The 72,089-nt window shown below is 47.8% G+C and overlaps 1 protein-coding gene across 1 annotated transcript; it reads left to right on the top strand.

The window, feature by feature from the left end:
* Positions 1-14,245: 14,245 nt before the first annotated feature.
* Positions 14,246-57,279, top strand: LOC144146744 (uncharacterized). The gene is made up of 7 exons (XM_077678668.1): positions 14,246-14,336; positions 27,659-27,897; positions 30,789-30,969; positions 38,634-38,771; positions 43,982-44,091; positions 55,897-56,049; positions 56,957-57,279. Exons 1-7 carry the CDS (start codon positions 14,246-14,248, stop codon positions 57,038-57,040), a joined length of 996 nt encoding a protein of 331 aa, XP_077534794.1. The 3' UTR covers positions 57,041-57,279.
* Positions 57,280-72,089: the final 14,810 nt, after the last annotated feature.

Raw genomic sequence — 72,089 nt, forward strand, 5'->3', positions numbered from 1 at the left:
ACGTGTTCGTGAAACGCCAGGCCTTTTTCGCATGCGTGATTGCTATTACCTACTCAACTTCCAAAGCTTTTGTTAAATGTAATAATTTTGTCCGACTTTCTGCGCTTTCTTGTTGTTCTTCCTCACAGAGAAGTAAGTACACCCTGCTTTCTTGACAGCTGCAATTCTGCGGCGACAGCGAGAATAATTTATACAGCGCCTTCGGGGACTCTGAAATGAGTTTTTTCAAAACTCTTATCTGTGGCTGCATTGTAAGGTAAAACTGGGGTAATGGAACCATCATTTATTTGTAAATCCTGGAGGAAGCGGAAGTACTACTGGCGCCAATTGCGACCGCCACGCGAGCTACCGGAATTGCGTCAAGTTGCTTTGGAGTGTGGTTTCATTCAGTCGCGGCCACTTAAGTTTTCATATTCACACACTTTAATGGTCAATATCGGCGCTTTGTTATACCTGCACGTCTGCACCCCCCCCCCCCCCTCCCACCGCACAAACACTCACACCAAAAAAAAAAGAGCATGCAAAAAAGTGGCGTGTAAATTTTCACGAACTGTTCAAGGGCGCGCTATAAACAGGTTTTCTCGAGTCTTTTTTTAGGAACATATTAAAAATTGAAAAAAGACGATTCCGCACAGATCTAAAATAAAATCGGCATACTTCTTATTAGGTCCCTCATCAAACGCGAAAAGGGACCGTAGTTTCTGGCGACTACACAAATTGAACCAAATTACGGCCGCTGTAAAAAGAAATAGTAAATAAAATATACATATAAGCTGACTTGGGTTTGAATATGATTTAAACCTTAGTCACCAAGAGCTTCAGCCAAGTGTGATAACGACAGCGCTAACCCTGTAACGTGCTACGATGCAACAAGAAGTGTCCAGATGCGTCCCGCATGACCGCAAACACGACGTAGCAGTGATAATTGCTGGGTTTCGCCATCAGACCACTTAAGAAAATTGCGTCCTTGACAAATGGAACGGAAAAGAATGTAACACGGAAAAGAATGTAATTGCTACATGCTGAACCACAAAAGTGAGAGCAGAGCTTCCGCGCTCTCAAAATCTGAGCACGATTTCACGTCAAGGCATTGATTTTAGAACGCCTATCCCTCACTGCAGATGGGTAGAATCACAACGGATTTCTCCGGAGGACTTCTGTTAGTTCCTCTTTTTAAATGTTATTCATGTTGTAAATACAAAAACGAAAAAGAAAGCTGTTTTCCCAGTACTTTTATGTTTCTTGTTCAACCGCTCACATCTCTACTCGGGAAAGAGGCCGCGTAGGAGGTGGAGAGAAGTACAAACTAGGACTGTAACCGTTCTCCCTCCGTATACGACCATGCTTCACTGAGCAACACTCAATGTGGAAAGGCCAGCTTAGAAAGACCAAGTTTACGCCGACCCCCTAAAGTCGGTTTCATCTCTAAACACTCTTGCATTCCTGGGAAAACATCTTCCGAAGCAATATGAGACATCATAATATGAATGCCCTAAGACAATGCAGTTACTTTTGACAAAAGTTTCTACACGCTCCGCACAAGCTCCAATTCTTCGTTTCACGCGGACGCGAGAACAGGGTGGATCAGACATATACAGACTAGCTGTAAAACAGTGCCTCACTGGCGCTAGCCTGGACAGAGGCAGAACAAACTCCACTGCGCCTGCGCGGCGCTTGCCGAGATCGAGCAACAGTCTTTCTTCTTTCCCCTATTATTATTACTAGTGTTTACGTGGATGCAGCAGAAGCGCAGTGAAATTAGATTCTGCCCCGTCGATGTCCTGTAAACGACAGGCTTCGCTCGGACGATGGCGCTGCGATGTTACGACGCCAGCGGGCTTGTACGCGCTCGTTGCCGTTGCGTTGCTCGGTGCGAAGCGATGCGTTTCTGTCCCGGACATGCAACAGCGGCTGTTATCGGTGTGAACCTACCATCTCTCTCTTTCATTCCCGAACGCTTGTTCTGGCTGCGCCGAATTAGAACTCCAGGCGGGCTAGGGTCCGTCGTGGTTTGTGGGTGGCTGTAAAGTATAGCTAGACGACGAGCAGACCGGTCGATGGGGGGTGCGAAGATGATGAATATGATGGCGATCCAGACGGCTCGTTGATTAAAGGCATCGCGTGGACGACCATGTACTCCAATATTTACAACCTATTACCAGTACTTATAGAAACCCAGCATGGATATTACAGCTCGGGAGAGCCCGCATCAAGCGGGGCTAGTTCCCTCTCCCCCTAAGCACCAAGCACATCAATTGCAAAAGCAAAACCGCCTCCCAAACGGGCGTAACAACAGAGAGAGAGAAAGAAGGGTCCCTCAAGTAATTCCCACTAGGCCACTCATCGGCCACAAAAACATATCCAAGAGTACGTGTTTCAAAAATACTCACGTGATCCAGCTCTCTATCTCTCCCTTTCTCTCATACGGAAATTCACACGTCTTACCGAACACACGATAGCAAACAAGAGAGCAAAAGTGACAAACTCTCAGCGTTCTGCACCAAGCATTCAGAGCAGTCCCTGTGATGTGCCGTCCGTGAAATGGACGCCTGTAATTTTAATCAGCCACAACTTGCGCTTAGCACGCATATTCGGAATATCCAGGCAACTGAGGGGGCTGATATTTTTTGTCGATGATCTAGCGCCCGTATGGGCGGCGTACACTTGGTAAATCAAATAAAAAATACCGACGTTCGCAGTTTAAATGAATAATTCCAACGGTACTGGACGTTAACGGCTGGCATAACCGTAATAACCGTCGGCAGATTTTAACATACACTGCGGATGCATCAAACATAGCGCTGCATCAACACTGCCTCTGTCATTTGTTTACTTATTGAGGACTTAGGGTAATGTATTTATATGTTGTAAATTTTGTCTATCTCAAACAATTTCCCCTTTCAGCTCTTCGGCGGTGGAACCGTCAAAGGCGGTGAGTGGAAACTCTTATCTCACAGCTCGAAAACTCATCATTTTAGGTCATTCTAGGTAGGCCGTTGTCTCTGAAGCATCTGAGAATTGAAGCACTATACTGAGAAGGCCTCCACACTGTATAAATGTGAACAATTCCAATTACTTCACTTGATGCGGTCTATTCCGCTGGGGCAGCGTTTTTACGTGCTGTGTGTGTCAATAAATCAATGTAGGCTTAAGCACAAGGGACGACGCAATATCAAATTATCACCAGACGACTCGGTGCTCTTTTTTCTGGGATTCTGGTGACGCTTTACGAATAGCAAATTCTTTCATTCGTTTTTCTTTGTTGGAGGCCCTTAGGTTTTTATATGCAGAGCATTTCTTTAACTCACAATGTCACGCGTCCGTTGGCGATCGGCGTCCGCAGCCAGCCAGCACGTGCACCCTTCCCCCGCTCCTCCTCGCTCTCAACAACAGGTGCGGGCGCGCATGCGCGTGCTCCGGCGCTGAAAGAGGTGTTGCCGCAGCAGGTGCTACATCCTCTACCTCTACTGCGCGCGCTACGAATATAAAGCGGGTATCGGCGCGGCTCACTCCATTCCACTCCTGCGCTCTGTTCTGCTTAAAGAAAAGAAAGAAAAGAATAATAATAAAGATCCAACCGATTGCCCCGCACAGAGGGTGGCGTGCAAACGATGGCAATAAATAACACGTTACGTACTTACGTCTCTCGTCTCTCTCTCTCTCTCGTCTCGCAACCCAACTACCCAACCCCTACGACAACAACAACTACAACTACCACCGCCAACTACCACCACCTACGCCACGTGACCACCCCCAATGCTCTGCATTTACTCGTGTCCCTCGCGCGGGGGCATGCGACGGGGGCACTTTTTCTTGTAAAAACCTCAGGGCCTCCAGAAAAATTTCGCTCCGTTGTGAAGTAATATTAGAAAGGACGTTTCACTGCTCCAATCATGCAGTGAACCCAATTATAAAAATAAGGGTGCGCCTTTTCATTGGTTCAAGCAAAAAAGAATGCTGCCAATATTTGTGAGAAAGCGGAATCGTACGGAACTAAGGTGGCTACGGAAAGTGGCGGAAGGATGTTTGACCCTCTTCAAAAATTTATCTGACCTCCAAGGTAAACCCAACGAGTATCTACATCCGTATCCTCTAGGAATTAACGCTCCTGAAAATATCACCCCAAAGAACAACAGGCTTGATGAATAAATGTTTTTTTACTGTAGAAGCTTGTACTCAAGACCAGCACCAACCAAAGGGTGCTAGCTGTTTACCCTCCGGGTAACCACTTTCCCCTTGAAGTCACCAGTGCCGTTCTTGCGTAACATCTATCATAATTACTGCTTGGTTACGGGCGCTGCGGTGAACAAACAGCACGTGGTGAGAACGAAATCAAGGCTCCGGAAGGGGGGGGGGGGAGGGGGATGCGCCACTATACTCGGTTACAACTCAAGACTTAAGAACGGCACCACCTCATGTAGTGTATCACTCCGCCAAAGCGCTGGACCCGTGACGTCAGTGCGCGCGCGTTTTGAAAGGGGTTTGCTATGAATGCGTGATATCGTCTGCCTTGTCTCAGGCAGTTTGCTTGTCGTCACTGGAGTCGTTTATAAGCATATTAAGTCCAAAAAATCACGGGAACGGCTGACGCCATGTTCAAAATATTCCCAGTAACACCCTACTTGCGCCGCACGGAGAAACATCCGGCTACGGTGATAAGGCACAGCGGCAACTTCCGGTGCCGTTCTTAAAGGAGCCATGAAGAGAAAATACAACTTCGTTTAATTTGAAGGAACTAGGATTCAGTGTCTCACTCAGTTCCATTCCAGCCGCAAAAGATGTTTTTTTAACGAAAAAAAAAGCAAGAAGTATTTAAAAACTTTCAAATTTTCCGCCACAGTGACGTGTTATGAGCAAGAATGACGTCATACGGGCCAACAATAAAACATAATTTTCAGTGCGTCAACTGCACGTTAGCATTCAAGTGATGCGGTCAAATGGAACTAGAGGCCCCATTACAGACGCCCAGTCATGTGTCGTCGCGACAGGCCAGTTAGGCGGCCGCCAATCGCACAAACAAGGTTCCGTGACGTCATAGAAAAGTTGCGGGAAATTGGCTAGGGGGTCGCGACTGCTTCACACGTTTTCTTTAATATCTCCGTTATTTGTTCGAAGATTGCGACGATATTGGTATCATTGTTATCGGGACTAAGCAGTCTTTCTAATAAACCCAGCTTGTATTTTGTCTTCATGGCTCCTTTAAGTTGTCACCGAGTATAGTGTTGTAGGTCAGCCTATCGGACTGGGTCGAGCGCCGCACCTGAACACGGAAAGAATATTCATCGCCACACGTCAACAGGTTTTATACTCTCAGAAACCGTTCTTTTTCTCGCAGCTGTAGCACAAATCTGTGGCGTTACCTAAAAGCAGTAGTGAACAATGATTGTATTAAACCTTTACTAAAAAGCTGTTTTGTTTCTGTTGCACCTAGCTGGTGCAAAGTTCTACCAGTGTAATTAAACAGAAAATATCATGTACGTTCTGACGGAATTTTAGGTATATTTTGTTGTTCTGCTTTTACCCCCAATTTTATCAATTATTTGCTGACCTTCAGTAGCGAGAGCAATTAGACTCTAACGCTCGTTCCTGGTTGCAATATTAAGAACTTTAACCACACACTGACCCCTTGCATAAAATCCTGCCTTTTTGGCCTTCTATTTTGTATATAGCGGTGTTACACAAAAGGACGAGAACGCCGTGCATTTCTACGTTGTTACTGGTCACAATGCGAAGAAGCCCTAGAGTGTTTTTATAGACTACAGGGATGACTAGTCTATGCGTTCACTGCTAGAAATTAACTCGGCCAAATGTAAGCGAGAGTAAATTTCATAGCCCTTGCCGCAAATACGGCTTAAAGTGGCGTAAGATGTGCGTGGGGATTAGGGTGCCCCTTCCGTATCAGGGTTGTGGGTAAAAAATTGCAAAAGGGTGAACTGAAGGGCTTGTTGGTACATCATATCGTTTGAAAACAGCGCGGATGACGGGATTGAGCAAGTAATAGACGACAGAAGCGCTGACAGTCGCACAGTCGTTCGTCAGCGCCTATGTCGTCTATTACTTGCTCAGACCCGTGTTCCGCGCTGTTTTCAAACGATGTGGTTAAAATACTAGTCTTTTGTTGTCAATAGTTATTGCATACCTCAATTGAATATGTATCAAGAGTCCGAAACCTCAAAGCATCCATCTCCCCGAAGAACCAAGGGGAATACATGCTGCTCACGATGCGGGCCTTGGCCAAAGAGGCACACCTCTTGGGAAGAACGTAAAAGTGGAAATGTCGACCATCGTCCCTTCCTTTCACCATCCTTTCCCCCTTCGCCCATAGCGCCATCCTTATGAAAAAAATTTATTCATTCATGAAAGTTTTTTTTTCTAATTGTTTCAATGGCTCTAATTATTACATGCTTTGCACTGCGCCCAATAAAAGCTCGCCCATTTGCTTGTTTCTACCACCACGTCTAAAACCAAGCCTTTCTAGTTTACACCCCTGGCAACTTTAACATCCAAAGACTCCGCTGAAACATGGCCACTGTCAGCAGTTTTCGTTCGTTTAGTAGTGCGGTAATCTCTCGCAATATGCCTAAAAAATGTCCGAAGGAATGGAGGGGGGCTATTGTTCTTAGCGGTTATAATGCTATAAAATGCTGCAAACTCTGAAGCTTCCCGGTTACAAATTCTCTAAAGCCTAACAAAAAAATTGGTTTGCTGCCACAGCATGTAAAGTCTCATCTTTCTTTAGAATATTTTTAGCACACTATCCGTGGCCTCAGAGGGCACGCACTGCCTTTTATATTGTTTTAATATTTCTTATTAACGTCCGGCATTTTGAACCGACAGGAATTCTGACTTTTCTGTGTTTTTATTTTTACTGTCCCAGTAATTTCTGCATCCTTTACCTGCTTTTTAATATGATGGATTTTCCCCCCGGTACTAAACATGCCACAACATACGAAACTGCGCAGCCTGGCTGAAGGACAACAGTTGTGTATGTGACATCGTGTAAAATCCGAAATGACGTTTTGACCACGCAAAAAAAAAAAAAACGTTTTGAACGCGCAGTTGAAGCTGAATTCCGTGTAAAACAATTTATTCGGGAACTCAGGTTTCCCAGGCTGGTTGACGACATGCCGCGCTTTACATGGTCTGGTACGGGTGAACCACCGTGCGCCTTTTACTGTAACTCTGACATTTTTTTATTTTTATTTCTTCGCGCAGGGGCGAGCGGCCACGGAGGTGAACCGCGCGGACTATGCCGACGTACGTTGTTTGCAGCCGTTGCCTGCAACCAGTGCGCTTCATAGAGTGGCGTTTTTAACAGCGGAGCTCTTGTAGGTCCAGCCTTTTCGTCCTTCTGCTGGAAGGCATGCGTCACGAAGGAGTAGGAACAGGCTTCCAGACCGGCCGGCTGCCTCGCAAAAAGCGGTTCCCAGAACTACTGATAGAGGATGTAGTGGTCTCGCAGGCAGACTTCCTCCCGCTAGTGGAGGTACTGGAGGGAGGGGGGGCCAAGCCTAGCGCCGCTGAATTTTGGATGCCTATTCCTTTGCGCGAACCGCGCAGCGACAGCGCGGAGCTGCCGTTCTGGGGTGAGCGCCCGTTGAAGGTTGAGCCACATGAAAGAAGCACGGCTTCGCTGTTTCTGTAGATTCTACACTGGTTGAAACTAGGCTTAGTTTTTTGTTTTGTTCTCTTGTTTATGTTTTTTTCTGCGAAACAGCGTAGGCGCAGCCTACTTTCATGGCTTGGCAGTTTGCAAGTACCGTGGAATTTTTATTCTTCGTGTTTTGGAAACAAACGCAGTGATGCAGATGGATTCCTTAGTCAATCTCTTGGCGTCGAATTTCATGTGCTTAAACACTGCAGCTAAGGAAGATAATCAGTCACTGACAAAAATACACAATCTGTCGCACTCCACCCCAGAGGGTTTGATACCAGACCGATCTTGGTCTATAAATTATCGTCAATGGTTGCTAGGCTTCCCGTAGTGCGACATAGCCTATTAAAAACACATAGAAAATGTATATGCTAGCTGTAAGCACATTTTGTATCAGTATTGATGTTTTAGCTAGAGCCCGCTCTGGGGAGCGCTAGTTCATAGGTCGCTAAACCCTAACTTCATACAGCCTAGATCATGGTAGAAGGAACCGTCAGGGATTTCTTCAAGATGCCCCCTGTAATTTTGAGCACAGAATGCAACAGTTCCTTCGTGTGTTTCGCCAGTAAATTTCACACCACTGAATGCGTAGAGGCTTCTTTGAAACGTCAGCTTTATGGGTCTAACAGCAGTACAGCTGCGCAGCACGTACTGAGTCGCGCACAAAGAGGCTAGGCATATTAGAGTCGCAAGCGTTAGGACAAAACCAGTCAATACAGGTGGAGTAGTAAGGTGTGTGGTGGAGCAAAAAAAATGAGCGGGAAGCTGGGAGAAGAGACAAGACGCGTGTTAATATCTATGAGACCCAACAGATGGTTTCTCAGTCCATAAGCTGAAGAGACAGAGAGAAAGAAAGCTAGTATTGACCGCCTGGTGACATCTACAACCCAAGTCCAGGTTGGCTTGGAGTTAGACTTCACTCTTCATTGTGGGCCATAGCTTCCAAACACATTATCTTCATATCTAAACAGCCCGACACCAGGCCGGTTAGCAACTGGGTCCGTGCCAGGAGCCACCCATTCCGCTACAACGTTTACTCGATTAAAGGCAGGTCCTTTTCATCGAGCGTCTGTGCCACTAACTTGCGGACTGGTTGGAGAAGGGAACGAGATCCGACCGTATTTATGGGTGGTGGAGGGTATAGTTGTGGAATTTTGCCCCCTGGAGCTTGCAATGTCAGGCGGGGCCTTTTGTAGACGTTATGGCTGAGGTAGATTCTTATCAAAGCCACGCGAAATAAATTATCCTTGCGGTGACAACTGTATATTTGGAAGCACTCAGATGCCGCAGCAATGAGCTATCTGTCCCTAAAGTATACAAACTGTGCATGATTAAGGTACGGTATAAATCTCGAGTGTTGCTGAGCGAATTGTAAATGATATCCCATGTGCCTTTCGTGTTATGAAAACGAGAATTAGCCATATTGCGCTTAGAGACTGGAAGGTAACCTCATATATTGGGATGCGGAAGTGTGATAGAAAGCTTTCTGGCTAAAATACAAGGAATGAGTCCAGTGCAGTGACGCTGCGCATGTGATCCAGCGGACCAGCAGCACGTGGGCTATTCCAGAAACGAAATGGCTACTTGGGGTCGGGGTGACATAAAGCTGCGTGCACAAAACGCAGCTTCAGACATTTTATCGGAACTAGCTGATTTTTGCGACGAAGAACTTGAGGGCTTAGATGTTTAAGGGTTGCCTGACTCTAGCAGCGGACATCGACGAACTGCGGGGGATAATGATGCCGGTGCCCAAAAAGACGAGAACAGTTTTGGTTATATGATTGTCATTATGGTTATGATGGCTATGATGATTATTTAGAGTGCGATAGAGCCAGTTTGAGCTTTAGCACCAGGGCTGGTGGTGTTGGCCTCATAAAGAAGGCAAGGCTTGGTAATCTTGGTGGTTGAACCGGTTGCTTTTAGGGGGTGGTTATGCGTTTTACTGATGTTGAATTCCATGATGAAATTGTAATATCACGTTGTCCATACCATGGGCGGACGAAGCAATCGAAAACGCAATTTCACCCCATGTATCCATTCTCATGCGACGACGTTGAGGTATATGGATGAAGTGTACAATTATAGTGTTGCCGTGAAATGATGCATGCGCCATATTTCTTTCAAATGATATCGGAGGTGGGGTGCGTGTGGTAGCCGTACATCATTATTCTAAAATTCTTAAGGTACAAAGATAAAACGGTGCAGAGAATCGAAATGCCAGGGTGGTGGTATGCTCCTCGGCGGCAGTTGCCCTAGGTGTAGGGATATATCTAGGGGACGGAAACGGTGGCCTGAGTTCGCAGCCGCAGCAAGCCGTAGTGGCTTCACTGGAATCGTGAGATGGCTGGCGTGAGCAAAGTTGGCTGTCTCAACTACCCTTCTCGTGGATTTTCAAGGTGTTTCTTTTTCCGCATTTCATGCACGTGTTCTCCTATACAGAGGTGAGGAACACTGGAAGTCCCTATTGCCGGTGCTTCCATAATCTCCGAAAACTTTCCGCGTGCTGTTTGTGTTTTTTTTTTTTTTTTTGGGGGGGGGGGGTACGTGTATTGCACTTCCCCCACCCATCAGGTCAGCGTGACTCCTTCTTTCTTCAGGTAGAACGCTTTATCACGCTAGGGAAGTGCGGTAAACACAGCGTCATATTGTAGATCTCTATTCAGCTAAGGAGGAGGAGGAACGTTATATTCTTGGCTTGTGTAGGCCAGCCCGGAGGTCAGGAACTACACGGAAGGTATTTTGGGTTCGGGACATAACAAGTTTGTTTGCAGACTTAAGCATGTGCTCACAGCTGGTCGCCTTAACAGCGGCGGAAATGAAGGAGCTCCCGACAATTCAGTGCCAGTCTTTACTTTGTGAATAGTGAATATGAGTGAATGTTTCCCCAGAATGCGCAAGCGAGGGCTTCAAACTAATCGTCAACGTCAAGTTGTTTGTTTGCTGCGTATACAGTGAAATACCTTTAATTCGATCCGGCTGAATGCAATTTCTACATTTTCCACTAAATGCCCTCCCAATGAAGCTGTCCGGTTTGACGGACAAGCCGTTTTATTTTGTGATTCGCGTGACCGAAGTAATAACGAGATATAACTGTGCCCTGATACTGCCCGAATACATGTAGTTGGAGGACGTGCAATGAAAACGTGCACTGGCCATCAATTTGGAGGTGATTGCCCGAGTGGCGATGAAGCAAGCAGCACCTCTATGTTACGGGTTGTATCATAGCTGTACCATGCAAGAGACCTCGAGGGGTAGACGGCGGTGGTATCATCATCTCCAAAGTTCTGAAAACGGCCGCTATGCTTCTTGAAAGGCCCGCTCATCGATGCTCCCGCGATCACCTTCAAATTGATTGGGAATATTTCGGCAGTGTTGGCTACAACCCATCGTCGATACTCTCGTGACCGACGACAAGCAAGCGACACGTTCGCAGGTCGTTAAAGATCTCCAGGTAGCCAAAGTTAATCCGGAGCTATCCACTACGGCGCGCTTCATCGCCTGCGTTGCGCAGGCGCGTTAAACCCTATAATCAACCAAATCAACGTTCGCAGGTCTTCACCACCCTGGATATGGACGGCGCCTCCGACGCGGTTGAGGGCGCCGTCAAGGACCGCGGTGGCACCGACCGAGAAGTCGCCGACGAGGACGCCGTCTTCGCCGCTCCGGTTGAGGACGCCGCAGTCCTCACCGAAACTATTGGGAACAACGAGACGGCCGCGTGAAATTCCATCGGCCATCACATTTTCATCCGCTTTTGTGTTTTTTTCCTTCTCAGTTTCTGCACAGCGCACTAACGCCCTCACCATTCTCGCCTAATGGGCTCGCAATAAATTACAATTTACATTCCTTCGTCACTGCGGCCGTCCAAATTAGTTTTCATTAGGAAAGCCATGTGGCGTTACGTGCGTTACAAGTGCCTTCAACAAGTGTGTTCAGCTTTAAAAATGTTCATCGAATTTGAGTATCAATGAAAGGCCCCTGCAACATTTATTTAAGCTGTGACCTGTCTTTACCAAATGCCCGGGCCAAATGTATATTTTACAAGCACGCTCAAAAAATATCCTCTCCTTTTCTCTCTCTCTAGCGAAGCTTTCTATGTTCCACTGTTCCCGTCAATCGTTACATGAAAACGCACTACACAAACGCCCACTAACACGAGCACATCAAAAGAAGAAAAAAAAACGCGCCCCGTGGTCGGAATCGACCTGGGGCCCTCGCAATGTGAAGCCGATGCCTGCCACATTGCGTCATTCCTACACGGTCAAAGCAGTTGGGATTTCGCACTTTGACGCAGGTTGCTTAGGAGAAAGCTTCCCGTTTTAACCATCTTTCTCTCATTCATTCATTCATTCATTCATTCATTCTTAGGAAGGGGCTTTGATTTTTTTAACCAAAGCTACTATCGCGAACAAATAACTTTAGTTGCAAACCTAGTGGTTTCGTAAGCCATAAAACGTACGAGGTACGCGCAGATAAATCAGCCTCTTCAGGCGGATTTGGGTACAGGCAAACTGCGTAGGGATTTAACCGATCGCGATTTTTTTCATCTAACCTAACCGCTCTCTCAATAAGCGCGTTCAGTCCTCAGGTTAGGATACCACGAAATATGAGAGTCAACTTAAACTGCTTACCTACACCAACCGTATACGCATTATTTCAGTGCGCAAGCTCTTCTAGCGTCACCCACAACAAAGAATTACGCATCACTCGGCAGGGGCATAGCCAGGAATTTTTTTCGGGGAGAGCCCGCGGTCGGCCAAAAGGTATTTCACCCGCGGAGGGGAAAATATGCAGCCAAGGCTTCTTCCGCGTTGTTTTTCTAACGAAGCTTGAAATAATTGACTTCAACGTGTGATTTGTGTATGCTGAACCCTAACAGTAAAGCCCAGCTTCAGGAGCTTAGATGATGATGATGATGACACATTCCCGTTCGCCGGTCTATGGGTAGGCCACGGGTAATTCGTTCGTCCGAAGAGCAGGAAGTTATGCGGGCACGTGCTCGTGAGCGTGATCATGAGTGCGCTCGTTAGTGGGGCGCTGTCGTCAGGCGGAAGTGGAGGCTAACACTGGGTGTTTACTATCAAGATTCGCGTGTTTTAGATTTTCCTTTAGGAAAGGGACTAATACGCTTTCTTAACAGCTATGAAGAACAGTCAAGCACGATTGGAAGGATACCGCGCCAGCATCGAGCGGCCAAGCGTGCCACCGGCCTACGGTTTCGTTCGGGAACCATGAAAATCAAGATTTGGCACTCTTCTCTCCCTTGTTGGCTGTTTCATGCTGCAAAAATGGCCCGCACGACTGACTTGCAAACCCTTTGGGTTTCAAGCTTTACATTCGTTGTTATCAAGCACAGATTTCGTTGTCTTTTATCTACGCCGATGATAACGAAACTGGCATGGAAGATTTGCTAAAGCTGGTGTTCTGTCTGCTTCATTTGAAAGAGCATATAGCTTTCCCGCGATAACCTTCGAATAACACTGGACTGTTCGTGCGGCACACTCGTATATTATGGCAGTGAAGCTAGCAAACGTGCGTCTTCGTCCTTAAGGAATCGCCTTGTTGTTATTTTTTGTGCTAGTAACGTGAATTTTAAACTTACGCTTAGCGGAACACCTTATTACAGTGCTATTGAATGTTGAGCTTGTTGCACGTTTCTTAAATTTCATTCTCTTTCTAGCCGTGAAATCGAACAGACATGGCTTCAGTAAAAATCCGGTTAAGCAAATACAGAATGCTGATTCTAACCAAGAGGGATGTCAAGGAAACAATGGAATAGTGCCAAAAAAATAAAGCTCCGCAATAAAGAGAATTGTACAGTTTTGTTGATGTGGAGGCAATACAAAATGGACAAAGCAATGCTTCTCAAACAGCAGAAATTATATTGGAACTGTAATAGTCAATGAAATGCGATGTCGGTAGAAAAATAAACATGTCAAGCATTGACAGTTGACTGAACAAAATACAGTGACATGCTCTGTCATGTTATTACACTTTGTACCAGTGTAAAGACACGGAATGACATGCTAAAGTACAGACCACATGTATGCCTGTATGAGGCTTTTCCTTCTGTTCCGCCATTTCCCGGCCGGGCTATACCGCTAGCGAAACAACGGGGCTGCCTCGATCGGCTCGCGACAGATTCCCTGTGCAGCTCGGTGTATCCGGCGCGAAATGCAGGCAGCCTGTACATGTTGACATGTACAGCATCTGGAGCGGGCACAGGGGTCAGACATTGACGTAGCCCTTGTTTTCAGCTTTCTATGAACAAGAATGTCTTTAAAACTGTAGGTTCTGCGCCTGCAGGTGACTTCAGGCGGTTCTTCAGGTTACTTGAACCGCACCCCAGCCTGGCACGAAACATTTTGGAGGGGGCACGGGCCTGGGTGCCCCCTCTCACCCCCGCCCCCTTCCCCTGTCTACGCCCCTGTCACTCGGGTGTGCCTTCCGTAGGCCTAATGTTTGGGTTTGGGGTGTCGGTACCTGCTGCTCAACTCGAATCAACTCAAGACCTAGACTGAGAGGCTGATGCATACCCCGACTTGTATGCATCAGCTCCTGCGCCAGAGTTGCATGGAACAAATCAGAGAAATGCCCAAGACAACAGCCATTGCTGGCGACATCCACCGGAAGTTCCACGTGGCCCTCATACCCAAAAACATGGACCCCAACCTCGATCAAGGCAGGCGCCAAGCACGAGCGGATTTCATACGCCGCACGTTCTCCTCCAAGAACCACACTGTGTGCATTATGCAGCCACACAAGATCCAAGGGAAGGACGCAGGGTGGCTGTAGTCCTCAGCCCTCCATATGATCACCTGTGACTGTGAGACGCCGAGAAGCTAGCTGTCGCTCTGGGGGTGGCGGAAAGCTTCCCAACGGGCCGGTGATTTGCAATAATTTCCTAATCGCAAGAGACCTGTCCGCACTTTGTAAAGGGACGAATAAGCCACTGCGCACTCCGTGTACTCCTCCGTGGTAAAGGGGGCGTACCCCAGCACCCTGAGCATCACCTAAGATCCAACACAAGATCCTGTGGACCCCGGTGCGCGGAAACACTGAGGCGAACAGGCTGGCTCGATGCTATACTACCAACCGAGCACCCGATGATTCCAACCTCGAAGAAGTCACGCCACTCCCTCAGGAACACTCGGCCACCCGGCGTTCTACACAGGCATCAGGAAAAGGTACCCTCCGCCGTTAGAATCCCTCACGAGAGATTCTAGTGATGGAGGACACCGACTGGAGGTGCAGAGAGACGCGTTCCCAAGTCTAAACGTGCTGAGTAAAATTTACCCGACGCATGCCCATTGAGCCATCAAGAAAAACCCACCCTCTACCACACCACATGGGAATGCCAAAGCCCAATGGCTGTCCCGAAAATTGGAAACCCTAATGCGGAGCAATGGGAGACACTGCAGCCCAAAGACTGCTGTAAAGACCAGATCGGTCTTGTTCAGCGGGAACGCAAAGAAACGGAGGCCGTAGGAGCGCTGGACCAAGCGTACCACTCCTGCGGACCCAGTCTGGAATTGTAGCACGTAGCACAAGACTCCGGTGGAGTGCCGCTCAACCACTACAAAATTATAAATCAACGTTTTCCGTCCCTCCCTCCCCGCTTCTTGGCGTTCGCTTCGACCATGTGGAAATGAAGCAGTCGGACAGACGCCCGCTTCATAACGCGGGGGACACAGGTTCGATTCCGGCCTAGGGAGGCGTTTTTCTTGCACTTCACCCACTATCATTCGTCTATATTGTAAGAGAAAGTTGTTTTTTCTGCAAGGCGTATTGGCGTGCAACGGCCTCAGTGAGGACGCTAGAGCTTCGATTTAAGATTTGCGCGTAGCCTGAAGCCTACCACAGGGCGGCTACATACCCACAGAGTACCACGAGCATCACTCACTGGCAGAGATGTGTTGGACGCGCTTTATTGGCAGGAGTCCACGCTGGCCATGATGCGCAGACTTTAAGAGACCACGCAAGATCTATTTTGGCTTGCTAATGACGTACATCAGACACATTAGGTTTGCTGACGCACATAAATCAAATCCACATCAGATCGCTTTGTAATTTTAAGTGCAGAGTACTTTAGGGCTCGCCTTGTCGCTCGGCTTTTCGTAGCAGCTCACTCGCTGCACCCAGGTAGAGGCCACGTACATGGCGTTCTGTCGTAGCGGCTGTCGTCGCGGTGTAACACAGAGGCTTCGAAAGCCAAGCGATTATATAGTCATAAGCGTTCGGAACTCGTGAACCGCTGGCGTTGGTAATACATCTCCCCGTTGTTTAGCGCAAAGAAAACATTAGGTGCATTTGAGGCAAAATATACGTAATTCACCAGCACCGCCCGCGTTCGTTTAGTTAGGAACGCTTGTTGGGTTGGTTTTTACAATATTCAGCGAAAAAAAGTGGCAGTGCAACACCGGCACGAGCGGGAGGAAAAGCAAGCACTAAAAGAACAGAAGTCCCGCTCGCGCACTTAAAGGCAGGGTGCGCGCGAGCACTGCGAAGGCGGGAAATTTAAATTGCGTTGAAGGGTTGCAGTGAGCGGATAATGACGCTACAGCCCTTTATGGCGAATCACTGCTCTGCACTTCCGACAGCTTTCACATTGAGTGGAACGGTCTTAAATTTTTATATTCTTAGCAGTGTTCCCCAAAATCCGAACGTCCTATCCGTGTTTTTGTGAAGGCAGAAGCGATATTGCCACGATGGGCTTGGTCAACAATACAAACAGATATATGAGCTGTATACAGCCATTACCATCACTATTACTTAGGACGAATGTACATATAGCACTTGGGGGCATGGGCGTTGGCAGGATTTGAGATGCGACGCATCTCATTCACTCGCCTTGTCCCTGCATCCATCCGGCGTTGCTGTCGGCGTTGTCGGCGTCCAACCTTCACCCATTCTCCTCGCCGCGCCAGCTGCGCTCTCCACCGCTCACCCCCTCTCCTTTCCGATAGCGAACACTCTCTCGCGAGGGGAATTGGATTGGATTCGATTGGATTGGCTTGGCTTGGCTTGGCTTGGATTGGGTTGCATTGGATTGGATTGGACTGAATTGGGTTGGAACTCTGCGATGCTTCGCATCACCTCAGGGTTCCCCTCGGGAAGATGGTGTAATTTTTTGTCTTGAGGAGGGCAAACCCGTGGCACCGCGGCAGGAATGTGTATAAATGGGGAAGGGGGTTAGTAAAGTATATGAGAAATTTCACAGCATCCAATGGATATCGTTCAGAAAACGCGGAAAACTCGGGATTAGCTGCGCCAACCAAATAATTATAACTGTTGAATAGTTTTAACAAGCAAGATTACAAAAAAATTATATTTTCTTTATGTGGAACTAATACAGTTGAATAAATGTTTATTCCTCCACCTCCTCCTTATTTATGCGAAACCATTGTTAAAGTCTTTTATCCGCAACAGCAACTTGAGTCTACAAGCAGGCGCATTATAAACTGTAAACTCTCTTCGGCCCTCCTTTTGAATTTATTCAGGGTTCAGCGAAAGCCTACCGGATTCAGACAGACGGTTCTGGTACATTGTTGAACATGCATTTTCACCCACCAAATCATGCTGAAGGAACGCCGCTCTATCGGGACAACTCGTCGTCGTTGGGAATATGATGGTCGCTTGGAGAGAGTGACGCATATGATATTCGGTAGAGCCCCGGAGCAACTCCCAGTAACTCCATCGGGTATCCATTCGAGTCCGTGTTCATCCATGTCCATGTTCAGCTTCACAGTCTAAGTTATCGAAATGACAAGTTTCATAACTAGTTAGCAGAGCTTAGGTAAGCCAGGCAGTTAAAAACTAGCGAACTTGGGTGGAGCAATAAATGTAAAGCAGCTGGGGTGTCTCCGATTTCCCCCGTTCAGATTACAGAGAGGAAGATGGTACTATTTTTGCGGAGTATCGGAGTGTTCGGCCTGTGAACATGCAGTCTTTGTCAAAAGTTTGTAGGCCACGGCGACCACGGCCGGAGCAGGCGCGCGGCCAAGAAGGGGCGCTGCGGCTACCGGTATCGGCGGTTAGAGCGGATAAATAGAGCTAGGGGAACTTTCGCTCTTGCCTTCGTAGTGTGGCTGCCGGCCTAGAGCGATAAGAGCAGCGTCCCGCTGGTTTCTCAGAGCAAGAAATTCACTTCAGCGCAGGGCCTTCGAGCCGCACTTGTCACGCCAGACCATACTAAGAAGGCAAGAGGGAAGGTTCTCCGTACTCTCATCACCCGCGGTACCAGCCGACAGCGGCAACCGCACCGCCCCTGATGGGTGGCGCGCCTGCTCCGGCAACGGTTGCCGTGTCTATAAAATTTTGAAAAAAAAACTTACTGGTACGTGCAACTTTGTGATGCGCACTGACTTTTGTACCTAGTGTATGTATGGAATAAATGAAGCAATTGTTATAGACCTAGGAAAGAAAAGTCCACCAGTAGGCGTAGTTTGCCTTACATAAGAATGTATACCGGAATGCTTGCTGGGGGGGGGGGAAGAAGGCACGCAGGAAAGGGAAAAGACAGTAAGAAATCAAACATACACGTTTATACAGGGCTACACACTAAAAATAAACAGACAAAACAAGCAAACAAAAAATGGTTGCGGCTTAGCTCAGCCCACCTTGGATATGCAAAGCAAAAGCCTGGCTTATTCTGGCTAAGCCTTAGTTTCGCTTAGTTTACCTTTGATGTAGCTGTTTCGCCGACCACGGCTATAGCCGTTCAGTCCCGTGCATCGCTCACAGAAGTAGGCCCGGCCTCGCTTCAATTCTTCGCGAACGCGGCGTTCCTCTTTCCCGGCGAACCGGGTGCAAGATGAGTCATATAGCCCGAGACGACCCAGCGCCGCATGTGTGGGAGGCTGCTGGTTTGGTCGGCTGCCCGTCTACTGAGCGGCCACTCCCGTAGCGGCCGCAGCCGCAACGTGACCAGAACGACTTAAAACGGGGTCTTGTGCGCAGCGCTGACACCGGGCCCGGCGAATTAAGCGATGCACTTCGAGGGGTGTGTCACCGGGGGTGTTTCTCTGGTCAAAAGGTAAACTTGCGCATCCTTCCCAAAACTGCTGGACGAAAAAAAAACTCCCACCTCCGCTCGCGGGGACCCCTGTGTAGATGCGACGCATAGGGGGTTCACGTTGCAGCGTTGTACAGCGGAGGAACGGCGCTGGAACGATGGAGCGGAGCGGCGCAGGCACCGCGTTTTATAGCGCGCATAACGGTGAGGGGACGAGCCGGCGTCAGTGCGTCTGCCGCGGCTATGACGCAACACAATCCAACACAACCCACTTTAATCCAATCCAATCCAATCCAAGCCAAGCCAAGCCAAGCGAAGTCAATCCATTCGAATCCAATCCAATGCCCCTCGCGAGAGAGTGTTCGCTATCAGAGAGGAGAGGGTGTGAGCGGCGGAGAGCGCAGCTCAGGCGGCGAGGAGAATGGGGGAGGGGCGGACGCCGCCAACAACGCCGACGCCGGGTGCAGGGACAAGGCGAGTGAATGAGATGCAGTCGCATCTAATAGTAAAGCTTTGCTTTAAAAACACTTGGTCACAGTCCAGTTTGCTCTCAGGAGAGAAAGCGGAGTGCCGGGACGAGACCCGAAGCGTCCAGGTAGGAACCCAGGGTGTCACGGACTGCTGCTGCGTATTTGGTCTCTGAGTAAAGGTTTTTGTATAGTACTTGCACTCAGCGTGAGCTCGAAAATGGAGTCCGTCAGGAGACGCATGCGCTTCTGCTTGAGATGTCAATGTGTCTGCTTAAAACGGCTATTTAAAAAAAAACCACTCAACAATATAAGCAATAATGGTGCATCGGCGTTCTTTTTTTGACATATCTCTTGACGATGTTAACCAGTAAATCGTTTTAACAAGAACACTAAATATTTGTTTTAATAAGCATGCATATTGCAGGTCAAAGGGCGGCTTAGTAATCAGTGTTAAAACCAATGCCACGCACAAGTCGGTTTGTTGTCAAAAAATAGGACGAAAAAACAACCCAATTCGGTAGTGAACCCTGGAGCTTCGAATGTTTTGTCTTGAAAAGCCTGTGCAGTTAAATGTTTTTTCACAGCGAAACTGGAGCCAGACTATTGAGTACGATGAAGCTTACCGGGAAAAAATGATTTGGGGGCTAAGAAAATCCTTCGACGATGGAAGTTGTTCAGCTGCGTTGGTGGTGGTGTAAATTTCTTCGGATTAGGGATTGTTCACCACATTATAAAGGTATCTTTTCTTTGTCCAACAGTGCACAACATTAGAATCGGTGTTGGGGTTTCTTGTAGAGGAGCTTCTGGTGTCCATTTTAGCTTTTCAGTGACACCACGCTACTATAAAACAGTTCCGCAATGCTCACTCACGAGAGCTCACGCTGGCGCGTATGGCGGCAGCGAGGTGCACCGTGCCCTAGCCGGACTTTTTCCCGTTCGGTTTACCCTACGATTCACACATTGTGGTCATGACTGGCGTAGGTGAGCAAGTCGCTAGGGTAAGTATAGGTAATTGAGTTTGCGAAGCCACTCCAGCTGAAAGGCTAAACGCTGAAGCTTCAAAATCCATCTGTCGCGGCCACCTAGCAGCACAGCAGAAAGAAGAGAGTGAAGGGGCAGGAATTCTTCGGCTTTAGAACGGAATCCGCCATTATGAGTTCTGGCAACTCAGTGAACTTGGGAGTCCAGTGGCGTACCGGAAGGGGGGGGGGGAGAAGGAGGTGTTCAAACCCTCTGGAAATTTTTAAATGTTATTCGTTTCCTTCTCTTTCTTTTGACTAAACTTGTACACAAAATTTACTGTTGACTTCCTAAAACTACAAATATATATATATATATATATATATATATATAGTAGAATCTCCATTAACGGAATTGCCGCTTAAACGGAACAGTTGCCGGGAATTTGGTTGGTTTTCTATTCAGATAACGTAAACAAACTCTCGGTAATCGTAACTAGAATTTCCGCATCACCGTTGAAACGGAACCAGAAATGGAACTTCTTGTGAAATCCACTGGCATGAGAATCAGCTTTTTACGGTTCCGGGTGTTTCGTTCTTGTTTTTTTTTTCTTCCTCCATGCTTTTTTAGCCTTGTTGACCTCGTAAGCTTCGTCTCGTAAGTGGTTAGCCGTATTAGCGCAACGAATGCAACATCGCGGTTCTTGTTCCAGTCGTTCGGTCTCGATTCTAGACGCCGAGGCTACAGGGCTCACCTCCTGTCGCCTCGTTCGTGCCATCGTTGTGCTATTCGTCCTTCATTACCCCGTTGCTGTCTTGTATATTCGGTGGCTCGTAAGCACTCGCAAAGTTGAGGCCTCTAGCCTCCGTGAAGATGCAGTTGCAAGGACTCAAACAAAAATAATTGACGCATTTTGTAGTGCACAGCGACTCATTGTTGCCAAATCAACTTTGTGAATGCTGTGCCTATGCTTCTTGTAGTTTTCTTGCTTTCTGAAAACTATCAGCTACAGTCACTTTCTAGTGGTTAGAGTTCCATGAAATGCCCTTAGAAGTGTGTACGCACATAAATTTGCACCTTAGAACATCTCTCTCAATAAACGGAACTCCTGTTAAACGGAACTAGTTTTTCCGGTACCTTGAATTTCCGTTTATCGAGAGTCTACTGTATATATATATATATATATATATATATAGATAAATATATATATATATATATATATATATATATATAGATATATATATATATATATATATATATATATATATATATATATATATATATATATATATATATATATATATATATATATATATATATATATATATGTATATATATTGTAGCGAAGAGTATGAGTGGACGCCCCCCCCCAGAGCAAGTCGACCTAACGCAGCGCCATCCGCCTATGCGGGTGTGTGGTGCATCGGTTGTGCGAATTGTGGCTGCCCGCGATCCCGCCTCTGTACGCGGCAGCGCTCGGAGGGCCGCGCAGCTTGCGCGGGATTGCGCAACAAGGCGGCAAGAATAGAGGGGTTCGCTTGCGCGTCGCGAGATGGCGACCGGCGCGCGTGGGGCCCGCGCCGGTCGTCATCCGGGGAACAGCATACTGGGAGAACTAAAATTGGTTTCAGACGAGACAGACGCTTAGAGGGCAATTTATTTGTTCTAACCCAATGCATAGAGGTGTCAACGGCTCAGGAGCGACCACCATAGGTCGGCGTACTCACTCGTGAGTACACTCATTTGTACTCATTTGTACTCAAACTCACGAGTGAGTACGATGGTGAGTGATCACACACCCAGAAAAAAACAGTGAGTACGATGACGAGTGAGTACAGGGGTAAGTCCACTACTCGTGAGTACAGTACTCATGAGTACACTACTCATGAGTATGAGTACTCATGAGTAAGTATTCATGAGTATGAGTACTCATGAGTTTGAGTACTCATGAGTACACAGTATCCATGAGTACACAGTACTCATGAGTACACAGCACTCATGAGTACAATACTCATGAATACTGTTTTTGCGAGTGCTTGCACTCTGTAGTATATGCACTCCTGAGTACAGTAGTGCAAACAGTAGTGCAAACAAGAAAACGGACGACAAAAGCTGCCACCCGAAGACACGCAGAAAAACGCAGTTTACGGCCACGGCTGCACCGACAAGCCCCGAGCTCCCCTGAGCCCGACCCGGCCTGAGAACAAGACGAGACGCCAGACGCAACGCTAGTGCTTACATTCCGTTTCGCTTTCTCACATGTACTTGCCTTCGCGCAGTAAGTCGCCCAACGACAGTGCACCGCGTCAGATGTTTTCTTCCTCTGTCCTGATTTATATGTAACCTGTGTTTTTCTAATCAATTAAACAATTTATTTTTTCTACTTAGTTTTTCATTCGAGCTACGACCTAGCTAACAGTGCAGATAAATTGATTATTCGTGAGTAATACAAATTGAGTACTCATGAGTACAGATTGAGTACTCATGAGTGCAGAATGAGTAGTACTCCTGAGTGCAGAATGAGTAGTACTCATGAGTGCAGAATGAGTAGTACTCATGAGTACAGAGTGAGTACTCATGAGTACAGATTCAGTACTCATGAGTACAGATTGAGTACGAATACTCGTGAGGACAAATGAGTTTGAGTACAAGTGAGTACGATTACAAATTAGTATTTGGTGAGTGAGTACGAGTGATTTTGTGAACAGACGAAGTTTTTGAGTCTGAGTTTGATTGAGTACAGCGTGAATGAAAAAAATTGTGATTGAGTTTGAGTGAGTTCTTTCGGTTTTGCCGACCTATGGCGACCACTATGGATAGCAATTCTCGATATAAAGGGAGCCTACGACAACGTATATTGAGAACTTCTATGGAGCATACTTGAGCGGGAGGGATTAAGACAGGGCTTTGTACAGCTGTTACAGGGAATTTACAATGATAGCGAGGTGCAAATTACCTGGGAGGACCAAAAGTGCATTGAACCGGTGGTCATAAATAAAGGTTTAAGGCAGGGTTCTCCTCTATCGCCACTGCTATTCATGGTGTATATGGCTAGTCTAGAAAGAAAGCTTTAAGGCAGTAAAATAGGACTCAATCTATGTTATAGGCGCAAAGGACAGGAAGTGGAACAACATATCCCGGGACTGATATATGCAGATGACGTAGTACTACTAGCAGATAGCAAACAGTGTCTGCAACAGCTCCCAGATATCTGAGGGGGAACAAGCCACTGAACTGGGGTTAAAGTTTAGCACAGCAAAGTCGGGAGTTCCAGTTTTTAATGACAACGCCCGTAACGAATCGGTATTCGTTCAAAAAGCAGCAATACCGTGGGTAACGGAATACAAATATCTGGGCATATGGTTAAACGAAGGTCAGGCGTATCTAAAAACTCATGAGGACCATTTAAGAATGAAAGGCAGAAGAAACGCCTCTATCATGAAGCACAGAGCACTGTGGGGATATAACAAATATGAAGTAGTGAGAAGAATCTGGAAGGGAGTAATAGTACCAGCACTCACCCTTTCAAACGCAGTAGTGTGTGTCAATTGAGAGATTCAATCAGGGATAGAAGTAAATCAGAGGGCCGTGGGTCGATTGGCATTAGGAGCACACAGTAAAACAACAAAAGAGGCAGTGCAGGGAGACATGGGATGGGCATCCTCCGATGTGAGAGAAGCACAGAGCAAAATATGTTTTGAAGAACGACTTTGAAATATGGATGATCAGAAATGGGCGGCCAAAGTGTTACGGTATCTTTACATGAAAAGCGTGGACACACAGTGGAGGAAAAGAACCAGAAGGCTCAGGACAAAGTATGTGAAACCTGGAAGTGCAGGGGAAACGACCAAGGCAATAAAAAATGAAGTGAAAGAAACAGAGACAATGACCTGGAAAAAGAGGATGGATGCGAAAACGCCCTTAGATATCTACAAAATCGGGAAGCAGAAGATCACAAGGGAAAAATTATTCGATAATACCAAAGGGAGTGCATTGCTTTTTGAAGGCCGGGCGGGTTGCTTGCGGACAAGAACGCTTATCTGCGAGCCGGTACAGGAAGAACTACGTGCAGGCTGCGGAAATGAGCCAGAAACCATGCGACTTATTGTAACGGAGTGCAAAAGTATCCGTCCAGTCCTCAGTGATGGAGCCATCGAGCTTCCGGAAGCTCTTGGCTTTAAGGTTAACGGAAAAGTGAATTGGACAGCAGTAGAGGTTAGTGAAAGAAGGTTAGAGTGTTGGTGGGAAAAGAGCAGAGAACAATCTGGGAAGACATGTGAACAAAGAAGTCAGACTAGCACAAAAATTTCGTAAAAGTATTTTCTTTTTTTTATAATAATATTTTTGTTTGTTTTTGTTTGTAATTTTTGGCGAGGTGATTGTACAGCGGCGTTTAGACTAAGGCCGCTGTGCAACGCCACCCCGTTACAAAGGGGAAGCCACTAAGCATCATCATCATCATCAGCGGGCAGCTCGGAGTCGCTTCGGCGGGGAGGCGGCTGCGGAGAGCGAGGACTTCGGCTGCTGCGCTCGGCGCCTGCGGGCGGCCGCTCCGAGTAAGGAAGAGACGGCGTGCGGCGGCGGCGGAGCGACCCGGCGCCTCCCCCTTCGAGCCTGGACCGACATCGTCCACCGGTAACGGCGGAGTCGGATGACTCCACCCGGTCGAGCAACGCGGGACCCGTCGATGACCGAGAGGACGGGGCCAGCTAGGAGAGGGTTTTGGGAATAAACCCCTTGGAGGTTTGCGTCGGTTGCCTTTGTCTCTTGCCTGCCTCTCACGCCGGCGCCGTCTCCACGGCAGCCGCGTGAGGAGGAGCATCCGTGTCAGACCCGTACCACACGGTGTAGGAAGAAGAAGGAGAAGAACGCTCAGCGTCTGGTCTCGCGGAGGCAACGAGCTAGCGGACGATTTAGCTAATCACGCTGTCACAGCTCCCATTAAATTTGGAATTCCTGATCCGAATTGCTAATACTCATTAGTCCACACTGTCTGGGAAGCACAAAGACGATACAAAGAAATAGAAAAATAAAAAAAGAACGAAGCACAGCCGAGATTTAACAGGCCCGCAGACAGACACCAACAATTCAGCCGCTCACCGGGACCGTGCACCTGTGAAACTGAAAAGACGCGCGGCATATTCAGCCGAAGCTACACCGGTCGGTCTCACTGTTTACCAACAACGTATCAACCCGTGGGAGCAAAGGGCCATGCGTGTAGCTGAAATAGGCTGTGCAGCGAGTATGTCGAGCAGGCGTGCTGTCACAATCTGGCGCTGCATTGCGTTTCGGCCGCCGCTCATGTGACGCCGTCGGGCGCGGTAGCACGTGGCACAAGACTCCGTCGGAGTGACACCCAAGCAATAGAAAAACAGGGAGAGAGAAAATAAACATCTTTAATTTCCAGCTTAATGGTGCAGGGTGGTGAAAAAAAACAGCGTTCTTTTGTTAAAGCCCAGTTTGTATTTCGCGCGTTCGGTTTTCTGACTGCCTTGATGGTAGTTCGCGTCGCAGCTGGCAGATGGCGCCACCAGTACACGGCGCGCGCGCCGCTCGTGGGACCTTGTTCTCGGGGGTTGCACTCCGTCTTGCAAGAGGTAGCGTCAAACATCCCCCTCGCGAGGGGCACGATCAAATGCAGAGCATTTCCGGGGGCGCACGACGTTAAGTAGTTTGCGTTACGTTAATGTTGTTGCACTTGTGGCAACTGCTGACGAGAGAGCGCTCGTCAGCAGTAATTTGAATGAGTCAACGATATAAGGTGCGTTCATAGCGTCCCATTCTGTGTCGGCTCTGTGGCGCAGTGGGTAGAGCACCATGTACATTGCGTTCCGCCCGCAGGGACGAGGGGTCGAAACCGGGTGCCGGATAGTATTTCTTTTTATATAGTAGGGACAACGACGGTGCGGACTACGGACGACAACGCGGGTGACATCGTGCGTTACTGAAATGTTCTGCATTTAAAAAAAAACAAATGAACATTTTCCCAGTTCAGTCCAGCCAGCTCGTGTGCTATCCAGACTTTTGCTACCGACAGAACCCGTGCAACTTTCATAGCGATGAAATCATTCTTTCCCTCCTCCAGGCTTCTTTCTGGTATCTATTCACCTTTAATAAACAAAGGTTATCGAAATTTGCATTTTTGTTTTTGTTGTCTGCGTTTAGTTTGTTCCTACCAACACTCGATTAGCCTCAATTTTTTAAAATGTCTGTTTGTTTGTTTTTTGTTGTTCTGTGCCCTCTTCTTGGTCAATACCCGGGAGGGGGCGCGAGGCGCCGTTCTCTGCCCCCACCACGAGCTAGTCGGGTGTGAAGACAAAGAAGAAGAGCAAAGGCACGTCAGCCATGGTTGCAATCTCGGCCCTCCGCTTATTTCGGGCGTCCTTCGTTGGCATCTTCGCTCTGGCGGCGGTCGTGCACGGGAACCTCCATCCGCGGTCGCCAGCCGACTACCTGTTGAGTGAGTGCAGTAACAAAAAAAAAAATTGCGCCCACCTCCCCGCGAGGGGAACCCTGTGTAGATGCGACGCATCGTGGGGTTCACTTGGTGTTTCCGTTGGATTGATTCTGAAATCGCGTGAAACGTGTCGGGAACGCGTATGATTATTATGTTTTATGATTATTATTATGTTTTATTGGCCAATCTTGGTCAATCTCTCTAAGTGGTATGCTTGGGGCTTCGCTGTCGCAACGACCTTTACTCCATCACTGTTGCTGTAAGTGGGAGCTTCTTTTCTTTTACTGCAAGTGTTTAATCATTGCCCCATCATGCGTTGTATCAGTAGCATCTTGACGTAGTTTGAATGAGTCAAGTATATAAGGCGCGTTCGTAGCATTTGATTCTGTCTCGGTTTTGTGGCGCAGTGGGAAGAGCACCATGTACATCGCGTTCCGCTCACAGGGTCGTGGGATCGAAACCGGGCGCCGCTAACTATTATTTTTTTTATAGTGTAGGGGGTGGGGCGGACGACAACAACGCCGACGACGCTGCATGGACAAGGCGAGTGAATGAGATGCAGTCGCATCTAATATGTCATGGGTGGGAGTGGGGGCCTCGTCATCCGTTGGTGCATGATGGCCGTGCGCGACGCTTGAGGCATTACACGGTGGTTACGTTTAGGCACAATTGCCGCGGTTTAGAGAGGGGGCTGGCAGCGGCCTTGTATCTCGTTACTCGCAAGCATGAGGAGTGTTATCAAAGCAATCGCGGCCCTCCCGACGGACAGTCGCGTTTTTAGGTTGATAACTAGTGCCGGGGGCGGGGCGACGATAGGGATCATAATAGGACTCCTTGCTTGTGACGGAGATGCGTTTTCCCCCCTCGAGTGGCTTTAAAACCGAAAATCCCACCTCGTGCCGCCCAGTGCGAATCTGTTTATTTTATTGTTCTTGCTTTCTTCGGTTTTTCCTTCTGTCTGTCTTTAGTTTTTTTCTTTTTGCTCTGTGTACTGCTATTCTTATCTTCTCGTTGTCTTTCTTTCTTTCTTTTTCTTTCTTTTTCTTTCTTCTCTTCTTTCATGTCCATCTGCTCTCCGCTCGGCGCCCGCCGTGACTCGGCAGGGTCTCTGAACGACTGCTGCGTCACCAACACCGACTGCGAGGTGAAGCTCAGCAGCTCCACGTCCGTCCACTCGGCGGTCATCGTGACGGCGTCGCAGTTCCGCGTGCGACAGGGCGCCCGCGAGGGCGGCTGCAAAATCACCATCGAGGCCGCCGAAGCGGACAACCTGATCGTGGCCGTCGTCGAGGCGAACCTTCGCCAGGGGAGCATGAATGACTCGTGCATCGACTACTTCAAGGTGAGGAACAATACACTTTGCTTGCCCTGGTAGGGAAGCCACATCAATCCATGCTTTGTTCTCCCTAGAAAACGACGGGAGGCTCGCTGAGCCCAGCTAGGTGTGTATTAGCCACCAGACAACTTACTGTCTGTTGCCAATTTCTGCAGTTTACCATCACAAAATATTTTCGTTCCCCATCCGTCTCAATTTTTTAAACAGGGAAGACAACTTCTGAACTCGGGCAGTGCGCCGTTGTATATAATTAGTGACGAATTCTGAGACACTATCGGTTGAATTAAAAGACAAAAAATGTACAGTCTTTGTAAAAATTTTGTGGGCCACGGCGACCGTGGCCGGAGCAGGCGCGCAGCCGAGTAGGGGCGCTGCGCTTGACGCTGTCGGTTGGTTGCGGGGCTACAGAGAGCAAGGGGAACGTTTGCTCTTGCTTTTGTGGTGTGTCCGGCACCAGAAGTTCTGCTCAAAGTGCCGGCGCTGAAGCGAAGTGCGCGTGCTCTGAGAAACCGGCCCCGCTGCATTTATCGCGCCAGCCATACTAAGAAAGGAAGCGTGATAGTTCCCTTCGCTCTCTTTAGCCGCGTAACCAGCCGACAGCGTCAAGCGCAGCTCCCCTGTTTGGCCGCGCGCCTGCTCCGGCCACGGTCGCCGTGGCCCACAAAATTTTTACAAAGACTGTACATCGAGAAATAAGGAGGAAGGCGGGTTTAACGGGAGCCAACAGTAACGAGTTGACAATTGCGTTAAACCCCTTTCATTGTTGGTGAGCAAGATTTCACCATCAAAAGCCCTTTTTAACGCAATCCAGTCGTGGTACCTCGATACCATTACTTCCCGGTCGTCCTTCGAACCAGCTTTCGTGGCGCCGTCGCTACAGGTGGTAGCGTGACCGATCTGAACGGAGTTGGTGCTTAGCGAGAGTCGTTTTCAGAAGACGAAGAAAAAAAAGGCTATAAAAATATTTACTCCCAAAGTAAATATAACACCACGAAATTAGGGTTGATATCTTACGGAAGGCCAAACCAAGCCAAGCATACGCACTTAGAGAGATCGGCCAACATTGGCTACCAAAAACTCCAGCGTTCGCCGTATCGTTGCAACACTTGTTCGGAACGAGAAAGACACGTCATGGCGTACCTTCCTTGTTCGTTTGTCCTTGTGTCGTCCTGCGCATGCGCTATGTACCGTAGGAGAGGTTTGACTTGAATGTACAAGCTGCTGTAGGTGATCAGTGACTTCACATGGCCCCGCCGCGGATAGTTCGCACTGCCGAGGAAGAGGCCGCGCTTCGGGAGACGGGAATGCATCGCATCCGCTAGAGACAATAAGTCGCGCTTGCAGAGTGGCGAACGAATACGTCGACCAAAACAATAAACTCACTAGGGCCTTGCTCAACATAAGCTCATTTAAATGTCATGCCGCCTATATGAACCTCAACACCACATCGGTACTAAAACTGAACTTTGTGTTCGTCAATGATCACGTACATTTTCTTCATATAAGTCTTGCGGGTGAGTGCAAGCTTCCCTGAATTTTTTCTTTGTTTTGTTTCAACGCCACCAAATTAATCTCCAGCCTTTTTTAAAAAGCTCTGCTTTAAAAAAAGCATGACGTACCGCCGAGCGGAGCCAGCGGCTGCGCGTATCTCGGAGCGACGGGCCTTGTCCTGTTCCTCTAGGTGGTTTTGCGCCGATTCGGTGAACTCGCAGCTTTCACGGTGCTTTGGAGGGGCGGGGAGAGGGTGAAAGTCTCAGTTCTTACTGCTGGCTCTTTTTAATGAACGGTAACTCGGCTATTACTTAAAGCTTTTACACCATTTCTGCGGCAGGACGGTTCCTTGAAGAGCACTCCGGCGAATGCGCGCGTAGAATCGAAGCCTTTGAAACCCTGTTTGGGGCCTCTTTAAAATCGCCTGCACGTGCCTTTCAGGGGAAAGCAATTCGTCTACGTCGCAGCCCGCGGGCAGCCCAGCCGCCCGGAAGGCTTAGAGGAGAAATGGGGTTCCTCCTCTGCAGACTGTGCGCACGAGCCTTAGCAACACACACGCTTGGACACCGGCATGGCGTCTCACTCACATGGTTGCCCGCATACATGCCCCGCCAGTGAATACAACCTATTGGTCGATACCAATGCAATGCAGTCGAAGGGTATATCAGGGCTGGTAGTTGTTGCAGCGGGACGGATAAGCGGCTACGTTGAAACTTGCGGCGTTTGGAGGCGCACGCACTAGCAACGTACTCCCTCAGGTAGCTATACATTCCGCGCCAAATAGCGTAGGCGGAGCCACGCGTGTGTACATTCTAAGCACGCCAGCATGGGGGTTAATCGGGTCAGCATGAAACGAGGTTCATATGTACCGTCGTAAATGGCGTGGAAGCCACCTGGAAGCCACCTGCGCAGCTTGTCACGTATTTATGGAAGGGAGTGCATTAAGTATGGGGTGCTATAAAATGGTATAACTTGAGAAGTCACTTTGGACCCAAATCATGTAGTTATTTGCTGTCTGATGCAGACGAAGACAGGCAGAGAGATAAATAAACAGACATAGAAAGTAGGACATGTATGCAGATAGGTAAATATATATATATATATATATATATATATATATATATATATATAAGATAGAAAGAATACAAAGGAAACAAGGTGTTCTAAGCAGAGCTACCTATCGCTCGTGTAGTCTGGTACCTTTTCTGTTACTACTGTCATCGCGCTGCAGCATAATATTGTCCCAAGGTGATGCATCGGTGCAAGTGTAGACCGAGAGAGAAGTTTGGTGAGCGACATCGCACCCGGTAGTAAACAGAAGGCACCTCTCCAAAGTACCTAACGTAAAGTGAACATATCATGCGGCGGTTGCCCATTCAACACGGACCCTCCGTTTGCTTGCGCAGATCGTGACACGCTTCGAGGCCGACCAGTCGGTGCGTGCCCGGTGCGAGCGCCTCCGCCCCGCTGACCTGAACCACCAGGCCACCTCGAACCGACTCGACATCATCCTCTACGCCAAGACGCCGCTGTCGCACTTCTTCGAGGGCAGCACCCTAGCCATCGTCGTCACCGGCACCACTGATCGTGAGTAGGCCGCAGATGCACTACAAAGCTCCCAATATGTGGGAAACCTGTGTGGGTAGATTGTATTCGAGGTTTCGAACCCCCGTGGGAGTCTGCTTTTGCGCGTATGAAAGACTGACCTTCAGTTTGTATCGAAGATTCGAAGTTTGGTGTCTAACGCATCAAACCAGCTAGAGGAGTAGGTAGTTGATTATACCATCTAAGGATATCGAACGCCTTAAACAATGTTGAATGTGAGAGTTCCGTTTCTTCGCCTACACCCGGGATGCATGAGCCACGACGAGTTATCGCGTGGGCCCTCCCGCTGGAGACTTCAGATTCTTAAGGACGGCAGTCGTTCTGATGACCGGTAATCGCCTAAACGTTTGACTTCCCTGTCCGTTTGTTTCTTATCTCTGTTGGTATTGATGCTGAATCAATGAGAAATGCGGTCGGCCGATCAGGTCTCTAATCAATCACTGACTCGCTGGCAATATTCGGGTCGCTGGTTGCAATTAGTAGCCGATGAGCGATTGACCGAAGATCGATATGGGGGGCCTTGACAATTACACGCTGACCTTTATTTTTAGGGACGTACTGGTAACCCATGGACTGGATGCGTATCAGTCGCCTGTGGGGAGATGGCAGTCACGTCGTCCAAGAGGGCATCGTGTGACCCGCGTAGATATCTGAAATCGAAGGGTTGGGGTTAGGGGAACGGCAGATGAGACACTTGGTGAGACGGTTGAGAAACAGAAGACTGAATGGGAGTGTATGTCACGGGGATTGGTAAGAGCAGTAGTAGATGAGGGTAGGGAAATCGGGAGAGATAAGGGTGCGTGCGGAGGAGGAGTGGAGGAGATCAGGACAGAATAAAATAAGAAAGGCCAAAGGAAACGATGAGGAGCATAAACAAAGGAAGACGTGTTGTGGGTGACATAGGAGATGACATAAGGGAGGTGGGAAAGCAGCAGATCATGGGAGAGAAGGAGTATAGGATGAGAGCGGTAGGGAGGGTTACTGAAGTGTGGGGAGGCGATAAAGGGGAGGAGGTGCATTGGGGAGGCTAGTGCGAGGGTGATGAAGAGGGGGCATGCCGAGAGCGTGAGAATTTCAGAAGGGAGCAGAGAAAGGATAGGGATTACAACTAGCGAATGTAAGGAAACGGGGTTTAAGGGTGGTATAGAAATAGAGGGAGTCGGGCCGTATAACGGACTTACTTTCCCCATGCAGGCCGAAACGCGGGGCTTCATGGGCGACGCCTGAAGTTATTTAAACGTTTTGACTGGCTGCATCTCGCATCTAAACCATCCAAACAGGTACCAAACAACCTGTAAAAAGCTGACCCATCCCTGAAGTGATGTTGCGAAAAGCTACCACATAAAAAATATTGAATACGTTTCCAAAAAAGTCGTTTCACCAACAGAGGCTGAGACCCGGGTTGCTAGCTCATGATCCCGCGGCTCAACCCCTGTGCCGCGAGGCCTAACTAGCTAAGCTTGAAGAGTAGCTGCAATAATAGCGCGATTGTTCAAAGTGAACCATTAAATGACATAATTGGTGTAACAGGAAGTGTCGGACATGTATCCACATGGGATTGCAATTCCCAACCGCAGAGAGCTGGAGATGAGGAGTGTAGCGTGAAGTGCAGGTGAGAGGGCTGGAGTAGAAAGGGGGGAGCGATAATTGTTACGGGGAATACGGGGAAGGGAAATGGGAACCCGGGAGACGGGGAGGTATGTGACAGAAACCAAGCGAATACGCAGCTATGTTTTGTCAGCCCTACGCACAGGCTTACTGATAACCGCAACACTACCATCACGCCATTTGTGCCACTCGTTTTTTGTTAGTGTCGTTGATATGTCGAAAAAATTTCCACATTTCTCAGGCTGGGCAGTCTTGCCTTGATAAGTTTGTGCTATTTAGGAAGGGAGTGAAGTGATACTGGTTGTTCGCAGGGATTGGTCGCCCGCCCCCAAGACTATGTCGGTGTCCGTGATCGAAGCAATTAGCATGTGTATTAGGAAATCTTACACACAGAACACAAATAAGCCGGAATGGGAGTAAATGGCTTGTGTCATAACTCAGTACCAATTCGGAGTTTTCAAAACTCCTTCCAATGGGAGTTTCGCATTACTCCCAATATTTCGGCAGTTTTTTCAGTAGCATATGGGAGTTTCATTTTACTGCCACTACAATGGGAGTTTCCAGGGGTACCATTGGGAGTGTATTGTTTCCTCCAACTGGGAGTTTTCAGGGGGCGCATTGGGAGCAGTGTTGACCTGCATTCGAGGTTTTTTTTTATGTGTGTTTTTGTGCGCTTCATATATATGCGCTGCAGTGGAATTTATTACTGCATTTGGGAGTTCTTAATAAGGGCACAGGCCGCATTTTTATTTTTCGTTGGGGATCACGTAATTTCTAGTCTTTTTCCGCTTCAAACGTTGAATGGCGAAACGTGAAAAGTTTGTTTTCTGCACAGTCAATTTATTGCATAAAAATTACATGAATACGATATACGTGTGAACACGTTAATAAGACAATAAAAACACTGAATCAACAAAACACCTACATCGAGAACACAAGGTACCTTGGTAAGAACTTTATCTACTACAACACTCCTCAACGAAACAAATTTAAGCCATTTGCAAACAATGAGGTCAGCATATCGTCGATGCGCTGTTTGCTTGCACCAGCCTCCCAAACGCTGACGTTGCCGCACCCCCTCGCGAATTCCCCTGGAAGCCACAGCAGCACATTCATTAGAGGGATAGCAAAACGCTTTAAATCTGCGGTAACAAATACAGAGGCATATTGGGCATCTGACCTGAAAAAAAAGAAAAAAAGAAACGGCACTGTAAAGACGCTGCACTTGTCACTCGTGTGTCCAACTTTCCGAATGTCTGAATGTTTGTTTAAAGCTACGCAAAATTGCACTTCTGTCCGAGACACCTGCGCGCTCACTAGTTCGTCAAAACGAAGTGTTCTGCTGTTCAAAAAGGTGCGCGACCCTTGTGGCGACCAACTTCTCAAAATGCTTCCTTTCCCTCTTTTCCTTGCGTGTAGTGTTCTGGGAACGAGCTTCAGGTTTTACCCCCCGCACTGCCCCTCTCTCCCCTCACCGAAAGTTAAGGAAAAATTTCGGTCGGTGTGACACCTGCGCGTGCCCCCCTTCAAAAAAATAAATAAATAAAATAAGCAGTCGTCTGTCGACTCTACAGAATGCTCCCTCGAATGGCGTTTGCTGGTTATAGTTACACGCGCCTAGCGTACGGAGAGCTCCCACGGGGCCCCGACCTTCTCCCTTTCCAGTGAATGCAATTAATCGCCGGCAGCACGCGGCAGTCACCCTCCTCGTAGCAGGCGCGGCTGGCACCACACCTACTTCTCAGGAAAAGCGGCCGTCCTGCGACGTTTGACCGGCCAACTTCACCCTCGCTTGCCAGTAAGCCACAGACACAGCCTAACAAAAACACCTAACAGCCGTCCAGAGTTCGGACAGTTTTCATTCTGCTTGCAAGTGTGAATGAGTGAGTGTTCTGCTCGAGACCCGCGCAAATACGCATTGCGTTCACACCGTTCGGCCTCCCCAATGACGTTCCGGGCATGGTGCCGTCTTTCAAGCACAACGCTCACCTCGAGTGGCGGAGAATCGCCCGTGCAGTGGCGCGGGAAACACGTTGAGTTTATTTGACGCTAAAAGGGGCACAAGTCTCCCAAAATGTTGCGTACAATAAAAAACGTGAAAATCTTACCTTCAACCACCTCGCAGAGGCACAACCGCGTTGTTTTTAACGAGCCACTCTCAGCGATCACTGAATTTAGGCCTCGCGTCGGCGCGCTGGCGTATTCCGTCGGCTCGAAGGTCTGTGACTCGGAGGCGACGTTGCAGTCCGTCGCACGTCAGTCCAGGCTGGTTCCACAATGTTCGCAACGAGCTTCGGTTGTTGGGAAGCACTTCACATCCGTTCGTCCGGCCGCAAGTTCACACTGGCAATAAATTTTCAGGGACGCTGGAGCTCACACGACACACGACACCAACTGGCAGCCATTTTGTAAGGACGCGTAGAGGAGGAAGGGGTGAAGGAGGAGGAGAAGGAAATGGAGGTGGCGTGGGAGTTTTTAATACTCCCATTAGGACAAACGCAGTACTCACCAACGTTTATAGAACCAAGTACGTTGGTACTCACAGCCAGATACTGCGTTTTGTGAAGAGGTACAACCGTGGTAAATGCGCTTATTTACGACGGCTTGTGGCCCCCGGTGTAAACTGGCAGTTTTTCCACCATCATACTACCAAACGTGGGAGCAGGCCGTCTGTCGTGAGGAGTTTAAAAGACGTATCCCAGCCAAGAAACTCCCATTCAGGCTAACTTGTGTTTTGTGTGTAGGCTTAGGGAATAGATGCTTCGCCACACAAGTGCCCGTAAATCTCCGTCCCCTGCTGTTTCGAAAACCAGCATGTACTTACGTAGCAAATGCAAGGCACCTAGCAAGCTTGTAAGACTCTGAGCCGCTTTGTACTGCTTGGGGGCATCACTGGGGAGAGCTTTAAGGGAAAAAATAGAGGAAAACTGACGACCTCTTAAGTCGCAAAGACCACGTAAACAAAATGCTGTAAGGCACTTGCGGTGTCAACCAATAGCACTTGCTCCCTGACGTGCTTGTACCAGTAGCGACGCCAGCTAATAACCCGTCTAATCTCAACATGAACGCGACCTCAAATTTCCATTTGGTTCGGTCATGAACACCGGCCACTCCCCCCTCCTCCGCTTCCCCCCCCACCTATTTATTCGGCTGCAGTGGGGGTACGTGACTGCGGGTCCGCTCTGGCCGTCGTTGCACAGGTGCATTTTCTCCCTGCCCTCTGTTCTTCCTCTCCCTTTTGCCGGTTCCATATCTTCCCATCTCATCCGATCATCAGCCGTCCCACCAGGATCCCTACGCCCTATATACGCGGCTTCTCTTATCTATCACAGAGTAAATTTCAATGGTTCTCTGCCGAAGTGCAATGGTGGGGACAGTAACTTACCGCTAGGTCGCCTCGCACTTCGAGCGTTGCAGTGCGATTACCGTGTGTGTCGACCACGTAGCCTAATCTAGTCTGCAAAGCGGAGACTCGAGCTCTGAACGGCGTTATATCGAGGTCGTTCTAGTCAATTGCAATACCAACTCAGCGGGTTGTCGGTTCTTCTTCACCACTGGATGAGAGGCGTGTAAGCGGTCCAGGCGGTGGATGCGCACAGCTCACTCTGGCTGGTCTGGAATCTTGTGCTGTCACTGGGTGGTTGCGGCGCCGCCGTGAGCGTCATTATCATCCTAAGCGCAACCGACAATACCTGGTTCAGGAATATCGATACACCTCGGGATAGATTGGGAAGAGTTTGGTAGAGCTAGTTGAATCACCCGTGCGGGAGGGCGAGCATTTTTTCTTAACATGCCTTGAAAAACATGTGTTGCATGTTATTGGCAGCCGACGTGGTGTTACGTTGAGATGGCCAAAGTCTACATCTCATTTAAAAATTTGTGGAAAAATTTTCCCAAGTAAACTTAAATAAATTTGTTGTGAAAATAGAACATTCACTGTACAACTGGATGGGTGGTGTGAATTTTATTTCGTGCGATGCCGATTACAAGCGTTTCCTCAAGTAGAATGTAGACGTAAACCCTGTAAATGTATGACGCTGTTACTGCCAGCCTTACGATATAAGCGACGGCTCATAGCATGAAGTGCGAAATCAAGCAACCAAAGCATTAAGAAAAAGCTTTGCGTGCGTGAATTTGAGATTTGGTGTAATCGCATAAAATGCGGGAAAACCCTGCACAACATATGTAATCCCCAAAGAAACAAGTACCACTACATTTATTAAATATTACACAACGCCAAGTAAACGTATATACAAAACAAAAAGAAACGATGAGCAAAGACTGCCGGAATATTGTTGCCTTCGTATACGGTCCGTGATCTTTCAAGCCTTGGTGCATTTTCTGGCGGTCTTTGCCCGCAGTCGGCCTCGCGCCATAAAAGCAATCAACCTTACGAGTAATAGGGGCCACTTTCTTTTCTCGGTTGTTAATTACGTAGTACAGGGTATACCAGTTAAAAAAAGAATATTCGCAGATGATTGCATTCTATTTCATGAAGTTCAAAGCCCCTGCGACCAAGTTCTTTTGAATTCTCCTTCAGCAAAAATGCAAGCTTGGTCCACAACTTAAAAAATCAGAGTCAACAAGAAGAAAACGGTAGCCATATCAATTATGCGTCAAAGCCCTCCACTAAGCTTTCCAGATTCCATACATGATCATACTCTTTCCGTTGTAGAAAGGTACAAATATTTAGGCATAACTAGTACTTCATACCTCAGATAGAATGAATACATTTCGTACATTCAAAATAAATCTATGCATAAACTTGGATCTTTTCCAAGGTTGTTACAAAAATAAACCAATGAAATGAAGTTAATAGCTTACAAAACTTTAATTAGGCCCTCCCTCAAATATGCCTCCGTTTTCTGGGATCCGTACAGAAAAAAATATTCATCAAATTTAACTAGTTCAAAGGAAAGTCATCAGATTTGTTCTTAATTGCTATCGCTGGCGAGTAACTGTAACTTCGCTCTTGACTAAATCAGAGCTGGATACATTGCATAAGAGATTTCAACGTGAAAGGCTCAAGTTTTTGTACTCACTTTGCCACGATAAACTGACAATAGACAAGAGTAATGTTATCGACCTCGTTAGTAAGCGCTCGACGCAAATACACCACTGCAAAAAGGTGAAGGATTTCAGCTGTAAGCTGTCAAGGTATGGGATTTTAGCTGTACAAACTTAAGGCTGCAGAACAATGGGATACTGTTCTGCTCAGCTCCACACCGGAGGTACAACTCACAGCTGTCCGGGTGGCCGAAGCCGCCGCGATGATCTAAGGGATCCTGGCTTACGGCTGAAGAAGGGAGACCGTCAAAGTCGTCTACCCTTCAGAACCCATCTCGGGCATCAAATAAAGTCATCGCTCTCCCTCTCTCTCCCTAGAACAACTCGAGAATGGAATCGGCTTCCACCCAATGTTATTGATTGCGGCACACTGGATTCTTTTCTTTCGTCCAAGCATCCTGAGATTATCTGTAGTTTCTTTTTGTATCTTCTTCGTTGATCCCCGTTCCTAGTATTGTGAAAGCAGCACCTGACACGTGAATGTGAAACAATAATGAGATCTGCTATGGATTTTATACGTCTTACACTCTAGCTCTGCGTTTTTTTTTTTCCGGTATATGTCGGTTCTGTCACTATTTACAATGTCCTCATTGTACAAGGTGGCCAGTTCGTACTCTTTCCATTCACGTCTGGTATTTTATTAATTATGCTATCAGTATAGGTCCGGCTCTGCACCACATGGTTTGCTTTATTTTTTGTTAGAACTGCCGATTGTTTTGTTTTGAGATACTGATAGTACCTGCCCTTCAGTTTCTGGTTTGCGCCATTTATTTTTTTTTTCGCCCACTGGTGTGATTGCTTTGCGGATGTTGATCCTGTCTGTGCATGTACGATGTGCATTTTCAGCATTCTTTTCTTTGTTCTGCCCACTCCTGCCTAAGGCCTTTGTAAAAGGCTGACAGTACCCCTGAAATAAATAAATAAAAATAAAAAATAAAAACATTGCTTGGAACATTCTCCGGATATTGCAGCCGTGGACGGAGCGTGCGGCGCCAACCAGTTTCTGTGCGCGAAATCGAGCAGGTGCATCTACGAGGGCTACCGGTGCGACAACATAAACAACTGTGGCGACGAAGGCGACGAAGAGAAGCTGGGGGCATCCACGTGCTGTGAGTTGCTGGCCTCGTTCGTGCGGATTGTGTTTCATTTCATTTCATTTCATTTATTAGTTCCTTAAGGGCACGAAGGCATTACAAAAGGGGGGAAAATACATATTGGGATGACAACAAACAAAGAAGAAAGAAAAAAAGAAAAATAGTGACTGACATGCTTCAGTCAGCACAACTAACAACAGCAACAAAGCAAAAAAAGCAGATCAGAGAAAACTAATACCAAATTACCAAATACAAATGTTCAGTTATAAGGAAAAAAGCACAGAAAAAGAATAGACAAGCAAGAGCAATTGTGCAGGTTCTAACTAGTAAGGATATATATAATGAATCAGCATTGATGTTGGGAGTGGTGATAATGGTCGTCCAATTTTTTTCGAAAAGATGCGCGGTCAGTGCATGATACTATATTGTCGGGTAGCGAATTCCAAAGGGTTATTGCATTGGGAAAGAATGAACTTGTGAATGCCGATGCTCGACCGCGTAAGTGGCTGGGTGTAATTAGGTGGGATGGTTTTAATAATTCATTCCTGGATTTTGGATGATAGTAGGCCCCATGAAGGAGCCATAAACGTGCGGTATGACGGCGCGATACAAGTGACGGAAGGGAAATGGACTGTTTTAAAGATGTGACGCTGGTACCGGAGGTGAGGTGATAAAGCGAGCAGCACGATGTTGTATGGATTCTAGGTTAGTGGTCAAATATGCTTGGGATGGATGCCAAATTGATGACGCGTATTCGTTTTGGTCTCACGAATGTTAGATAAGCAAGTTTTTTTATTTCTTTGGCCGCGGATTTCAGATTTCGTCGGAGGTAACCAAGTGTCCTTGATGCTTCGGAACAGATTGTGTCGATGTGTAATTTCCATGATAATGATGGTGTCATGTGAAGGCCTAATTATATATACTATGTTGCAGAGCATATGGGAACAGCATTAATATTGTAAGTGTGGTGGGTGATGGAGCGTTTACGAGAGAATGAGATTAGTTTGCATTTCGATAAGTTAAGGGGCATGAGCCAATTATTGCACCATAATGCGATAGTGTTAAGGTCATCTTGTATGGTGCTGTTATCGTCGGGGCTTTTAATTGCAGAGTAGAGGACACAATCGTCGGCAAAAAGTCTTAGTTTACATTTTATGTTAGTTGGCAGATCATTTATATAAATTAGAAATAAAAGTGGAGACAGACTGGCGCCCTGTGGTACCCCCGATGTAACAGCTGTAAGCGGTGATTGGTTGTTATTGGCGAACGTGAATTGCATGCGACCTGTAAGGAAGTCCTAAATCCACTTTATTATGTTTGTAGGTACACCGAGGCAAGTTAATTTTGAGAGTAGTTGGTTATGTGGGACGCGATCAAAGGCCTTTGCAAAGTCTAAGTAAATGGCGTCCGTTTGAAGGTTGTTATCCATGTTAATTAGAATACCGTGCGCAAAGTCAGCGAGCTGTGTTTTGCACGAGTAAAATTTCCGAAATCGATGTTCGTATGGGAAAAAGAAATTTATGCTTTCCAGATGATTCATGACATGAGATGCTATTATGTGTTCGAGAAGCTTGGACGATATGCTCGTAAGAGAAATAGTGGGGTAATTAGCGGTTGAAGAGCGATTGCCTGATTTAAAGACGGGGGTTATTTTTGCTTTCCAGACGACTGGAAAGACGTCTGGAACCTGGTCTTTCCGTACGGATTGATCAAATATTAGACATAGAATTTCACTTTAGACGAGGATGGTATTTTTAGTAACTTACTTATGATCTCGTCTCAACCGGCAGATGATGTTAGCTTCAGTGTACTAATTCGGCTATACCTTTCGGACTAAATTGAATGTCGAGCTGTGCACTGGATGGTGTGTTGGGTTGAGCTGTGATGGATGCGTTGTTAACGTTGTTAACGTTGTTAATGTAAAGTAGTCGTTGAGAAATGTAGCACATTTATCACTGTCTATAAGTTGACCGTCCGTGTTTGTGAGTTCAAGTTGATTAGTCTTCGACTTGGGTGGACAGTAAACGCCAGAACTTGGGAACAGCAGAAATCTGCCTTCTTTGCGTAACCAAAGTGGTTGTATCTAGTGTTGGAACTTGCCTATCGGATGCTTGTAGTGGGGGTGCTTCTGCGATTGCTCCAATGTTTGATAGACATCCCTAAAATTCCTCACTTCGGCGTTACCCCGCGAAAAAATTGGCCGCGTATCCGCTCCATTGTCTTTCATCGACATTTATGCAAATGTCGACGAAAGACGATAGTCGTCTGGCGCCCATGCCAAGTAAATGCCTCCCTTCTCTTTTCGCTCACCTTTTATGCTATTCCTCTCCCGTCTTGCTTTTCCAAAGATAAACACGCTAGAGGTTTGCTGAAGCCAATTTAAATTTACCGCGTACCTCAGGCCGGGTGCCCTGAAGCCATCACTGCTGTGCGGCGGAGACGCGCGTGAATCGAGGCACCCTACTCCACGTGCGCTCAAAGGGGAACGTGGAACCTATCTAGCGCAAACTTCGGTTACTGCTGCGGTTTGATTTCTCAAAATGCTGCCAGGAGCTTTAGTGGCGCGGTCGACAGCAGGCCACGTAGTGAATTTTTCTTTCTGTAGTTGATGTAGTATTTCATTTTCTATCTCAAAAATCAAGCATCCATGATTTTTTAATAAAGGAACACTTCAAATATTACTTGTCTATTGATTTTCTTCGTGATATTTTCGTAATGTCGTGTTCCGGTTCCATGTACAATGTTGACAAGTATGAACATTGCCACAGGACTTAGACGATTAGATTTGGCTGTGGTTATATATACCTATTGTGCAGCTTCTGTTTCACCTTGGCCGGGTGGCTGAATCAAGGGACAGACAGACAGACAGACAGACAGACAGACAGACAGACAGACAGACAGACAGACAGACAGACAGACAGACAGACAGACAGAGACAGACAGACAGACAGAGACAGACAGACAGACAGACAGACAGACAGACAGACAGACAGACAGACAGACAGACAGACAGACAGACAGACAGACAGACAGACAGACCAAATTTTCTGCGTTCAAGTAGCCGACAACGGAAATCATTAAACATGTTTTCACTGAATGTTGGACAGTATATGCAGATACCGAATGGCAGTCCGCCGTTCGGACATTGATGCGCGCCCTATGAATTAGTACTTCCGTGAGGCCATATTCTTCTTTCTTGAGACGGAAAAGGCCCGCCAATGTGTTCCAGACTGGTTGACACAAGTGGAAAAGTTAACGAAAATGAAAATATTTTAGCAGCCACCTCTGTATTCTAGAGTGGAAGAATGATTTTATGTATCAGGGATTTTATGATTTTATGTTTGTTTGCAAGAGCGTTACTTGTTTAGAAGTACAGAAAATAAGTATTTAATAGATACGTACGCGTACTTAGCATCTTGGCGTCGGTAGCAAGTAAGACCGTGTCTCACACTTATCCTCTGCCGCTGTCTGCGACCGTACATCCCCGCTGGTAACGTGTGGGAACCTCACCAGCGGGTAAACGTTCTCTACGGTAAAAAGCACTCTACGGGTAAACGTCAATTGCCAGACGCGCCGGCCTGGCATCTTTCCGCACTGAATGTATCCACCTATTTCTCACCTTTAAATCGTTAGAGGGGCCATGAAGAAAAAATGCAAGTTTGGTTCATTCTAAAGATTGCCTCGTGGGAATCATGCAAACACCACTTTAACGTAAGCATTGGTCAAATAAGCTGTATAATGAGAAAAAAAGGGAATGGCCATGTGACTCACTTGCTCATTTCCCGCAACAGAACTTATGATGTCATACCAGCCAGCTCTGCGATTGGCGGAGGGCGAAAAAAGAAAACGCAAATTAGGCAGAGCTTATAAACTTGCCGAATGAGCTATTTGCGCTTAAATTTAGGACACATTCTTTCTATATCAGTAAGAATGGCGGGATAAACCTTGTAAGTTACGAAAGCACTCGTAAACATAGTACAGAGGCCTACTGCTGTTGGTACTGCGCGCACTATGCTCGTTTTAGATGCACAGCCCTGCAAGGCTTTGGGGTTTTCTCAGATGACACTTGCCGATTGACGCAAGCAACGGTATCTTACGTGACCATAGTTGTCGAGGGAGTATAACGTACGAGTATTTTCTTCATGAACAAAAACAAGCGAGGTTTAAATACGGTCACAAACAGACGAAAGGCAGGAAACGGATTGTCGTGGTTTGGTGGCGCCATCTAGGTTGACTAAGTCTCCGCTCCAGCTGAAACACTTGTTCTTGTGATGTCATTGCAAACTTCGTTCAAACACACGTTTTGGTGCGAGAATGAAAATTTTAGCTTTAATTGATTAATTTCGCAGTGAATAACGCATCGTTTTCTCCCTGAAAAGCGCTGGGGGCACTATAGAACTTAAAATCTTTCGAATAAAACAAACTTGTATTTCGTCTTCACGGCCCCTTTAAAGCGCAGAAGGCATATAATGCTTTGTGAGCTCACTTCCGAGAAAACATTGGTTCTGAAGGGACACTGCAAGGCCCTTTTAGGATGTTTCCGGTGACCTTTAAGTCGTCGGCTAGAAGATGTACTTAGTAAGGGGTCACGGAACGGGCGTAACTGCTGCTCCTTCTTTCTTATAAATGTTTTTTACGCACCACTAAAAATGGCTTTCGGCTTGCTTTCTACCTGTTACCTCATAATGGCGGAAGGCCTGCACCGAGTTTTGTCGTGGAAGGAATGCCGTACTTGTGGGTGAAAGCTGATATTGGTTCAGTAAGGAGTAGCGTCAATTACGAGAGAAGATCATCACTCTTAGTTCTCATTGCGACCATCTCCGAGTTTTACAGAAGGGCCCTTTACACCTGCCCGCAGTTATAGCCTAATTTGAGTTTCACCAAGCCAGCTCGCTGGGCGCCCGCTCTTCTACGAGTGAGATAAACCAGCCGCTTTATCTCCCCTTACGTCTAGCTTTATTCCAAACGTGTTTTTTTCACTAGACTTTATGGAGTCGCCCATGAATAGTTTTCTGTGCACCCAGGACCACTTTCGCCTAGCCATGTAAACGTTCACTAATAAGCAGTTTAGGGCTGCTTCCAGCTATGAAGAAGAAAGCTCTTGCATTTTACACTTTCGGATCTCTTGCTCAGGGAGCGAATGGACAGCGCAGTCAATAAAAAAAAAGCACTGATGGAGATTTTTTTATTTGAAATGACGCTCGGCACTGATTTTTCTACTGCAGTTATGCCGAAAATTTCCTTGCTTCTGATTTCGTTCGGCATCATCAACTTCATTGTCACGTGGCTGTCGGTGATCTACTGCTGCGTCAAGAGCGCCATCTCAAAGAAGAAGGTAAGGGACTTAGGTATCTGTTCATTTGGGCGTCACACGTGTCACGAGCCCAGAGTTCGAAACCGTCTAGACAAACAGTATACTATAGTTCTAGATGAATGCTTTAATTTTTATATGTCGGCCCACAGGAGAGCATTTTATTTATCATAAAAGAGCTCCGTGTTGACAAAGAATGTCAGCACCCAGTGACGAATTCGATACTAATGCGCACAAAATTGATGTAATGGTAAACGGAACAGAGGGGTGGTAAGCTAAGTTCTGTACTACAATGGTTACGTCTGGGGATAGTACTAAATAGATAGTATCTTGCTCGCGGTTTCCCAAAGACGACGTAGAGAAATACCCTTAACGGGATGAAGATAAAAAAAAATTACGCCCATCTTCCCGCGAGGGAACCCTGGTGTGATGCGACGCATCGGGGGGTTCAATTTGTATTTCCGTTGGGTTGATTCTCTAAATCGGGTTAAACGTGTTGTGGCGCGAAGTCGAACGAGAGCGAGCGCTGACTGAACCGCCGCAGCGCGTTACCCGCTTTATATTCACGGCGCCTGAAGGAGAGGAGACAGCGGAGGAGAGTCACGCATGCGCGCACTTGCGCGACGGGAGCCGAGCAAAGCGAGCGAAGCGCGCGCACGCAGCTGTTGTTTATGATAGTGAGACGGAGTGAGAGTGTTGCGCACAGCTGTCGGACAAAAGAGCGGAGGAGAGTCGCGCATGCTCAGGTGGTGTGCTGACGCCGCCGACGCCGACGCCGGAGGGACATGTCTCTGAGCAAGAGATGCGTCGCATCTAAAAAAAGGCTGCTCGAGGTGATGTAAGAACCATGAATCAAAAGATAGAACAACCACGATACCAGAAAGACTTGAAACATTAGTTTCAGAACGTCTGAAAAAATGCCAAAATATTCCATTAGCAAATTCGGCAGCGCGGAATAAACGCGACTAATTCAGAACATATGTATTCTCAATTTGTTTAATTTATTGAAACCTTATCCGCACTCCCAAGAACGGTGATGACCCGTCAGCCTACTCTCTGTTGAGTGCATGTTGTATACTGAAGTTAGTCGGAGACACAAAAGATGCCCTAGGGCTACACGTGAAAGAACAGTCGGCAGCTCTGATCCGGAGGTTCAAGCCTCCCTGCCTAATCGGGCTGCCATTGTCGCCGCCAGGCTAAAGCCAGCGGCCACCACGTCCCCGTAACAGAGTTTGGCTGAATAAAGTTTACCTCTTCCTCCTCCTCGACATTTTCGACAGGGTACTCCGCAATTAACAAAAAAGTGCCGTATGTACAGGCGAGTACTGAATCTCTGGGCCACGCGATCGCGCCGAAAAACCAACGATGCGCACTGTGTAGGCCTGGCGCCAGTTGTAGTGCCCGGTGGGGTGTGCCTGCGTGTCCTTCTGTCAGGCACGCCGATTTTCTCGCTTCCTGCAGCGGTGCTGCGGTGGTCAGTGAAGCACCGCATAGCGACGCCTTTGTAGCGTTCAATTTCAGTTAAACCTGGGGCGGTATTCTCGTAACTGTCTGTCCCTTTTGAAAACGTCCCTTTTGCGTCCCTTTCATCGTGACGTAACTTAAGGTTAAGAGGTGGACGTCGGCAGCATGGAGGAAGGTTGGCAGTAGGTTTGCCGCGTTTGCGTTACGTCACTTCCGGTTGTTGGCTTTTAGACAATCAGGGCTCGCCAAAAGGGACACTTTTGAAAGGGACGCAAAAGGGACAAAACTCGAGAATACCGCCCCTGGATGTAACCAACCTATGTGTAACGAATTCCTGTATTTAACGACGTTTTTCAATTCCCCATTGCCAGTCCCATTGAAACCCGTGTGTTTTCTTCCTCGATGTAGCTAAGGCGTTGTGACGGTTAGCCTTGACGTAACGAATTCGCTACGCTGATTAGTCAGTATTTTGTGAACTTTTTATGAAACACGGGCTGCAGAAATGCACTAATTTAGCTCACTTCGTCCGCGCGGCAAGCTACCGTGCCTTTCCACGTGTGAGCGCTGGGTCGGCGGTGCACGGCTTGCCTGTCGGCGTGTAGTCTGGCGTCTCCACTGCCATCTGCAGTGCCGGTTCCTCGCTGATGAGTTCTGCTGCTAGAAAAGAAAAATGTCTTTCAAAGACAAGGTCGCAATTTTAAATGCCGTCTCCACCGGCGAGAAAGGGGAACGTCTCCTCCCGGTACAGTACTCAGTTAGCACCGTTTCACCAATTTGAAGAGCGGAAAAGAGCATCAGTCTCAACGAATTCACGAAAAGGCGCCCTTTTAGCATAATTTTTGTCCTTTAAATGCCTTGAGGCACAGAAAAGTATCAAAAGGCAGAAGTGATACTTAAATTACGTCTGTGCACACGAGGGTAAGTGACTTTGCGGTGTTTTGAGTGCCCTTTAGGGACTAAGCTCGTGGGAAAGCAGGTGGCGCAACTCACGCCGGTTTCACAGTGAAATAAATTCTTGACAAGTGCGCTAACCGTCAGTAGTGTCTAGCATTTTGATTTCTTTTCTGCTTCACTGACGCGAGGCTTAACTCGAAACCTGCATTTAACGAAAACCTGAATGTAACGAAAAATTGGGAACTTGTGTCAACTTCGTTATATCCAGGTTTAATTGTATTCAGGATGGCACTTTTGCGGCCTAATGTGACTATTGCGCCGGGTTTGGCGAAAGTGCTCATTGCGTCCTGATTATTATCTTATGCGGAATGTTTTGTTCGCTATTTTTCTGTTTTGTGCTTTATCGTTTATACACGATGAGACTAGGTGCTTGCGAACGGCATCGCCCAATTAATCGTGTATGAAGCACAATCACGGGGTGCCGCGCTATCGACAACGAAATGCCGGCGAGACGAATCGAGAACCTTTATTTATCTTGTTTATTTTGTATGCGGCTTGACCACTCAATTTATCTTTCAGCCAAGTCTCCGCTGCCGATAAAGTAGGCGGTTTACGAGGCTCATAAAGAAATTATTTCTTTTTTTTTTGCTCTCTACGTCCTTAATTAAAATGATCCACAGACATACTCATATAAACTGCCTGTTCGATATGCACACCGGCATTCGTCAAAATTGCGCCTCGGGTTCCCATCGAAGATTATTGCAACTTTTCGCCGTAAGATTATTCGCTACACAGGGCCTCCCGAATTTTTTGGCACCAAGGAGCAGGTCTTAAAACCACTTCAGCAACAATCAGCTTGTCTCCTCTTCTTTTGTCGACCTTGTCCTTCCGCTCGGCTGGGCATCTGCAAGCCGGCTTCCTTCATCGATATAGGCTTGAATTGCTCGGCTAACAGCATCCCTCGACCCTATAGTAAGCCGGCAAATTCTTCTTTGAGGAATACCTTCTAAAAAGCAGTAGATAATCTTTCGGCATTGTTCGATGGGAACCCGAGGTGCAATTTTGACGAATGCCGATGTGCATATCGAACAGAAAGTTTATATGACTATGTCTATGGATCATTTTTTAATTACGGACGTAGACAGCAAAAATATCGAGTGAGTGAGTGAGTGAGTGAGTGAGTGAGTGAGTGAGTGAGTGAGTGAGTGAGTGAGTGAGTGAGTGAGTGAGTGAGTGAGGGAGGGAGGGAGGGAGGGAGGGAGTGAGTGAGTGAGTGAGTGAGTGAGTGAGTGAGTGAGTGAGTGAGTGAGTGAGTGAGTGAGTGAGTGAGTGAGTGAGTGAGTGAGTGAGTGAGTGAGTGAGTGAGAGAGTGAGGGAGGGAGTGAGTGAGTGAGTGAGTGAGGGAGTGAGGGAGTGAGTGAGTGAGTGAGTGAGTAAAATTAATTTAGACAAGCTTCAGGCGCTGGTAGTTGGGCGCCGAGCCGGTGGCGACCTCCTCTAGTACGAGAAGCCCTGGTCCGCGCCAGCTGCCATGACCTTCTCCTCCAGGGTTGGCTCGGTTGAGAGGTCGGTGCTAGCCAGCTCGCCCGCGCACTGCTCGTACCTTGAGTGAGGTGCGCCCCGCAGAAGTCAGAACTGCTTATCGTCCAACCAGGCAGGCCAAAGACGCAAGCACCCCCGAACGTAACCGTAACCATCGACGGCACGCAAATCACACCGACTGAACAGATTCGGATCCTGGGCCTGTTACTCAGGGGAGACGGAAAAGCCTCGGCCGCCGTCACCAAGATTAAGCACTCGACTGAACAGATCGCAAGTATGATACGTAGAGTTGCGAACCGCAACCGCGGTCTGAAAGAAGAAGACGCACTGCGGCTAGTGCAGGCGTTCGTCGTGTCCCGCGTAACCTACTCCGCCCCGTACCTCCGGCTATCGAAGGCGGACAAGGAAGCGCTGGACACGGCGATGCGTAAAGCCACCAAGATAGCCACGGGTCTGCCAATGTACTCGTCAACGAAAAGATTGATGGAAATGGGCACCCTCAACACCACGGACGAACTCATCGAAGCACAATTGTCCAACCAGAGAGTTCGTCTGAGCAGGACAGAACACGGAAGAGCCGTCCTACACAATATAGGATGGCAGGTTGAACCACAGACGGAAGAGGCACCACTCCCTCAGAGATGGCGTGACTCCATCACAACAAAACCGTTACCGCGCAACATGACAGTGGAACGGCACGAAGGCAGGCGGACGGCGGGGGCCAAAGCCCTGGCCCGGAAGCTGGAGGAGGACCCCCAGGTCCGGTACGTGGACGCCTCACTCCCAAAACACGGAACAAAGGCCGTGGTGGCCGTAACGGACATCGACGAGCTGAAGACCTGCGCGTCGGTGAAGACTACGGACCCCACCGTGGCAGAAGAGGTAGCCATAGCGCTGGCCCTAGCCATGCCGGAGGTCAGCACGGTGGTTACCGACTCCAAGAAAGCGTACGCAAGCTATCGGAAGGGGATCGTCTCCTCTGCGGCAGCAACTATACTCGAGAGACATCCCACAACACCGGGACGAGTCATCGAGCTCGTGTGGGTCCCGGCCCACTCGCTCGTGGAAGGCAACGTCACCGCCGACCACCATGCCCGAGAACTAGCCATCCGGGCCGAGGAAGAGCAACCACACCCCGTCACGAGTTATAAGGAGATCGTCCGCCTATACAAAGAAAGTAGAACGAGGCTTCCAAAGCCACACAAGCAACTGAGCAGACGGCAGCAGACGATATTGCGCCGCTTACAGGCAGGGTCGCTCGCACACCCGGCGCTTCTGCACAAAATGTACCCTGCAGAACACGACAACACATGTCCATTCTGCCGGGGAGACGGCACTCTCGCGCACATTATTGTGGAGTGCAAAAAACTCAAGACACCCCCCTACACCCTTCCTCCCTCCCCCAATTCCAACCCGCTCGAGCGATGGGAGACCTTACTGTCCAGCTCTGACCTCACCATTCAGCAACAGCTGGTGGCTCGAGGAGAAGAATTACTGGACACATATGGGTCCCGCGAATAGGGAACCACCCCATCTGGTGCCTGCGCGCACCATTCTTTATTTGAAGCTCCGTTAAAGTTGTTCACTCACTTGAGTGAGGATTAGGGGCAAGGGACGGAGTTTTCTGACACTCCCATACCATGTGGTACAGTGTGAGAGGTTGGGGACCGAAATTACCGGTAGCGTAGTAGAGGGCGGGGTACATGGCATGAAGGAGAGGGGCGTGAGGATAGGAATTTCTTTGAAGTCGGCGAAACGCAGTCGCCTCGGTTCTGGGCAAATGGGGATGTGGTGGCGGGAACTGTCGTCGTTCGTAGCGGTAATGGGCGAAGATGTCTGTATATGAAGCAAAAGTAGCTGGCTTGAGAGAGCGAAATGGCTGCGTGTCTCCGCCTTCTTCAGAAACGTTCCGGAGGGTATACGAAAGCGAGCAGCGTCTTGTGCCGCCTGCTTTTTTTTGAAGGACTCGGGCCAGGGGGTCCAGATTATGTGCATTACAGGGAGCTGGCGTACACTTTGCAGAATTTTGAGATCCGCGGGTGTTATGCGACCTAGCAGGAAGTTGCGGCAGGTGGTTTGAAATAATTTCTTGCACGTACCTTCCAAATCGCCTATTTTATCGGCAGCGGAAATCGAGCTGAAAGATACGTTCAATTTCTTGTACGCACCTTGCAAGTCGCCTACTTTATCGGCAGCGGAAAGCGAGCTGAAAGATACGTTCAGTGGCCAAGTCGTATACGAAATAGACAAGATAAATAAAGGTTTTCGATTCATCTCGCCGGCATTTCGTTGTCGATAGCGCAGCACCCTGTGACTGTCCTTAATACACGCCTAATTGGGCGACGCCGTTCGCAAGCCGCTAGTCTCATCGTGTATAAACGATAAAGCACAAAGCATAAAAATAGTAAACAAAACATTCCACGTAAGACACTTATCAGGACGCGCAGAGCACTTTTGCCAAATCCGCCGCAATCGTCACACTAGGCCGCAAATGTGCTATCCAGAATAATGGAATGCTACAAAGGCGTGGCTATACGGTGTTTCAGTGACCACAGCTGCAGAAGGCGAGAAATTCTGCGTGTCTGCGAGTAACAAAAAATTAGCAGTGACTTAGCTCGGCTATGCCAGGATATATCGTAGCGTGAGCTAAGGTTCAGCTGGTTATTCTTAGCTTTCCTGGTTGTCTAGGATTAACTAGATTATCATGCTTACTGCTGCTTCAATGACACGCACACGGTATGCGCATAATGTGACACATGTATATTTATCAAGCGGATCCGGCGCAGCGTCACCAACGCGACCAACTATACTTGGTCGTGGTCACCAATCGCCCCAGAGCTAAGCTGGTTTCACATGTGCACGCCGGTGTTGCTGCGACGCACGACCCATCGGCTCCACACCCGGCGACCCCTCGCATGATCATCAAGTGGACCGGGCAGCCACGTGCGGAATGGAAGTCGGCGAAGACGCTGGGCGCGTGGGGTGTGTGAGAGACGCCGGGCTGCGAGAAACGTACTGTGCGCCGTGTGACCTCACTGGTCCTCGCACATGCGCAGCACGGCTCTCCAGGAGCCACGCGAAAGTGCTCAACCTCGGCCAGTGTAGCTCACGCTACTAGCAGGACGCGCATGCGCTCCCCACAGGTCTCGACAACAGGCGCCAGGCCGCCAGAGTGCGCATCGGTGGCTTTTGCCGCGCGATCGCGTGGTACGGAATATTAAGGCCCCGCCTGCACACGATGCAATGATGAAAGCTGCCTATCAAAAGCTTTACATGACGTGTATAGAGAACTAAATGTGCGCTTAAATTCCGAGAATTATTTCCTATTGCGTAGATATTCTTGCACCGATTTTCTTTGTTGGAAAATTTCTACAGGCGAATGGGCATATCAGTAGCCCAAAAGGCCGTTTCTTCGTTATTTCAAGTTCGCATTGGGCTATACCGTATTATGGGAAATTAAGTCTACATTTCGTTTGGTTATATGCATTTTGGCTATTCATTCCCTTTATAGCTATGAAGTCCATCTGCAATATAATGAACATTAAATATCTCATCTCGCTAATTACGCATTTTGTGCACATACTAGTTGTTACACGATTGGTGCGTTTTAGTGATTTTTTGCGCATTAAATTTATCTCTTTTCGTCCCATGTGGGCGACGGAAAAGACAGGTATTTTTATTTTGTAATTTTATTTCTGTATTCTTTAGTATTTACGTTCCTCGGTATTTTTGCTCTTTGAAAATTTGACGACTAACAGACTATTTTGACACCACTTAAACGATAAATAGTGTTGGGAAATTATTCGTTTCTGTGCAAATACAGGGTGTTATTTGTTCGAACTTTTTAACAAATATTACGGGGTTGTGTCTGTTTTTGAAGTTCTTGTTTTTCTTGTTTCCTCGTAAGGCTGGTATGCAGGATGGGTATTTTATAGTTTCGTGAATTCATTTTCATTTTTAAATTACCTTAGCACGGCTTTTTATAATTTGGTTTAAATAATATCCATTTACACTCTAATAATTAAAGAGGTCAATTAGGCAGTACTGCAATTTCGTGCAAATACACGGGTTCCTAGGTTTAGTCAGAAGAAAAAGAAAAAACGGTATCAGGGCATCCCGAGCTCCTTTGAAAGACCATCGTCTAGATATGTGAGGGGGACGTTATTTTGTTTTCAATGTACGTGCATCCACAAGAAGTTAAACAATGGTTCATGCCCATTTGCCCAAAGCAAAAAGGGCAACCCGCTCATAAATTTGAACAGGTAAGTGAGGAAGCGCCATCTTCCGCCTTGACATGCTTGTAGGAACTTCGTTCGTCGTTACGATTGTTTAGCCCCTTCCCCCTCTCTTGAAATGGGCTATATGTCCATGGCGGCGCCTCCTGCCGCGGGTTTTTCTGGTTATGGTAATGCCTGTAAGCACATGCAGTCAAAACTTGATCTAACGAAACCATATATTTTCAATTTCCTGATCTAACGAACGAATTCGGGTACCCCCTCCCCATGTCCCTGTACGGTGAATGCTTTTGTAAACTCGAACTAACGAAATAGATGCAGCGCCATTCGCGATTTAACAAAGTATTTTCAGAGCGATAAAATAAAAAAGAGCAATTTCATCTGTGTGTCGAGTGAATGTCACGAAGTTTATTGTGCCACGTCAGAAAAGAAAAACGATGCATCTTGTATCGTTTTTACGGATCTCTACGAGATACTCATCAGTCCCGTAGCTAGCGGATGCTTGGATGCCGCAGAATACGGCATCCAAGCCACCACGCTTTGCACAATATTAGAGAGTTTAGCAGTCCGTCCGTTCCGTCGCGTACGTAGCTAGCGTGTTGACCGGGACCCGTCTGGGCACTTGGGCATACTTCACGGTAGGGCGATTAGTTCGGCTGGTCTGCCTTCGGCATGTTCGTGCCTCCTGGCCCTTACTCCTCGCCCTTCCGCGCGTGCAGGCGCAGACGGGTCCCGGTGAACCCGGTAACAACGTAACGAACGGAACGGACGGACTGCTAAAACTCTCTATTGAAATGGAAAAAAAAACGCTATCATCCCTGCCACTTTGTCAGCAATTGCGTCGAGGAATAACCTCAAAGACGACCCCACTCGAGCAGTTGGAGAAGGCCCTGTTTTCGTGGCTCATATAAGAGTCACGAACGTCCGCTAATCAGTGAAGTGGAACTACTAAAGCGCTGTGTTTCGCGCGTCTGCTAGGTTGCGACGACTTCAGGGCAAACCCCGGCTGGGTTATTAATTTCACAGGGGAATTTTAGCGCCTTGCTAAATTATCGGCAGATGAGTGCCGCGGCCGCCGAAATTACAACGCCATGGTAGCTGCTGGGACACCCCTCCCTTTAGACATGAAATGTACGGAATTGGCTGCTTGTAATATGACAATCGCGATTTTACAAAGTTCTCGATTTAGCTAAATAATTCGCGGTTCCCGGTGACTTCGTTAGATCGGACTCGGACTGTAGTACGTTTAGGACACTTAAATACAGCGGCTTGGTAGAGTGTTCGAAACGCCAACAAAAGCTATCCGGAGCGTGTTCTGCGGGCTGCCCGACAGCTCTTGCGGGCTTTATCGACGGCATCAGCATATTTCAGTATTTGAGTATTTGATTTTTATTTCTTGGCAAAAACCAAGGGAAGGCTGAGACTAAAGGCGAACGTGGCCTGACAGAGGCCTCAGCCACCCGAATTACAGCGTACATAATAACACGTCTGATCACAAATTTAAGCATAATAGCACAATCGTAACAGAGAAATAGCACAAAGCAAAGTGATTACTACATTTCCTATGTATTATACAAAGCATAGGTCTAAAATTCAAAAAAGAATCGCAGTGTACACATAAACGCAGTTAATTCGTACGCATCAACTTTCACCAGTTACACTACTATGCCACAATTACGTGTTAATGTATTTTGTTTGTAATTGTTTTTAATTTCTAACTTTAGGGGAACATGTAGACATATACTTCAAACTCTTAATTATATATCAGTATTGCAAGCGTTTTGCTTAAGAAACACTTCTTTGAGCTGTTTTTTTAAACGTAAATTTACTGGCGTAGAAGTTCTATTTTTGTCCCAACTTCTTCAATATTTGAGTTGACTAGTACAGGAAAGATTGCTCACCATAGCTCGTTCTTGTTTTTGGAGTGTGCCGTATTGTATGCCTGTCACCATTGTCGCGTCCGAACATGTCAGGCACCAGTTAATTCTACTGTCGCCTCGTTTATAGACGTGAAAATGGCACAGTGAGGATTGGTTTCGTCTGGCAGCGCGCACGAGTGCGGTTTGTTTCGAATATATACGCCTCGGTTATGTGACCATGCCAGTACCTGACAACCACTTGGGCCTTTTCTAGGCGAAAATTTTATGCGCAGTCAAGGCTGGGCGTCGAGAAATATCTTCCCACTCATACCTTATAGCAAGAGACAAGGAAAGTTAATGAAACAATGAAAAAAATAAATGGACTGCCAGTCGGAAAGAAACTGAATAGCTCGTACGGGAATAAAACCCAGTGCAGCTTCGGAAATGCCAAAGAGATTCGTCTAAACTTCAGCCAAACAGGACGGACCAGACCCAAGTAGAGACGCTATATGCTCTGCTAGTTTGCAGTACATGGGGCGGAGAGGGGGACGCTTAAATATCGTTGTGTCCGAATGTGGAACGAAATCAAAGTATGAATGTTTTAGTAATCACACACACAAGCTGCCCGTTCACTTTCCGTTTCTTTTTCGACTTCATCGAAGAGCTTATTACTGGAATAATAACTAATAACTAATGCATCTAATTACTTTAGGGACCCCTTTTACAACCCATTCTTGGGTTCTGGGGTCCCACCTGTATAGTTCCATGCAGATGTATTTATGTACAGTACAATTAAAAAAAAATGATGAAAATTGATTGAACTAATGCACTAATAACTAATGCATCATTATTCAGTTACTAATCACTAATGCATCACCAATGCACTAACGAAATCACTGATTCATAATGCATCAATTACTTATGCATGATTGATTGCTTGTTATTAGCTGCAATCACGTGTGAATACATATAATTGACCTGCTCCAGACAAAATAGGGCGCGGAATGGCACGCGCGGAAGCACGCAAGCACACACTTAGGCAGTTCGGTCTTGTTTTTTTTGTCGTCATCTGCCGCTTTTGTTTCAGTTAAAACAAATTTTACCACATTAAATTGCCTTGTAAAGGCTTCCTCGCCTAGACCAATGGCTCGTTGAGTGAAGAATGCCTTTTCGCAGTTAAACCGAGAGCCCACATTCCGACAGACACCGTGCAAGCTTCGCACAACGCTGTACGCTCGTGCCCCGTAGCATATCGCGCAGGTATCCAACCATCTAGCGGCGCTTGTGGCGGCCCCTTGTTTGACTTAACTAGCACATAGCATGTATTTTTGCCACGGGCCTCTCCCTGGCGTCCCTTCAATAGCTGTAGCCTGAAGAAGACAACCACTTTGAAAGCCTTTCAGTGGTATTATGGTGTTTCTTAGCCACCGCACTGACGTAGCGCTGTCCATGCTGAAGCGCACACACACGAAACACGATGTTGACAGCAGTGCGACTTGTTCAAGTTGTTAGGATTCCTTCGCCAATAATCCCCAAATGTGGTCTTCTTGCATTCAAGTGCAACGATCTATGGTCACAAACGTGGGGCGCAGGACTCGAGGTGCGGTGCGGTTGTACGCGTAAATGTGTTCATTGTAGGTGGCAGTTTGGTATAAGATCTCTCGGGTGAAAGCGTGCGCAGGTGTGAGTGTTGCCATGTTAACTGCAAGGTCTCTAAGGTGACAGTGCGCGCAGGGTGTGAGTGTTGCCATGTTAACTGCATGCTCTCGGGGAAGAGTCCTTGCAGAAGCGGCTACACCACACCTTTCTTCTTCCTCTTTTCGAACGTTTCCCAGGCAATGCGCGAGGACCGCTGGGGCATGGCCACCCCGCCGATGATGAGCGGCACGACTGGCGACGGAAACAGCCCGCCGGACGTCACCATCTTCGGCAACGGGTCGCCCGAGGACGGGGACACCCTGGGACCTCTGCAGTCCGAAGGCGTCAAGGTGAGGCTCCAACAGCCCCCCTTCTCTTCCTCATTCTATGCGGTTTTACTAACATTGTCGACTCTGAAGGCAATATTGCGAGTCGTTCTGGGTGCCTTACTTAACGTGAACAATGAATTCGTAAAAACGGTGCACGGTAGCAGCAACTGAGTGAGGTACTGAAAGGTTCGCAGAAGACAAAAGCATGACCAATGCGCTAGCACTCCGTCTCATCAAGTTCAGTGCGAATTCCAGGAAAGGCTAAAAAGGTGGTTAGCGCAGTACAGTCAAGCGCAATTTGAAGGTAATCGAGCGAGCTTCGACCGATAAAGACGATAACGCCCCCGAGCGGCATTTTTTGGTGCGCCTGGGACCTAGTTTATGCATTCTCCTCTCCCTCGGTCGCTGTTCCTTCAAGCAGTCATCACTCCCACGGGTAGTAAACCACCCTTTTAGCTTTGTGGTGATTTTGTGCGGTGGTAATCACGTGTGGGCTTTCTTCTTGGTTATCGTGAGCAGCGATAGCACCCATTGTTATAAATGTCGGGTATTTGCCGACAATGTGTTTGTGCGCACCTTTCCGGGAACTACTGTAAGATACGACAAGTGGGATCTCGTCGCTGCGTGCGCGATAACAAAAGCGGAAGGGGGTACTGGTTTTGCCGCGGGAGTGATGGCCGCTTGAATAAACAGCGACCGAGGGAGAGAAGAATGCTTAAACAAGGAACCAGGCGCCGTAAAACAAGCCGCGCGGGGGCGTTATCGTCGTGGTCGGTCGACGCTCGCGCGATTACCTTCAAATCGCACGCGACTGTACTTGTGACACCAAATAGGATGTTCTGCACTCGTAGAAGCTACATATCGCAAGCAAACACTTATACAAGAGGTGTTACTGCTACGCTTGATTGACACTATTTTGTACTTTCAGGAGGCGGTTCGTCCATACAACCCAGGCGGCGCTACGGAGGCGGGAGATGCAGGCACCAACGACGACAGCGTCACCGGGAACTGATGCTCGCCTCCCGGCTTCTCACACATTCATCGTTTTCTGTTTTTAGCTTAGCAGAAGGAACCGCCAACATGCGCTTTAAATGATGTCGAATTCCGCTAAGAAGGAGCGCTGGTTGTAATTAAATATGTGGTATCATCATGAACATTCACATCATGCGCATTATTACAAACAGCGGTCTTTTTACCTTGCTCATCTACTTTCAACATTTACCTCATCATGTGCTTACGGTATTTATTAACCTTCCTTGTACAGTTAAATATGGATATAACAACGTTGATAAAAATTGACATTTTTTTCTTTACATGCAGGATTTCGTTAATGCATGTTTCGAGTTAAAGCTCACGGGCATGAAGCAGAAGCGAAACCATTATGCTAGACATCAGTGATGCTGAACTCATCCTTGTTAGAGGATATACTTCACACTGAAACACTGCGTGATTGGCGCCTGCTGCTATTACACGACCCCCACATTCACAAACGTAACTAAGTATCGTTCTTGCTTTTTGATACTTTTCGGTGCCTTAAAGGGAAGGTGAAGTGGTTTTAGAATAAAACTAAAAGTTGACTAGCAGCAAGTACACATTGAATAGTTCCCGTGTGTGAGATATGTTCGTAATACATACAACAGAAGCAGCGCAATACGCAAACAAAAGTGGCCCGATGCCCCGCCCCCATCTCTGGGCGCGATGCCGGAAGACCGAAGATCGCAGGCGAAAACCGGAAACGTCATACTTGGACTTCCTGCCGGATCGGCCGCTTCTGCCATGCTCTTTTCGCCGTGTTTTCTGTAGATGCTCGCCACAGGAAGAATGATACTTGTTGTTGTTGTTGTTGTTGTTGTTTATAGCACTCATTTGTACAATTTTCGTGTTTAGGCAGGATAATACCACGCCGGGTTGTTTTATAACATACGCAAGAGACAGCTGAGGTGGCTGTGCTTGATGACAGAGAATATACTACACTACGTTAGATACTTTGTAAAACGCTCCAATGCGTTTTTGCTATTTTTTATGCGACGGGCATGAAAGTTCACACATTATATGCTAGATTTAGGAAGGATGGTGAATACTGCTGTACTTTGGCCTGGGATGTTTCATTCAGTTCCAGAAACGAAGTCACACTTGTTCAGGAAATACATGTTTCGTTAAACGCGTCGGTGTTCTTTCCCTGAATGGCTTAGAAAAGTGTTCAAAAACCCAATTTTTGGCGAAACGAGAAGGCGGTGCCGATCCTGATAGAAGTCCTTTCCTGGCTAATAGGCAAACAGTATTCTTACAAAGTAAAAGAACCAAGACTACCACATTACATATTTTGCAAGTATACATCCCACGAGAAGGTAATATTTGTCTCAAAATGAAAAAAACACCGCTCCGAACCACCACCGTACCATAATTTGTGAGTGACTGCGGGGGCCTAATTCTTTGTCCAGGATTCCGTGTGCCTGCATATTATAACCTGGCAAGCACTCGTTGCCGCTGAACCTCATGTGTGCCCCAGCGATAGTCGTTGATATATATATAACGATGAAACTGAAAAAAGTAGGAGCGAAGCCTTTATCCGACTAGCGCGGTAAATGCTTAAATCTAGAAATGCTGAAACAGGCCAACGATATATTATCACAAACGTTTGGTGGTTGTTACCTAAAGTAACGTAACTACAACGTACCTGCCTTTTTCGACAGGTCTGTAATTATAACGAGTTGGCCTTAATAATGTTGCAGAATGCGCAACGCACACGCGAAAATAAAGCCCTACTAGAGCCGATAATGCTGCGGAGGCATTACTAAGCTACAATGTTTTCAGAATAAATGCAAGTCAAGCAGTAAGACGCCACTCGTCGCAGTGCTGTTAGTGATTGCGGAGGCGCCTTAGCGCCGCTGCCCAAATGGCGCGCGCGCGCGCTCGCGCTTGTTTGGGTGTGTTTACGGGGATGAGTAACGGGGCTGGGGTAGGCGACAACGAACAAAGTAAATTCGGAAGCAGAGTCCGCTCGTTGGTTTATGCGTGTAACGGCAACGTATTTCTTGCATATACGTTTACAGCGCATGAACCCTATATTTTCCCGCAGTGCACGTGCGTGCTTTTCGCTGGTACATTGTTTATAAAACCCCCTTAATCTTGGGCATAAATGGTTTTGTATAAAGTAACAAACACTTCAGGCAGTACCTAATATTAACATAAGAAATAGAAACCCCCTATGCTGGGTGCCCAGCTAAGAAATATTCTGACGGAGCCCTCTAGCCGACGCCACAGTCACTGTTTTGTGGTTCTTGGTCATGTAAAGCAAATTCATGCTCTAAGATACTTGAACAAAAAGCACGGGAAGTTGGAAAATAAACTTGCAGAATATGCCAACAATAAACTGCAAGCTAAATTGCCGAAAAGGCAAGCGCCGCTGCCGTGTGATCGTTTCCAATGCTTCCAAGAACCCGCGCGGCCAAAGGGTGTCCTCCTTTGACGTCATGACGGGCGCAACCAACCAGAGGCGCCAAAGACGAAGAGCGCGCGTCTTTCAAACAGGACCACGCGTTTTGCAAGATAAACGGTGGTTGGAATCATTTACGATAAAATTCAATCTGATATTCAAAGTCAGCGCGCAAAAAACTATATAAATGTGCCTCTAACTCAATTTTTTTGGAAAGCGCTTCCGCTTCCCTTTAACACATTTCAAGAACCACACTTACGCTGAAGGGGCGCCTTTTCGCGAACTTCTTGCTCTTTTCTGCAGTCAAAATTGTTGAAGGGATGCTAGCTGGAACACTGTACCGGGCCGTGACGTTCTTCTTTCTCGCCGGCGGAAAGAGCATTTAAAATCTTTTAATCTTTTAAGCATTTAATCTTTTCGTATTCAAGCAGCAGAACTCATGATTCACGAACCCATACCACGAATATCAGTGGACACACGCGGACCTACACGCCGACAGGTATGCCTAGCACTTAACCGGCCGAGCACTCACACGTCGAAATGAACGAGATTGCGGTGCGGGCGAAACTCGCTAAATTGGCGCATTTCGCCAGCCGATTTTTCAGAAAAAGACCAAGACGAACTCTTCGTGGACAACTGTCCTTTAGCACCTGCTCACCATCAGGGGGGAGGTCGTTTGATCTCAGCATCCTAGAGCGCGGACCCGGACATGGGTCGTATTAATACCGGTAACTCTCTCTCTCTCTCTCTCTCTCTCTCTCTCTCTCTCTCTCTCTCTCTCTCTCTCTCTCTCTCTCTCTCTCTCTCTCTCTCTCTCTCTCTTCTCTCTCTCTCCTTCGTTACATAGAGGTCGCAAACACATGGGCTTCAATGAAGGTGGAAATGAGGAATTGAAAAACTTCGCTCAATCCAGGAATTCGTTGCATAGATGTTCGTTACATCCAGGTTTAACTGTACACCGTTTACAGCGCGTCGCCCTAGGCGTGGCGATGTTGGCGAGCGTGACGTCGTTCGGCATTGCTGGCCTTTGCGGACGCGTTTGTCGCCGTGGCCTTCGCTGGTGCGGGTGCGCATCCTCGAGCGTTGGTGCGGCTCGAGGGGCGAATTTAACCTCTTTCTTTTTGGAGTGTTGCTGTGAAAGGGGGCTTGCTGTTCAACTATGAGGGGTGTGCAAACGTTCACAGGTTACTTAGTCCCAAGAAAATCTCGCATAAGGTCGTTTCAGCGCTGTTTTGATTGGCGTTCGTTTCCTTGTTTCCTGTTGACGCGTTTAGTCCAAATAAAGCTGTGCGATGTTTTTTTTTCTATTTCTGCGTACTCTATTAGAGTAACAAAATACAACAGAAATGGCTGTAACATCTTGTAATAAAGCGTAGTTCTGCGTGTATTAAAAGTTCGTTTGAAAGCTTTTCTTTCCAGTCTGTATTATGAATACTCTGCCGCGCTATATAATGAATATTCAGGGCTGTAGAACGAAACCCTGCGTGGGAGTAGAAGTTGTATATTATCCCTTTGCAGCTTCATGTTGCGACGTGCAATGAAAAAGCTGCAGCGCTCATTGTTATGTCACCTGACACACAACTAACCCGGTCTGCCTTGAATACCTGCTCCGCATTATCAGCTGTTGCCGGTTCGGCATGGCCTCAATTGCGGCTTGCCAATACGAAACGACTATATGGCGCATACAGTGGACGGGAAAATCACATATTTCCTTGGCTATTAACACGAGGCACGCTCGCGCGGGAATCGCGGGAATCGTGAGCACAAGGACGCGGGTTCGATTCCCGGCCGCGGTGGTCGCTTTTATGATGGAGGTGAAAAGCAAAAACGCCCGTGTGTACGAGATTTCGGCGCACGTGAAAGAGCCCCAGGTGGTGAAAATTAATCCGGAGCCCTCCACTACGGCGCGCCTCATCACCTGCGTTGCGTCGGTGCGTTAAACCCTATAATAAATCAAGATCCTGTCCGCACACCATGACGAAGAGCTTAGGCACCCAAAGCAAGACACTTAGTGAGCACGATACCCGGTTCCTGTGTTGCGCAGCTCCAATGAAAAACTTTCTGCAAAGGGCCAACACTAACAAGGCAAAAAGCTGCCGCAAGAAGAAAGATCCAAGGGCCGCTTAAACGCCATACCCTAAGTGCAGGGGGTATCGCACCTTTTGAAGAAGGTCGGGGACATGACGAGGAGAAAGGGCGGTTGTTTCAGCTCCCCGCAAACTGGCGTCATTGTGCGCCAAGATGAACTGCAACGACAGCCCAAGAGCCGTATGTGAGAAGAAGCATGAAACCCAGTTTTTGAAATGTGCGGAAAATGTGGTGTACGAAATCCCACTTTCAGGCGGACGAGTTTACGTAGGCCAGACTGGTAGATGCCTAAATGACCGCCTTAGAGAACATGCTTACACCGTGTGCACAGCTGCGGGCAGCAATCTTGCAGTACATCGCAAGTAATGCGAGAAAAGCGATTTCTACCCAAAGCTGAAAGAAACGCGCGTTTTGAAACGCTATCGAGACGCTCGCTCCCGGGAAATATTGGAGGCCTCACTGATTGGCATTCGTGGGGGAACAATGTGTGAGCACGCGATCTATTGACCTTTTGGAGCGACAGGTAGCATGTCTAGCCAGTTGAATCTGACTTGTACTAGATAGCGAGCTTGACACTTCAAGCCTGATTGTTTTATCCTCGATGTAAGCTTCCATTGCATATTTAGAGTGATATCGTATTCTTGAACAGACGCATGCTTACAGCCGGTGGTTTTCCGTGTATTTAATATCGTGTAATAAATCGTACTTCAGTTGTACGTCAGCGCTCTAGTTTGTCACTTCTTCCGTCCTCTTCTGTGCACTGTTTTTTAGCGTGAATAATGTGCACCCAACTAGCCCAACGTCAAGCCTTCGTGAGGAAAAGCTTCAAGAGAGGCGCCCCCATTCCACGTTGCCCTCAGTTCGGGCCGCGTCGACAGCCCTTTCGATGGAGCGCAGCTTATCGTCTAGACGAGCGCTGGCCAAGGATCTCTTCCAAGGCTCTGTGGAAAGGTGTAGGTTGGGGTGGTCTGGGGTAGATTTCTGACAACCTCCCATTATGTGCCTGACGGTCCTAGGTTCTCGACAGAAGCGGCAAAGTGGGGAAAATTGTGGGCCGGCATTCTGGTCGGGCATGAGAAGGTATAAACATGCTAGGTGCGGAGTAATATTTCCTGGCCCTTCGGTAGCGATTTGTGTTTGGAAGGATGCATTCTACTGGTGAGCGCATAGCATACGTTGTCCGAGCGAGACAGGCTGTGTTTACATAGCTGCGAGCGCGGCGCAGCGAATCCAGTTCCTGTCGCGTTGTCGTCATAAAAAGTACGCTGCTCCGGAAAGTGGTTACTTAATATTTACTAGGCTTGGGCCGGTTATTTCGCCGCTCCGCAAGTTCGCTACCACGCGTTTCTGTCCTAGCCATCTTAACACTACCCCGGAGATCAGAATATAGAAGAGATAATTGGTGCGGTTTGATTATAAGACGGAATCTTGAAGTGCTAGGACACAAGAGACAAGCGAGTGGGACAACACAATGCGCTACTTCCAACAGTTTTATTAGCAGACGAAAACACATATATATACACATGACCACTGGCCCACGTCATAATACATTCTTACACGTCACTTTTCAAGGCAGAAATTTGGGCTAGTTGGTGATGGGACTTCGACATGGTAAAAAAGCGCACTAAAACGAGGACACAAGAAAAAGGCGGTGACACGGGACGACCGCTAGTCACACTCCATTCAGAAAATCACGCTCTTTCTTCGATAAGGCGACAGACGCAGTACTAACTCAATCGCGGCCCGCTTTCGCTATCATGTCAGCTTCTGTTATTTCTCGCGTAAGCTGATTCTTATGTTTGGCGACAACTGCGCACTTGTCGAACAGGGGCTTGCAACCATGCTGCTTGCAGTGTGACGCAAGCAATCCCCCCGTGTTGTTTTTTACATTATTGCCGTGTTCACGGAGACGATCATTTAGGCACCGCCCTGTTTGACCGATATACCTTTTCCCACAGTCCAACGGAAGGCTGTAAACAACGCCTTCTGCGCAAGCCACAAAGCGATTTAAGTGCTTTTTGTTGCACCTCGGTCTCGTGGGAAGGCTGGGGTCAGTCTGTTTGCAAAGCTTGCCCAATTTGTTGGGAGTTGAAAAAACGACCCTTACTTTTGACCGCTCGGCTATCTTTTTCAAATTGTGAGAAAGTTTGTGCACGTAGGGTATAACCGCCGTTTTTTGCTTTTCGATGGGCGTTGCCTCAAACTCACCGTTGCCTCTTTTTTTCTTTTCCTTGAGCAATGATTCCGCTACTGAAACTAACACATGTTTGGGGTACCCTGCCTGAGACAAGCGCGCATCTTGATTGCCAAGGCTCTGACTCATTAAATGAGGACAAGATTTATTTAAGGCATTTCCGAAGCATAATTTTACGATTCCTCTTTTCACGAGCTTGGAATGCGCAGAGTTGTAGGGGAGGAGCGGCTTATTTGCTCGTGGTGCGTAGCTCCAGCAGACACATTTATCTTTAAATGAAATACATAAATCTAAAAACCGGATTGACCCATTGTCGGGAAGTTCATGAGTTAGTTCTAGCGGTGCGAGGCACTGCCTAACTTTTGTAAATACATTGAAAGCCTCCGACTCAAACATGTCACGCTTGCAATTAAGAACAATTAAATAATCATCAACAAACCTAAAGATGTATGTCCCATGTAAGTCCCATCACCAACTAGCCCAAATTTCTGCCCTGAAAAGTGACGTGTAAGAATGTATTATGACGTGGGCCAGTGGTCATGTGTATATATATGTGTTTTCGTCTGCTAATAAAACTGTTGGAAGTAGCGCATTGTGTTGTCCCACTCGCTTGTCCCTTGTGTCCTAGCGCTTCAAGATTCCGTCATGTCATACCAACAGGCCCAAAGCAGCACCCTCGTGATTATAAGAGCAATGTCTTCTTCAGTGATTGTGTCGCCGTTCACTCTGATATAAAAAGAGTCGAACATCCTGAGCACGGATTCAGCTCACCGACACTGGCTTTGAGACTCAATAATGGTGCGAATATTGTTCAAGTTAAAATTAGTTGGGACCCGCCGTGGTGGTTCAGTGGCTAAGGCGTTGCGCTGCTGAGCACGATTTCGCGGCTTCGATTCCCGGCCACGGCGGCCGCTTTTCTGATGGGAGCGAAAAGCAAAAACACCCGTGTGTACAAGATTTCGGCGCACGTTAAAGATCCCCAGGTGGTCAAAATTAATCCGGAGCCCACAACTACGACGCACCTCATCGCCTGCGTTGCGTCGGCGCGTTAACCGTACAATCAGATCAGAAAATTAGTTGGAAGTAAGTGCTGCGGGGTTTCTATTCTCTCTTCTGGCCGTGCTGGCACGCTCAATGAGTTGTTTAGAAGTCAATAGTCAGCTGAACTGAGGAACGTAGACTCCTCCATTAGACCTACCGCTTGTCGGCCACTTTGTTAGCATTAAATGGCACTGCCGTACACCCCTGTTTCTGTCACCATTTCCGCGCTGGCGGTGAGACGACCGACGTTCACGTTACGGTGCTCATAGGTCCAGCTGCTGATTTCGGACAACACAACGAATGATGAAACGAAGTGTAGGGTGACACGCCGGTTATTAGACGTCGGAAGTAAAAATAAAGACAAGGAAGGGGTTTCTGAACACTTTTAAGCGCACTACGTGACGAAATTCCGTTTCCAAGTCAGCCCCGGCTGGGCACTTCGAAGAAAGGTTGTGTCTAGAATTTTCCGTCCGATGGTACTGTAAGCCCTCCACTAAAGCGACGGACACCGGCGTTTTGATGAAAAAGAAAATGCCGCGTGTGGCACTACTCTCTATTAACGTAACTTTGCGTAAACGAATCTAACATAACCAACGGAAAAAATCATTTCAATCACCGAAAACTAACCTAAGACTCGAAAATTATAATTGAAACTAGCGGTATAAAAAGAGGGAGCTGCGGCTTAGCTCCGCTAATCCTAAATATGCAAAGCAAAAGGTCGGCTTAGACTGGTTGAGGCTTGGTTTCGCTTGGTTAACCTTGGTGTAGCTGTATTCCCGACCCCGTCGCAAAGCCATTCGGTCCCGTGCAAGGCTTACAGAAGGAGGCCCGGTGAACCCGGTTGTCGCCGGGGCGAACGAAGCGAACGCTTCTCAACGAACGCGTCGTTCCTGTTCGTCAGGCGCGAGATGAGTCACGAAGCCCGAGATGAACCAGTGGAGCATGCATGGGAGGCTGCGGGGGTGGTCGGCTGCCGATCAGGTGATCGGCCGCAACGGCGGCGGCGGCCGTCGGCGTGCTGAGCAGAACGGCTAAAAAATTCCCCCGCATTTCCCCGAGGGGGAGAATGTGAAAGTGCGAATGCACGGTTGTCGGCCCGCTTGCGGCGCTTGCGCTCGGCCCCCGCAGCCCACCGCCTCGCCGCCTTCTCTTCCATCTCTTCCATCGGGTTTGTAGTATCACGTGTACACCACGCAGTTATCAAGCCGCTATAACGCCGCTGAGTCGCCAACGCACGCCGCTGACGACGTAATTTGAATGCGTTAAAGATATAAGGCGCGTCACTAACGCTGATATCACGTCGCGTCCGTGGCTTGGTCGGTAGAGCGTCGCGCTGCGGCCGCAAAGTCCGCGGATCGAAACCTGGCGCCGGATGCTGTTTCTTTATAGAGGAGCACTGCGGACGCCGACGCCGCCGCCGACGCCGGCGGTGGATGGTTTGGGGTCGCTTATAAAGTGCAATCGCGGAAGTGGGCCCGGCGAATCCCGCGATGCGCTTGGAGGGGTGTGCTCGCCGGGGGTGTCTCAGGTCAAAAGGTTAACTTGCGCACCCTCCGCGGACGAAAGTAGTCAAACTTTGCTTTAAAATAGACATTCAAAGAGCCGGACTTGAGGCACTGCCTTTCGTAACAAGAAGCTAAGACGGAACATCTACACCAGAACGGGAGATGCTGTGGCACGTGTCAGACCTTTCTTAAAAATTCGAATGTCGCTGGACAGCACAATAGCCAGGGCTGTAGCGCTGGGCCGGAGTGTCGTCGAACGCTACTGAAGACATTGCGTTGAAGAAATAATTCAGGCAGGATCCGCAGCTCGCACCGTGTCTGCATCCATTTTATAGACCTTACAAAATATGATGTGGATAACGAAAACACATATGGCTGACAATGACAGTTGGCGATGAAAGAGAGAGAGAGCGAGAAACATTTATTGCGACCTAAGTCCGTGTAAGCTAAGCGATGGAGGCTGAGGCGTCACTGTCTTCATAGTAGTCAAGAATGTCCTTGGAGATCTTCTGGACATGAAGGCACCGAGCCCCCTGAGCGGCCCGAACGTCTGTTCTGGGCGGGGGAGCCAGCCAAGTGTCCCTTGAGGTGATGCGGGAGAGAGATGGCGGAAGCTTCGGGGGGTGGCAGTCCCTGTAGGATTGGGGGATAGAGGGGTATGCGCCGCAGGAAGGCCAGGCTGCGGGACCTGAGCACTTCCATCCTCACCAGCCTACCTACGCCCACTGCAGGGCAAAGGCCTCTCCCATTAACCTCCAATTATCCCGGTCCTGTGCTAACTGCGACCAATTTATCCCCGCGAACTACTTGGTGTCATCTGCCCACCTAACGTTCTGCCGCCCCCTGACACGCCTGCTTTATGGTGTATATATGCATTGGCTCCCTCCGCGATACAAGAGCTTTATCGCCTCTTTCCATACTCATCGCTGTTGGAACTTTTTTCTCGGGAAAAGAAAGCAGATGTCGGTAGACGAGGACGAGGAAGAACGATTGTTGACAGCGGCCATTCTGGGTCTGTAATCGAACGTTGAACAGTTCCTCTCATTTAACGAAGGCGTTGTAGTCGCGACACACTTCCCTTTAAACTTAGCGCCACGCACTTGTTAGTTTTGAACACTGCCGGAGTCTCCTTGACGAATCTCGAAAATGGGCTTGTTGTTCGGCCCCTGTGGCTTAGTGAGTGGCGTTCTTGCTTCGTGGCTTTCAAAGCTAATGTTCAGTGTTCGAACTCCAAAAAGTGTAACATTCTTGTTAAATATTGCGGAATTTTCTTAACTGAAAACATGCTTCTTCAGAGCAGCTCTCCGCATTCTGTTAACAAATAGGTGTAGTTTTGTATATTTTATAATAATTAAGGTGCGGAGGGAAGCCTGTAATCACGTTTAATAATAGTTCTCTCGCACCTTTAGCGCACGGCCTGAAGTGACTCGGAAATGTGGGGTCGCCACTACGTGTTACTCCAACGCACTGCAAGACACTTCAGGCTGCATGACTTAAAAAAAGAAGCTTAATCAGATTGTGCTCATGGAAACATTGTAATAGCTTCTGGAACGTGACATGTTGATATCGTAATATTTTTCAAAGCAAATTTTCCCTTAATCGAAATGCGCACACGACACAAGATGATTTTCATGCCCACAAGGGCCAATACCCTGGGTGGATATGTGCCATAATTTCTGAGAGATGGAAATGATACCCACAACCTTTGCCGTTCTCAACAGTCGTAAGTACGAGTTTACAACGTTCTACATTGCTCCAGAACCCTCCTCATCGCTTCTGCTTGCACAAGAGTGGCTTCCGCGCGACAAATTCATATCGTCGCCTACGCATGTTATTGTTATGTAACCACGCATGGCCAACACTCTTTAAGTGACGTGTGCCACTGTACGAAATTCGAACCTCCTCAGCGCGAGCCATTTCGAGTAGTGTGTCCAGGATTCAGCTTGTCAACAGTCACGCACTCGCATTCTCTAGCGCCTGAAAGCTTTTTCTGGGCAGTCGATGACATTCACATGCCATGGCCGACGACTGCGTGATCCCAGGGCCTTCTAGAAAACAAGAAGAGGTACACGTGATTGCACCTCAAGTGCTTCCTGCTGAACGTTCAACGAGGCCAGATGTCGGGAGAAGAGGTCTGCGCTCGGCTTCTTCCTTGCTTCGTGAGAACACCGAGAGCAAGGAGCCAGCTGTGTCGGATGTTGAGCGTGCCAGTCAAGGCGATGGCGAAGGTATTCCTTCTCCGGGCGCGAGTCATCGCAAAGACGTCCCTGTTCAGCAGCTCTCGGATCATCGGGACCTTGTCCAGCTGATATTACAGCAAGCCATGGGACGGCGAAGTGCACGATACCACGATCCTACACTCCAGCAGCGGATGCTACGTGTTGCCGAATGGCTGGCAAACAATGATTTTCCTATACTGAGCCCGACCTCTTCGCCGAAGCCGGCGCCAGCTACCAGTAGACCACCTGCTAGACCAGAAGCCACCGTTCGGATGAAGAGGGCCTCTGTCACTGCCGACGATGGTTCGGCAAAACAGACAGCTGTCAACAGAGGTGGCAAGCCTGCACGTAACTGAAGATTCGCCTTTTAGCGTCTCCGGTGGCCTCGCAAGAATTGTACCTCGGAACTCTTTTCCAAAAGCTAGCTTCAGCCTATGAAAGCCATACAATTCATTGGGCTGTGTGCACTTTCTCTACTCTCCATAAAATCACATTTCTGGGGTGCTAACCTTAATCGCGTACGCCTTTTGAATATATAGCGAACTTGTTTTTTAAGTTATCCTGGTTTTAAAACTTGCTCTGTTTTATCAATTCATACTTCAACTTTCACGGTTTAGCTGTCACAATAGAGCTGTTAAGTACCGGAAACCTTCTACATTTGATTGCAATATTCCCCTGTGTAGAGGGTATGCAGGGAGATGGTTTTTAGAAACTTTAAGATTCAATTGAAAATACCCTCAGTTAACTCCCTTTAAATGAGAGATATTCACACGTGATTGAGGAGAACTGAGATTAGGAATTTTACAGGATAAACTCTTTGTAAATGTACCTCTAGAAAGAAGGCTTTCCGATTGCCTATGTTTTACACGCAATTTGCTGGAGTTTCTTGGCCAAATTCTCATAAGCAAGACACACAAAAGAAACTTCCACACCCATTTTATTGCGCAGTAAAGTGGCTACAGTGATGGTCTTGTCGATAATTGCTTCAAAGTTAGTCAAACGCAAGCATTGTAACACGCCCACATGCATCGAGATAGAGAAGTAACTTGACTAAAAGAAGGTACCCCTAGTCTTGGCTTCTGGCATGGAGCTGAGAGCCAACTCTACCTGTTCAATTAGCTGTCGCTGGCCTTGAGCGCTTGAGTCAATCAGCCCCTCCCCCCACTTGGCAATGGGGCATCGGATGACCGTCCGCTGGTGCCGTGTGTCGAGTTCACGGGCCACCAAGCTGTGCGTTCATTTCTATAGTCGCGTTCATTCCCAGGAAGTCAGGCCCGCCTGAAAAGAGAAAACATAAATTTATAACAAGGTTTTGAGTCGTGTCACCTCAATTAAGGAAGTCCGCGCGGCACCTTGATGTCGTTATGTTTATTTTGCTGCCCTTTTTTAAATGCGACGCATCTCTTGCTCTGAGGCATGTCCCTCCTGCGTCGGCGTTGTCCGGCGTTCGCATGCCAGCTGCGCATGCGCGACTCTCCTCCCGTCTTCTCTCCGATAGCTGTGCGCGCAACGCTGTCACTCCGCCTCATTATCATAAACAACAGCTGTGTGCGCGCGCTTCGCGCAAGCGTGCGCATGCGCGACTCTCCTCCGTTGTCTCCTCTCCTTGAGTCGCGGTGAATATAAAGCGGGTATCGCGCTGCGGCGGTTCAGTCAGCGCTCGCTCTCGTTCGACTTCGCGTCACTTTGCTTGACGACTGCGTGCTTGACTTTATTCTTCCGATGAAGACGTGATGAAAGCGACCGTCCCTTCATGAGAAGTAAAATTACGCATTCCCGCATATGAGAACACCCGCATGTCAAGGAATGCATCATACGCGTTCACAACACGTTTCACCCGATTTAGAGAATCAACCCAATGGAAACGCCAATTGAACCCCCCGATGCGTCGCATCATACCAGGGTTCCCTCACGGGAAGATGGGCGTAATTTTTGTTTCTTCGTTTTCTTGCCGGCTAGGCTGACGTAGTGTGCGAAAGGCGCTCAGAGCTGCCGCAGAGGCTTTCGGTCATTCGTTTTTGCGTTGTCCCGGAGGCGTGTTTCCAAACGCTTCGCTGCACAGAGCACCCATGTGACATGTGTGATGTCACTGCGCGTGCTATTCTTTTGCGCGCCTGCTAAAATGAGCCCACCATTCTGGTTCTGTACCTTCTTTTTTAGCCTCGATGTAGAGTACTGAGTACTGGCGATGATGGCTTGGGTTCGAGCCCCAGTAGGTAAATCTCTTAGTCTGTCATTTTCATTGCTTAATTTCAGTATTAAATATACGCATAATGATGGCGAATTGGTATGTTTTAGGTCCAATTAGGTTTGGGCCACAGCCAATGACTAGGTTTAATTACAGTTCTCCATCGCGCAAAGCGAGATGGAGATACGCTTCCCGGAGGGTGCACAGGGGACCGAGAAGCAAAGAGCGATCCTCATTTTAGACGGAGCTATCTCTTGTTCCTTAGTGAAGCCGGAAGTGTTTGTCTTTTGTGAGTTTAACTACGGCGATTGGAGCCATTGAGAATGCGCGCAACTGGAGAAATGTGCATGCGTGTTAACTTTATCGTAGCCTGGGACATATAGTAAGCTGTGTTTTCTATTTCGGTGCCTGAACTGCGCCTACTTTGTCTTTTGGGTGGAAAGGCCGATGATTTGTTCCAGTCTATTAAAATGTTCGCGGTAATTGGACGCCCTCGGTAGAGAGAAGAGAACTTGGAGGTCACACGAGGGGTCACAGTGTGAATAGGAGAACGCGCCAGGGAGTATGGAGGGGTTGTATTGCCCACACCCACGGGATTTGCGCCTTTTCATTATGGGTCTAGAGCTGTGGACACGACGACGGAAATATGTGATGAGGGAGTACAGGCTGTTTTGTAATGCGTGCCCAAAGCGAGTTCAAAGAATACGGCAGCGCCCTAACCAAGAATACAATCTATTACGGGGAGCGCAATTTTAAACGTGCATTGTAAAGTGATACTTAAACAAGCCGCCCAGGATTCCATAATTGAGCACTGCGATTTTCTGACTTGACTTCTGTTTTCTTGTCGTTTGTTCGTGCGTGTTGTTATGAACGTCTGGCTGTATGCGCAAGACAGTGAAAGAGTGTGTTACGTGATTATCTGTATACGAACCTACGATTGGTTGTTATTGTGGCAAATCAGCGGCCAGTGTGGATTGATAGGCCCTCCTCACTCTTGGTTCAGGCGTCTCTTTGATTGGTGGGACTTCCGATAAAACTGACAGGTTTGGCATTTTTAGGAGAGAGAGATTATCCCCGCTGGATACTGGCCCTGCTAGACCTGTTCTCTGATCTATGGTAATATGTACTTCGTGTAGATATACTGTACATTTTTGGCGTACATCATCGTCTGCTACATGTAATCAGCCAAGACCCAGTCATCTTTTAAGAGCGACGACTTTTAGCAAACTGTTACTTTTTGTGTCGTCAGTTAAAAATAGCAAGAACTTGCCGAGCGCACGTGAGCTCGTATTTCGTGGCGACCACCCAGTAGTTAAAAAAAAAATTATTCTCTCTTTCCGGTCTTGACGTTCTTTGACGGCCCGAATTACGTCACCGAGGCGATGTAGCG

The sequence above is a fragment of the Haemaphysalis longicornis genome, unplaced genomic scaffold (genome assembly GCF_048455015.1).
Source record: "Haemaphysalis longicornis isolate Haplotype H1 unplaced genomic scaffold, Haemaphysalis longicornis Haplotype H1 scaffold_7, whole genome shotgun sequence".
Taxonomy (NCBI): domain Eukaryota; kingdom Metazoa; phylum Arthropoda; class Arachnida; order Ixodida; family Ixodidae; genus Haemaphysalis; species Haemaphysalis longicornis.

What these genes read in the sequence shown, in the direction of transcription:
- LOC144146744 (XM_077678668.1), top strand. Translation starts at nt 14,246, where the DNA reads ATGCCCAAGACAACAGCCATTGCTGGCGACATCCACCGGAAGTTCCAC. An exon ending in CGTGCATCGACTACTTCAAG is followed by an intron (nt 27,898 to 30,788) that starts GTGAGGAACAAT and finishes TTGCTTGCGCAG; the next exon opens with ATCGTGACACGCTTCGAGGC. An exon ending in GCGCCATCTCAAAGAAGAAG is followed by an intron (nt 44,092 to 55,896) that starts GTAAGGGACTTA and finishes AACGTTTCCCAG; the next exon opens with GCAATGCGCGAGGACCGCTG.